Below are 70310 nucleotides of genomic sequence, written 5' to 3'. Positions count from 1 at the left end.
CCAAGGTTGATGGAGCTGCCAGGAGGTACAGCATGTTCGCTCCTATTGATCTATCAATGTCTGCTTTACAGAGAAGGGATACTCACTTCTGATAACATAGCAAGGTTGCCACTGATGAAAATCAATGGATCTGAGCTACACAGCCTTCATTTAATTAGATCACGCCATAAATACGTCAGGAGCAGGAGAGACATTCTCCACGATCACCTCTGCTCTGTGTTCTTCTCCCCAGTGTTAGACAAGTATCTTCCTGGGATTATCAAGATAAATGGACTTGATCAACAGACTTTTACTGTCTGTTCTGTAACCAAAGAAAGAAAAAGCATACTTCTCCATCACTTTGGTTCACAGTTTATAAAGCCAACCAGGAAGAGAATGGCACTAGAGATGTGCAAGCAAATTACTGGCAATTAGCTTTGTGAGGAGGTGGATTGGATTAAGACTGAGTGCAAAATCAGGCCGCTTTTTACAAGCTAAATAAGCAACAAGCAGTTTGAGAGAGATTTCTCCCCGTTTACAAGGCCAACCAAGGCCAGGTTAATTAATCTCTCTTTCCAGTTGCCCTTCTCACTAGGGCTTGTTCTCCACTTTGAGCAAAGCACCCGAGACAGCTGCTCAGATCTCTCACATTGCAGGGTGATGAAAACAAAGGCACAGATGAAAATTGATTCAGAGTTTAGCCTCTCAGAGAAAACAAATGTGCCCATGCTGTAATTAGGACTAGGCACGTAAAAAAAGAACCAGATCTTTGACTGGTGCTTAACCAGGGATAGTAAATAATAACAACAGCAATCCTTCCCACATATACACACAAACAACAACAAAAAAAAATAAAACAGGCAAAGAAAAGGCAGGCCTATTTTTCTGAAGCTCACATAAGAGGTTGGTTCATCTCTCTTGATCCTCATACAAAGGCAGATCCCAGGCACAGACTGTGGTTCTGTGCATGCTAAAAACCAGCAGCAATGCCCTATCAAAACAAGACATTCAAACACACACTTCTCCCCCTGAGGAGAGCTTATACACTGCACAAACACGCAGTTATGGTGCTCCGTGAATTGCTCAGAGCTATTCAGATCCAACAACCAGGGCTGCAGTACAGAACATCATCTTAGAGTGGTGGCACAGCCCCCTGCAAAGCTCCCAGCCAGCAGCGAGCAGCTGGGTTAGTGACATGCCAGCACTTCCATTTGGAAGCTGCCCTTCCCGCTCCTCCTCCAGACACATTTTAAGGCATTTAGTAGTAGTGATAGATTCTCGCGCGTTTGTTTTAATAAAAAGGTTCCTAACAGTGTTTGCTTTAACTTGCCATTAACAGCACAATTAGAGCTGCAAGGCTGAGCTGAACAGTGCCTGTCAGTCCTCTCTGCACAAACACTGCCTCCATCCTCTTCTCTTGAAAAGGCAGCACGTCCCAGCTTCTTTCCTAGCACCTATGCTTTTCTGCACAGAAGGCACAAGCGCAGCAGGCACCAGCACCAGACATTTCCATAGCCCTGCAGTAGGCCATGAGTTAAACGGATGGGCTACGGTGCTCTTTACACAGCTGGTAAGCATATATATAAGTCTCTTGTCTATGGAGGACTATAGAAAGTTAAAAGATTCCGAGTTTACTAGTGGTTTGGTAACAGAGTTGATGGGCAGCATGATCTATCTGGCTGTCCAGAAACATCAGTCAGCATCAGATCCCTGTCCCAAAAGACCATCTCTGCTCTCACAAAAACCTGAAGGACATAATCTGCAAAAGGTCACACAAAACAAGCAAAGGGCCAGAGGGTTGCAAGAGCTCTCCTGGCACATCTACCTTGGTGGTAGGAGAGTCTGCAGACACGGCAGGGATGGCAAGCCTTTCCTCATAAGAGATGGGCTACCAACCCTGCTGCTCTCCATCTCTTTCAAGGTCTCCCTTCCAAGCGTGTCATATCATCAGTCAGCCCCGGCCGAGCTCTGCAGCACTGTGCAGTCAGTCTTCGCCTGGGTAAAAGGCAGGTGCCAAAGTCTTGAGTCACCAGGCTCCCATCCCTGCCACAGCCTGGCAGGTCCCTGCGAGCTGAGGATGCAGGGAAGGAACACAGTCTCCATGCATGCCTGCTGCCCCTCAGGATCCAGGCACAATCCCCAGCCCACTTACTGAAAGACTGATACATTCCAGAGAGGAGTAAGACACCCTTAACAACAGCTTTTCCTCCTCAGCAGGGGTGACCTAGAAGAATTGCTAAAATACGCTTTTCTCTGGGTTTTTGCAAGGGTCCTGCTGACAAAAGGACAGGTCCAGGGGTAGAGGCTGTGGAGTGAGGCATTCATCCTACAAACAAGGGGGCAGAAGGCAAGGGCAGCTTGATCAGGAGTTGTCAGCAGTTTTTAGTTGGAAAGATTATAGCAGTGATTCTCAATGTAAGGGCCCTCTAAGGAAAAAAAGAACAAGGGAGAGGAAAAATACCCTTATTTCTAGATTATCTTATTTCTTAGACACCTTGTTATCAATTGTTTTGGGATATGGCCATGGATGTCAGCAGGCAACTAATACTCCTTCATACTGGCTGCAGAACAACTCTAAAACGGAAAACTATCTCTGTCCCAGTAACCTCAGTGATTGATTCCTCTTTTTCTGTTGCTCTTTATTAGGGATAGAGAAAGAGTAAATGGAGCATGAACTGAAAAAAGAACAAAAGTCAACAGAAAGGGTGAGTTAAGTTACAGAATAGCACATCTCCAAGACCTTGAATCTTTTCTCAAATGTGGTTCAAATCGGCAAATGTATTAAAAGATTACTGGGGTAGAAAGAGTAGGATAGATGGACAGAATGCAATCACAAGTTCCTCATTTCTCTCGGAAGCTCTATTAATGGCCAAGAAGCCCTTTTGCACATAGATAAGCCCAAAGCAAAGGGTAGAAATAAGGAATACAGAAGAAAAATGCTTTCCAGGGTCAATGCCTTCCAGTTTCACTGGCAGCTTGTCCCAGGCCTTTTCTAGGCTTCCCTGCATCAGCATGCACACAGCCCTCTGCAACAAAGACAACTTCCCTGTCACAATCCATATCAACAGCTGATCTGTAATTAATCATAAAGCCAAGTCAGGACTGAACTTTTTCCACTCCTTCCATGTTAATTTCTTTAATTTATTTCTGTAATACTGCTAGTTTCGTGACTTAACTTTTCTCCATGCAATTGTAAAGGGGAAAGATCTGGAAATAATTGCACAGCCATGTAAGACAGAAAATCATTTCATATGTCAAGTCTCAAACCCTACTTTGATCTGGGGCTGCTCATGTAAAGGAACACAAATCAATTGGCTGTGGTATTGACACCATCGGTGGGCCATAGGTATTCCCTCCTGCTTCAGGGAACATCAGGACCCACAGCCACAGTTCCTGGAGCCCCTGTATTGGGAAACATGTTCCTCATCCTCACTGACTTTGATGGAGATATGCCAGCTGGCATCTGGGGAAGATTTATTCCTTGTCACACAAGCCCATCCTGTGCAGAGCTTGACAGCAGTGCTGGGAACACTGACACCCAGGAGCAGTTTCCTTAAGTGGATTCAGCAGACCTGGGCTCAGTTCTCAGCTTTAATAGCCTCTGGCCTGGGGTGGCCTGGCCCAAAACATGACACAACCCAGTCTGACTAGATTTAGTTCAGGTCTCCACACTAGCACCCTCTCCAATGCTGCTTTCTCCCTCTCAGCTCTTCCAGCCAATGTTTGTTAAGCCTTATCACAAACTGTAAACCTCAACCCAGAGTTCCCATCACCGCCTCAAGCACACCACCCAAGCATTGTTACATATTCTGCACGACTCAAGGAAATCATTTAATCTCAGTACCTCGTTTCCTCTAAGGGATCGTTTCTCCTCTGTTTCTTCATCTCTGGGATAAAGCCTATCCCCAGATTTACATACAGTGTCTAGCACTGAGGGTCCCTGGCCACACAGATGGGGTCTAGCTGTGGTGGCAATTAAAACAGTCTCCCTGCTCCCAAGCCCGGACAAGCCAAGATGCAACAGCCATCTCTCCACAGGAGCTGCACCAGCAAACAATTCATTCCCAAGTGACTTTTATACAAGATACAGCTTCCAAAGACTAATGACAGCACACGTGCTCCTGCAGCACGTGGAGCTGACCGAATAGCTTATCATCTTCCCCTCAGCTTATTACACCTCGGCAGCTTTGTATCTGTGAAAAAGGAGCACCAAGAAACCATTTCACTCTGAGCTCTCTAGCAGGGCCCAGCATGGCTTTGAAAGCAAAAAGCTCAGATAGACACAGGCACGGTTTCCTCCAGGTCAGGTGGCAGCTTTATCTCCCCGAGACGTCTGCGCAGGCAACAGCAGTGCAGGAGCCCCACACGCATCTTGCCAGCACAGTCACCAGTCCATTCAGTTCAGCTTTTCACAGGGAGAACACAGTGCTTTTGAAAGATTTCCGATTACCAGCAAAAAGGTCAGGCAGCCCATCAATAGTCTGAGCAGGTGTGATCCAGGGAGCCACACAGATGCTCCTCTGAGCACCCAGGAAAGGAGCCAGCATCCCCACTTGCACAGAGTGGACGTGGACAGCTAGTCTAACTTTACTCCTCAACTCCTTCTGATTTCCCTGAAGTACCATCACCCGGTTTTGGGGAGGTGCAGGCACAAGGGGAGACTCTTTGCCCTGGGTGGGGATAATAGGGTGGCAAAGCTGGGGCACAGCAGTTTGGCTCAGGACACTGATCAGGGGAGCCAGAAGCAGGATCAGGTCCCTCCATCGCCCACAGGGCACCACGCAGGGAGCAAAGCCCAGCCTGTCGCATTCAGAGCGGCTCCTCCGTGCAGCAGAGCTGTGCTTTCTCAGGCGGAAGACAATACAGCTCCCCTCCGCACACCGAAACCAGCTCTGTTGCCAGTTCCTTCCAGTATGTAAAACAAAGAGATGTCAGCTCCCGGTGACGATGAAATTACAGTTTATGGGAGCCCTGTACCTGTCAGGAAACAAAGCCCTGACCCTCCAGGCTGTCTCCAGAGCTCTGCAGATTGCTCAAGCACCATCGTTACAGGTTTTGTTTTTTCTTGTGAATGTGGGAAGAGAGAATCATTGTCAGCCACCAGCAGCAGCAAATGCAGACATGGTGGAAACAGCCTGTGAAATTAATGGAAATGGCTTCTTTCCTCTGCAAGGAGCAGAGGAGCCTTTGGAAAAAGGGCTGGAAACTCAGAGAGTCTCCTGCCTTCTTCAGTGAGAATTCCATGACCTCCAGCATGTCAAGAGAAGAAAGAGGCTGAGCTGACGCAGCATCAGCCCCACATCCTGACCTCCAGCTCTGCAGGTCCCCACAGGATGCGGTGCACACCCTAAAGGAAAGAAAGGTGAGAAATGCAGTGTGAGAAATGCAGTGCTGTGGTGAGCAGAGACAAGAGCCTTCCCTTGGCCAGGGCAGCCCTGAGAAACCATCTGGGTCTGGTGCAGCGGCAGGGATGGCCAAGAAAGTGAGTTGGGGAGAGAAAGGACTCAGATTTAACTCAGGTGGGCAGCAAAAGTTCAACCCTGTTCGGTCCTCAGTGGGTGTGAACTCCAGTTGCCACCTCAAGTTAAGCCTAGGGTGCCTGGCTTTCCTCTTCTTTTAGCTCAAACTCAGTACAGACTGTTTTTTTTTCTTCCTCTAGTGCAGATCAATCTATGGAAATGAGCTCCAAGACAGGATTGTGTTGTTTGCGTATGCTTTAGAGATGCAATATAAAGCAACTAACGGCATTCTTGAGCCTCAGGCAAACTCCCTGCAGAGGAAACACCAATGTGTTGTAAAGCAGCTTATTCATTTAGTGATGCAGACCCCCCTTGGGCTGAAGGAAAGCAGTGAAGACGGGCTGGGCAGCGGCTGACCGTGGCACCATGCGGGTGGGCTCCCCTGCTCCGCAACAGCAAAATGGCTGCGGCGTCAGCATGCAGGTAGGCTTCCCTGCATTGACAGCAAGAAGCTGAGCTGCCGTGGATCACACAGAGGGAGCGTTTCTAATTAAAATCCCCTAGAAAACTGCTTGGGAAAGAAAAAAAGTCACAATTGCAAAATTCCTGACTGAACCATTTCATTTTCGTTTTATACTACAATAGGAGGAATGCAAACAATAGCTGAAAGGAAACACTCTGATTGTCATGAAGCAAAGTGCCACATTCATTTTTGATCAAATGCGGATGAACCCTATTTAAAAAAAAAAAAAAATTCCATTTCCTCACTTCATTATCTCCCCCCCACAGAAGAACTGTCCCCTCAGGAAAGCTCATTGCCAGCTCCATTCTCAGCCCTGCCACCCTAATCTGTGGCCCCAGAGCTGCTCTGGCAGATTTCTTCCTGCCTTCCTCCCCAGACCAAAGCAATTTGGGAAGGAAAGGTGCAGGAATGGGCAGGTCCCCACCCCGAGGAGTGCACCAGGCCACCATTCCCTCAGTGTCAGCACCACCACAAAATGGCCGCCTCCCCTCATAAGGGCCCGGCCACGGCGCCACAGCTTCTCTCCGTCAGGCCGGCCACGTCCAGATACCAACAAAGCGCTTGTCCCCCTCCACAGTGGCAAAGAAGAGGAAAACAAAGAAAACTTTGTCTGGCATCACTGCCGTGAGGACCAGGAGGGCCTCTCTTTCCCACCATGGCACCCACCTGGGGTAGCCTCTTGCAGAGCAACAGGGCTGGGTGACACCCGTTTGTGGCGGGATTCACCCGGCCGTGTTCGCTTACCCTGTTACCGTGGTAACGCCCGCTCGGTACAGCGCGTGAAACACTCCATTCGCTTATTGATTGAGCCGCCGTCAAATTCAATCACAAGTGAAAATGGATTTTTTAATGCGACTATTAGCTGCTTTTGAAAGGCAAATTGAGTTCAGTTATACCGAGTCAGCCATCAAAAAACAATTTGCCGTCAGCCAGACGGTCCGGTGAGGCACGCAGCCCGGGGAGAGCCGCAGAGCGGAGGAGAGGCCGCTCGCCCGCGTTTCAGGAGGCCCGAGCCAGGAATGGAAGGGAAGTAAGGCTTTTTTTTTCCCCTCAATAATGCACTGGATGAGGACGATGAGGTGCAAGACTGGGCTTTGAGGAGTTGGCATGGACACTGTCCCCTGTCTCTGTGACACAACAGGACTGGGAAGCTGTCACCTGCCCTGCGGGATTCAAAGGCGGTAATATCAGTGATGGGGTTCATCCTAAAAACCCAAGCTGGGCTTCAGGATAAGCAAGATGGAGGCTCTCCTCAGACAGGGTGTACGAGAAAAGCCAACATGAGGACACACAACCCAAGAGATTACAATAGGCTGCTGTCCACAGCAAGAAGACCAAAGTGAAGCCAAGCTAGCATCACCCACCGCCATACCACCCCACATCCAACACAATTCAACCAAGCTCATTTCCTTCTAGCAGCTGGAAAATAAGATCCTTCCCTTGTTGATTAGGGAAGCAGATCCTCATTACCGTGTTAAGTGAGGATCAATATTGCAGCGGAGTCTGAAATCAGCCCTGTCTGGCGAGGTGCTGAACAAACCAGTTTCCCCAATTTGGGTTGAGCACCATCCCTGGCGGGGCACAAACAGCGTTGGTCAAGGATGGCTTCACAGGAACCAAGAAGTGGCGATGGAGGAAGGTGGTGGGACAGGACAAGCAGCTTTTTTGCTAAACCTTGAAGTTCAGACAAAGCTACGCTAGATGTGGCCAGATTTGCCTGTATACACATATCTATATGTAAAAAACTGTCTGTAAGAAACACTTTAAAATATATCCTTTTTTTTTACCTCTATAGAGCTCAAGAACTATAATATAGTTCATTAATTATAAACACAATTTTTCAGAAGCCCTGAGAACCTATAAAAACAGAACTGAAATAAATAAATTTTAAAATCCAGCTTCACTTCAGGGTGCCGGCCTTTCCACTTGTCTTCTCAATCCCATGAGCAAACTTACGGGCATTATTAAAAACTTGCAAAAGCAGTCCAAGAATTTCTGTAGTGGCATAATCCAAAGAGATCTGCTTTCAAAGAGTCTGTGCTTCCTGCAAAGCTTGTAGTCTCAGCTAATGAGAACTTAACCACATGTTTGTGGCAGATGAAATAGTATCATTTAGCAATTATTATCATTCAAACATTATTTATTTAACCTGCAGCCACATTATATTGACTGCAGAATTGCTGTCATTTTTACTTCTGATGGCTCTCTTATCGAGCTGAGCTTGAGAAATTGTGCTTGGTGTTCCCAGCACAGGAGACATTTTTTCTCTGCGTGCTCACCCTCCCCCCAGCCAAAGCCAAGTCTCTGCTCCAAGGCTGGTGGTATTTAGTATTGGCATTACAGGCCTTTTGACACCTTTTCCTCTGCCCCACCTTCCTCTGCTAGCCATATTTGGGGGATTAATCCATTCTTACCATCAATACAAAACACCATGCCCCAAAGAGTTCCAGATGCCAAAGGTCAGAAAGTGGACTTCATGCCACCTTTGCAACCTCCCCAGCTGCTCTGAAAGCTCTTATATAAGAGTTGTAAAGGCACAGAAGCATCTGAGGGGCTCTGTGCAACCCAGAAAGTCAAAATGTGGTGCTAACAGCCTGCCCTCTGCTGAAAACCCTTCTCCAAGGGAGGCTTCAGGGAAGCAGCAAGGTGGGCACAGCTACCATCCCTGTTTTTTGCAGTAAAATATGTACTGAGTGGTGCATTTCTCAAGATCTGAATGCCAGCAGGGTAAAAAAATCTACCCTCTATCGCTCTCCTGGTCCTGGTTCTTCTCTTACGCATCGCTCCCATGAAGCCTAGCGAGATGTATTCACACAACAGGAAACCCAACATTCTCCTTCACCTTTTTGTTTTTTCTTCTCTTTTAATTTTCCTCAGATGTAAAGGATGAAGTCATCTCTCCTCCGGTGATGAAACATCTGCCTGGAGAGACTTGCAGCGCAGTGCAACATATTTTGATCACCACTACATCTAATTACAGAGAAGAAGAAAAAAAAAAAAAAAAAAAAAAAAAAATCACAAAGCATGGTTTGGAATTTTTTTCTCCCCCAAAACACAAGGCATCTGAAAAATAATAGAAAAGCAGCAGCAGCACTGACAATCAGACCAGAGGCAGCTTCTTCCCCATCAGCCTTAAAAAACAGCACCAGACTACAGAGCCCTCTTGGAAAGAGAGGGATTTCAAAGTCTGAGATCAGGGAAAGCTTAATTGCTCATGCCAAGGTCACATGGGAATCAAATTAGAATCTTGGTATCCTCAAAGCCAAAGATCACTCAAATGAGGACACAGCAATAGGCCTACACATCCATCCTTTTAGGTTCACCACATTTATTCAAGGTCAAATTCTTGGCAGATCCCTCACACCTACTCCAGTGCATGAGGAAAGAAGGGATGGTGGTGGGTGAAAGAGACATCTGTGAGAACAATGCTAAGCCTTAAAGACTGACTCATGTTCACAAGTTTCAAGATCAACCAAATACTTGATCTTCAGGAGCCAACATGCAGAAGGAGCAAAGGCTTGCTCTCAGAACTGAGAAGCACTGGCTTACCCTAGACAGAGGCAGTGATACTGCTCCAGAGGAAGTCGAGGTTGTTGTAGGGAAGGTCTGAAAGCATTCAGATATAGCTTAAAGCAGGCAACAGCAGCGACAGAGCCCTCACGTTGGCCTCAATTCCTGAAGAAAGCATGCTGACAACAGGATAGGTCTCAAAGGCACGGCAGGCATCACCACCCACATCCCCTTGATATTCAGGAGGGGCTGATTACTTCCCTTGTTTATCTCTTTGAAAAATTCACTGTGAAACATTAGTGGGGTGCAGCCTCCAGCCACTCTAGGATGTTGTTCACCACGGGAAATAAAGATTTTAGAAGTTCAAAATAAAGCCCTAATCACAATTGTTGCTATTTCCCTGTCTTGCTCTTCAAGCTCAAAGGGAGTCCATGGCTAACCAGAAACAAATACCACCTCTAACAAGACCTTGCATGGCAAGGAACCAAGCACAGACACCTGGGGAGCCTACTCAACTGCTTCACTGGAGATATGATGACAGGCTGTTTATAGCAGCTTACAGAAAGGCAGTGCAAAATAAACAGAAAGCTACCTTCCTTCCACCCCTCTCCCCACTGAATTTCAAGGGAAAACTTGATTTCTTTCTAAACGTTTCAAGTTTCCAGAAGAGGAGAACAAAACACTGTCTGTGATGAATGGAGTTTGGCAGCTGTTTGGGACAGGTATGGCACTTAAAGCCATGGGAAACTGGCCCAAAACCTTTGGATGCTGCAAGGAAACAAACAGTTGATGGGAAAGATGCCCACAGACAGGCAGGGGGGTCTCAAGTCCCCACTTTCCTTCACAGATATTTGTCGCCAGCATTCTGCTGGCAAACCAGTCCCTATCCATTTTGCCAGCAAGCTCTCTTCTAAAACAATTGCTCAAAGGATCGTATTCACCGCTTCTTATCCTGCCTGAGCGTGAAGACACACAAGTGAGCAGCAGGTGCCTGTCTCAAGCAGACAACGTACACTGATTTAATCCAAGTCCATTTACACAAAAAGAACAGGCTGAAATAGCTGGAGCATACAGACCTCATCACCACTGTGAGAAAAAAAAATATGATTACACTTAGAAATAATTCCTGCCATAGATGTTCTGGACTGTTTCTGAAAGGTCACATCCCTCTACATTGTAAGTTTCTACCAAGTTGTGTCTGTCAAGAAGAGAGAGAAAATATGACCCTGGGCCCCTCCAAGATTAAATTAGTCCTCCAAATTCTCTCCTTTGGGCACGTGTGTGGAGGGAGTGTGTAGTCATCTCTACAGAGCACCATGTGCTCCCATTCCTGAAGCAGCCCAGATATAGCATTGACAAGGTCAAATGCAAGAAGAAAACTCACCCAGGGCTAATGGGAGGCAGGGAGTTGGAAGATTAGTCACCATCCAGATGTCTGTGTTTGCAGGGAAAGAGAGAAGTGCTGGGAAAAAAAGACAGGCTGATGAGGGGTGGAGGACATGAGAGATGCAAGATGGTGTGGGACTCAGACTCTGGTGTTCAGACCCTGGCGCTGCCTTCAATCCACACAGCATCTGCTTTCCTCTCTGCATGCCCCCAATTCACCTCTTGGTCTCTGTCTCCTCTCAGGACACTGGAAGGTTTCTGTGGTTTGCAAGGGCAAGTTCTTTCAAGCACAACCAAAACCCCCAAGTCCCAGGTAAGCAGGGTCAAAGGGAGATCTGGCCCTAACCCTTAGCAGGACAGCCCTGAGAGAACTAGAGGTTTCTTCTCAGCTATTTGCTGTCTTGGAGGACGCAGGAGAGCGTTCCCAAGCTGAGCTGCCAGTCTATTTGGAGCATCAATGTTTGCCTAAGCAAACAGCTCGGAAAGCTCCACAAATAGCAAGAGAGTTGACTAATTGGGAAGAAGTTGGAGAATCACAGAGAAAAATACATGCAGGCAGCACCAAAAGCAGCAAAGAGTATGGCTGAAAGGGTCTGGACACCCCAAGGGCACATTTGCCCTCCGTAAAATGTTATGCCTGGTCCCAGTGCCTCTGTCAACAACACTTTCTGCATATGCAAATAGGACCATACTCCTGCAATTACATGGCAATCAGAGGCAAATTACATTCTTACTGTTTACTTTCAGTGTCCTTAATTAATCCGGTTATTAGACAATTAATGAAGCTTGTTTGGTGAAAAACTCATAGCATTTACAGCAAGCTCACACATGCACCCAACTGGCATCTGGCTCTGCAAAACCAGCACGCTGGGCTGGAGGCAACAAGTCCAACCCCAATCCCCGCTGCCAGCAGAGCCGGGATGACCTGCCCCACGGCTCAGAGGGGCTCAGGGCTTGGGTTTTCCAGCCAGCCCTCCACTCCACCACTGCCCCACAGAGCGACAAGGAGCTCGGTCCTTCTGTTCAAGCTAACCACACAACCTCAGCCTGCTGCAGACGCGACCACGCCGCTGAGAGCCCAGCATCTGGACAGCCCTCTCCAGGAAGGCCGGGGCAATCTGGAGACACAGACCCACCCTCGCTTGCTGCTACTCTCCAAAGGCAACAGAAGCCACACCAGCAGCTCCTACCAGCGCGAAAGCTGCTAGAGAAGATTCCCAGCTCCGTGCAGCTGCTGGCCTCCCTTTTCCCTCTGCCGCCAGCCAGCTCCCAAGACACTCTGCCCTCCCCAAAGGTCACCCCAGCTTGTGTTTGGTTAAGCTGCCGATAATTAAGTGGCATGTTCATCTAATGATCAAATTGCTGCACTAGGAGCATGAAAGACTGAGGAGAACTAATTAAGAAGCTCATTTGCATACTCCAGCGTTTCCGGTGCATGTATGGGGTTCCCATAGCAACCAGTACAAAAGCTGATGATGGTGTGTGGGTTTTATTGGGTTTTAAGTGCTGTTCCTTCCATTTGTTATCCCCAGCAGATAACAAAGGCTCTGCAAGGAAGGTGGTATGACACCTGGCTTGGAGGGGAATTTCTGCACAGAGAGGAGGAATGCAAACATGCTGCAAGCATAGCGGGGGACTTATCCTACTCACGTGCCATTCAATTCAGACACCTGGAGAACAGGTATTTCAGGGGTGGATACACAGCCTGAGGACACAACTGAACATAAATTCCTGACCTGATACTGCTCTATCATGAGTTACCTTGGGCCCAGCTCCGTAAGAAGCAGACAGCTCCAGAGGGAAGTTTTGCAGGGGATTGCGCGGAATTTCACAGCATTCCAGCATACAAGTACCCTGTGTTAGGGACTGGATGCAGGGACCCCAGGTTGCTGCTTGCAGCATCCAGGACATGTCAAGCACTGTGTGACTGGGGGAGAGCCCCTAAAGACTGCATCCCAGTACAGGCAAGAAGGAAAAAGAAAACTGGGCACGTACCAGTAAGCATGTCAGCTCAAGGTGCAGCAGGTTCCCAGCACTGGAACACAGTTCAGCACCATGCTCATTTCATCATGTTACTTTTCCTAAGCACCAAGATTTATTCTTTTTTCCTGCTTTGTATTTCTGGCAAGAAACCTTTGCATTTAGATAAGGAATAAAGCCTGGGATCAGATCTGAACTCTGCAGCAGAGAGGATCAACGTTTTAATGAATTAAATATATTCTAAACTAAATGTAACCTCTCAGCGCTCAAAAATTTGAGCGAGACTAACTTAAAGAAAAAGCCAACAATCCAACTCATTTCAGCTCTATCTGGCTGTGAACTGGCCACAGGCCAATCAATTATCTTGAATTTATTCGTTATTCAACTTCCCTCCAACAGCCAATTTCCAGGCTGTGAATTGTAGGTGAGCAGTTCCTCCTGCAATGGCCACACTCATTTCAGACCAGTTTGCAGGGAAACAGCTTTGCTGGGCTGCCCAGAGCAACGCTTGGCCAAGGGCCACGCACAGCGTTACATGGGCTGGAGCAAGGCAGGACTCTCTAGCTGGCACGTTCAGCATTACACAGCGCCGGGGGGATTTGGAGGGACACAGGTTTTTTGACATCCAGCAGCAGCATTTACAGATGCAAATACAGCCCAAGCTGCACGGAGCATCCCCCAAAGGCTGTGCAGTCCTGCCAGGCCTGGGAAGACACATTTAATTCCTCCCCATTAATTTGTTATTGTGAAGGGAGGACACGTAGTGTGAGCGGCGTAGCCCTGCATCAGCAAAGCATGTTTTGTCGCAGAGACCAGATGCCTGCAACTGAAACACGAAGACCCAGCGTGCGCACAGATGTTTGCTAGGCTTGGCAGGGCTGTCTTGGGAGTGGGAGGCTGCAGGAACGTTCTGTACAGCTGTTCTGCTCCAGGCTAAGCCCATCCTGGGCTGCCCCCAAGCTTGCAGGTTGGGGTGCAGACAGAGCAGGGCTGCCCCCCTCTCCCAGGGTGCTGGAAGGAGAACGATGATGAAGACCACAAACAAGGCAGCAGAGGAAGCAGCGTCAGTACTTCACGCAGCTCACACACACACCCCCCAGTTTCGCTGCAGCTAAAACACTTCAGGCACCATCAGGGCTTGTGGACACCCAAAGCTCTCACACCTCCACTTGAAACACTGCGCCTTGCTATTACCCACACTAATACAGAAGGAACCCTTCCTCTATCTCCAGTCTACCCAGCACCCTGGAAAGATCTCCTAAGCCTTCAAGCTGGAAGAAATCACCCTTGCCCATCCAAAGCAGTCTCCTCCTCTAACATTGTTTTCATTTCCCCCTCCCCCCCCCTTTTTTATTCTCAATAAAAACATAATTACAGGCTTTTAAAAAAAGCAAATTATAGTGACATACTTTAATTATCTTCAAGCAATGGAGGACTAAATTACACAGTCAGGGAATCGGAGGTTACCTAAAAATAAAAGCAAGAAGCTTCATTAAATGCTAATTGCAGCTTTCACCACTGAAGTGAGATTTCAACAGAGTCTGCCATTGACTCGCTCGGCCACGCAAGAGAACATTGGCACTGGGGAGAGACCCTCTCACACACACTTCCATCCACGGCTGCAGGCTCCAGCCTCAGGGACCGCTTTGCCAAAGGGAAACCAGGCAGTCGGCATACCCAATTCCACACTGCCGCTGGTCCTTCCCCAGCAGCAGGGCTGGGGTGCTGCCACCTCCCTCTGGAGCACCCACTGTCCCCCTGAAACCACTCAGAGGCACCCCCCCCATCTTCTCAGCAGCATATATGAGCTCATCACAGCTCTCCATCCTCCTTGCTGCATTCCCACTGCCCAGGAAAACTAAATTCAAAGTCTCCGTTTGCATCTTCAAAGCTCCCAGTGGCCCAACAAGGGCCTGATGCTCCAGGCCAAAGGTTTCAGCTGGCAGCAGGTCTTGTTGGGAGAAGCTCTTCCTAGCGCAGAAATTAGCTCAACTTGCTTGCTGCAGAGCTGGTCCCCCACTGCGTAATGAACTGCAACATCTGTCACAGGCTTTGCAGCCTTCTGCTCTAAATGCAAGTCGCACCTTGCTCTGAGCAGCACTCAGCTCTCCTGGGGCCAAAATGGGATTCTGTAGTTCTCCCTTTAGGAGAAGAGCTAGATGGAGACCTGTCTCGGAGCAAGGAACAAGACACTTTCTGCTCCAGCCCTGTTCTTCCTATCCCCTTCCTCCAGATTTGCTTACTAAGGACCTTTGCCATGGCTTTAACAGGAGGTCTCCAGACCTGGGGGGCAGGGGAGCAATTTTTCCCAGGTCAGTGCTACAGAGGAGCAAGGGACAAGGTGTTGGGCAGACCAAGAAATTCACAGAGAAATTATTTTGGTTTTCTATTTCCTATCAAGTTGGCCTAATTGTGCTGCTAAAGTCTGTAATTTGCCTCTCACAGAAGAGAGTTAATGACAGGTTCCATGGTGCTGCTGCTCTGCATGGGGCTGGGGAGACGAGCCCACATACAGCTCCCTGCTCCAGCCCCTCACCACGCCACGGAAAGGGCAATAGAACCCCAAAAGTTCCTTCTTGCCCATGGAAAGGGGAGCTCAGGAGAAGATCTGGGGATGTGGAAGAGCAGCCAAGGCCAGCAGAAAGTTTAAGGAGAGGGGAGATGGTATCATTGCAAGCAGGTGATGGAGGGAGATGGCACCAGCTCTGCTTTCTCCCTCCACTTCTCAGATTCCCAGAAAAAGTAAAAAATGAGCGGGTCAACCACTCAGGGAACTCAGGCAATTATTTCTATTTAAATTCAACAACTCTTCACAGAAATAAGAGGAAAAATCAGACAAGTGCTTTTAAGCTGTAAGGGAGGCAAGGAAGAGAAACAACAGCACAGATTTTAGTACATGCACCTTATTTAAAAAAAAAAAAAAAAAAAAAAAAAAAGAGTACACACAAAGTACCAAAAACTAGGAATATAGTCTCTAGGAATCAGTATCAACTCTGCTTTTCTTCTGCTCAGCCACAGGCAGCAGAACTGCCCTCAAAAATATTAAGCAAAGCAGAAACCCAATCCTAACAGACACCAGCTATCTCCCCAAACCGTCCCAGCAGCGGGTATCACCTCTCTGCAGATATCAGCACCAGAGCCTGCCTAGATCCACATCATTCTACATCTATCTCAACTGCTTATAGACTGTTCCCTTTTAATTAGCTTTCATAATCAAATAAGAGTCTAGAATTAAACAGCACTGTATCATGAAATGCCGTATAAAATTAGCCAGCCATGTTGGGAGGTCACTGCATCTGCTGCTGAAACGCACCCAGCCCTGGGAAGGATACAGGTCTATTTAGCAGCACACAGGAACGGTGCCAGTAAGTGCAGGTTTTAGCTGGTAAAAAATGGGGCCAATATAAAATTCTGTTTCGAGACCAGTGAGGTTGGATTTGTGCAAATATTTTGCATATCTGTTTAAGAACATCTTTATATCATTTAAGCTAAAGTCTATAAGGAATATGACTGAATCACTGTAAAGCACACTTACACCAAAATAAGTACCCACATGAGGACTCTTTTGATTTAACACTCCACCAGATCCATCAAGAAATCGGGGTAGCTATTGTGTTTAAATAGGATCTGGTGCAGAGGGGAATATGACTCTACTTGAAACCATGTTCAAAGTTTAGGCAAGTGACTTCTTCCCCAAACACCAAGCAAGCACCAGAAGCAGCCCATGGGGATGTGCCATCCCAGCTGCTGAAGCCCAGACCCCACCATCCAAAGCAAGAGTCTTTGGAGCTGCTGTGCCTTGCTGGCTGCCGACGGCGGTAGCACAGCTCTCATTTCTGCACACCTTTCTGCTCCAACACCCCGCAGCAGCACAGCCCGAGCGGCTGGCAGGACACACTCCAGGGCTGGCTGCCTTTCTAGCCAAGCAGTTTGAAGGTGGAAATGTTTGAGGACAAGAGAGGCACCGAGCAACACCTTGAAGAAGTATTTGCATGGGGAAAAAAGTAGTTCAGTCGGGTACTGAAACAGAGCAGTTATGTCAGCACAGCTCTCTGCACCCTGCCTGGGTAGAAAGCATCAGCCGGGGCAGACCACCTCGCTAGCACAGGTCCCCTCTCTTCCACACCCTGCCCAGCTCCAGTGTCTGCACCGTGCCCTGCAGAGCTCCCCAGAGCATCAGAAGACAGATGAGCCTGGAAGATCTGCTTGGTGGCAGCACAGTCAGTCCCCAGTCACAGCCTCTCTGGAGGACTTGGATCATCCCTCCTCACAGACACTGCAAAGGAAGGGAGGTGGATGCTGCAACTAAGGTAGAATCAGCCTTTCCAGTCATTATCAGGCAGAATGTAGGGTGGAAAGCTGCTTGTAAAAACAGCAGAGCAGTATCTCAGAGCTCAAAACGCCACCTCAGACAGCAACTCAGGTTCTGTGGGAGCCCTCTGAACCAGGCGGCATTTCACATCCGATCCGACAGTGATGGATGCGGTGGGAACGGAGCAGTCGTTTTCTCCTGAGAAGCTCTTTTGACAAGTATGATCTTATCAAAGTTTCAAGCTTTTCATTACATTTCTTTTTTCTTTTTTTAACTTCTGCCTTCAAGCCACGCTCTGTCCTCTCCATGCCAGCAGGGAACAGTCACGTTTCCCTTCTGGCACTGATCAATGGCTGAAGCTCCCCAGGGTGCTCAGAGAGACACCGAGGCCTCCCCTCCCCAGGGCACACAGCCTGGGCGACCCACCGGAGCGAGAGCGGAGCTGCAATTAATAGACAAATAGGTCTAGAAACATGCAGAACACAGGGGTAACTTCACTCAGGCTCAGAGAAGGGAACATACAGGCACCTTTGGGCCAGGAGGACTGCAAGCAAAGGGATGGGGAGACATCCCAGCACCCTGATCGCCTCTGCAAGGTCAGGACACCGCTGCCAGCTCCAGCACTTTTGCTGGGCACCTAAAGCAACAACCTCCCCAAAAGCTGGAGATAACCTACCTCTCCGGGGCAGGCAGCAGCACCCTCCTCTGCCTCCTTTCCCCACCTCCCATCTGCTCTTCAGAAGACAGACAAGCTTGGACCATCCTCTCCTTATCCAGCAATAAACAAGCACAGCCACCCCTTTTGCCAAGGGCCTTCCCCAGAGCACAAAGACAGAGACACCAGCAGCAAACACACCAAACCTCCCCCAAAACAGGCAAAACAAAGACTTTTTGAACAGCCACATACCTTACACCCCAGGCTGTGCTATGCCCCACGCAAGTTGGAGCTAGGAAGAGCAGAGCTGCTTTTGTCAGCTGGCAACTCCCTAATTAACCCAAGTTGGTCCAGATGGGGAGGGTGGAGCTGTCCCTGCCTCTGAAGGGAGGGGGGAAGCCCCGAAAAATCCCTCTGCTCCATCCCTCCAACCTCAGCCCACACCTGGGGGAAGAGCAAACGAGGAGGAATCAGCCTTTTCTGCCCCAGATCCTGCCCCAAGCCCTGAGCGCTGGTGCAGCACCGGCTACAGCGTGTGCTCCAGTGCGCTGGGCCAGGGTGATGCTGAGTCTCCTCTCCCTGTCCCACCCCCTCTCGCAAGGACCCTCTTTGCAGCAGGGTGGCCTGGGGAGGAAGGACACCAAGCCCAGTGCTGTCCTGGAGCGCTTGGCCACCCAAAACCTTCTCTGTCAGCCAAAACCAAGGCACCTCCCGGAGCCCGGAACGAAGAGTCACCAAGAGACAGCAAACGCCGAGTGCAAAACCATGTTTTTTTTATTAGAAATCTCCTCGTATAAAAATGATCATGCTCTACACAGTCATCGAATAATTCATAAACATCCAGGCACTGAACTTTGTTTTTTTTTTTTGTGGGTTTTTGTTTTTTGACTGGTCAGTACATAAAGCAGACATATTTCAATCCATATGGTCATCACATACATTAATTAACCACCTATAAAAATCAGCACTTTGAACACAGTCTAGGTTTTATTTTATTTTATTTTGATGTCTGTTTTTTATTTAAATTTTATGCATTTTTATTTACTTTTCCTTTTGCAACATATAGAATTTGGTAGGATATGGGAAAGAGAGTGAAGAGGGACAGAGGAAGACAGGAACAAAAGAAAATGGAGGATTAAAAAAAAAAAGAAAGAGAAAACAAAGTTCTGCACAACCACAAACAATCTCACAAATTCCAGGAAAGGGAAAACGTAGGGTGTCTTTTTTTTTTTTTCTTTTTTGCCAAGATACAGAAAAAAATAACCCCAAAGATTTGCCAAAGTCCGTCACCTCTTCCCCGTGCTACATCCCCCCTGATCAGCTGTTCCTCTTCCTCTGTGGGGAGGCATGCATTGTCACGGTGGTCGGTGGTTTATTTTTATTGTTTCTTTATTTTTTTTTGCTGCTGTTGATTGCCATCTTCCCCGGGAGCTCTGCCCAGCGGCCCCCCCCAGGAGCGTGTCCCCCCCTCCCGCTGCCACCTCCCCATCCCGTCAGGGTCCCCCTCCAGCGTCCTGCGATGAGCGATGCGACTCGGCTCCCTCCCGCCTCGTGGCATCCGCAGCCTCCCTCTACGCCAGGCAGTTGCGATCGCTGGAGCTAAATCGCGTGGTTGCTATAGCTGACGTAGGTCTGTTTGGTAGCCAGTGCTGGAAAGAGAGACAAACCCCACATGTATCGTTAATGAAGCCCACCCTCCCTTTCTGGCTCCTGTCCCATCACCCTGACCTGACCGTCGTGACAGGAGATGCTGGCGGGGATGTGACATGGCGTTTGCTCATGGATGCGGCCAGCGCCAGCGCTCGGGATCGTTCCCTGCGAGGGCACTGAGCCGTGGCAGAGGGGTTGAGCCCCACAGCAGCCCTTGGGGGCTCTCTAAAGAGAGTTCATCCCGAAGAGAGCCCCCGGGATGTGACATGAGCCAGGGGGGAGGTGTCCTCAGGCTCCCATTCACTTCCCTCAGCAACCTCTTACGGACAAATCCACGGGTGCTCCTCATTCCCAAAAGCTCAGCTTGCCCCAGCCCTACAAGAGCATAATTTGGGGTCCAAGCTGGGTGCCCTGCACCCCTGCACGCCGATCCATGGCAGCTGGGAGCTGAGCTGCCAGCGCCGGCAGCGGGTGGCACGAAGCCAACCAGCCTGGCTGCATCCCCCAGCCAAGGATCCTTGTGCCCGTGCTCGGATGCCGGAGGAGCAGAGCACATCCACAAACTTGCTGCCACCTTCCAGCTTCCCCAGCCCTCAGGACGGGGTTGAACACACAAGGAGAGGCGGTGGCAATGGCTACAAAGCCACCACACGTCCCAGACTGTCACCGGGGCAGCCGCAGCAAGGCCCAACGCCAGGAAAACACCAGATAGCAATAAATCCTCCTGCTCCCCTGCGGGGCTGCACCGCTGCCTTCGGGCTCGGAGGCTGCAGCACATCATTTGCTTTTAGCAGCAGCCACAGCTCCGGGAGAGGTGGAAGCTGTGATTTGCAATGCCCTGGCTTGCCTCAGCACTTCAGCCAGGCATGATGCTCTGCGGAGATCCCACCATGAAGTCTCCAGGTCCCAGTGGGCTCAGCAGACACACGGACACCTTCCAGCCAAGGACAGGGATGAGCGCTGGGACACTGAGCAGAGCCCAAGACACCACAAGCAGCACGAACGTGTCCTCTGCAGAGACCAGCACCGCGCAGAGGAGACGCCCAGCAGCTCTCCCTCCGTCTCGGTGTCTCGCTGACAAATGAACCTTGCTGCAGATTTCAGACTGGTATTCCCAGATAACAATTAGATAGGCCATAAGAAATTAGAGCTGACAGAGCTATTTGTTAGCCGCAATGTTTTCATAGCCAATCTGCCCATATCAAAGCCCTGAGAATTATTTTTTCTGTTGTTTATTTAAGGATACGTGACCCACCAGTGACAGAGTGAAAAACGACCCCTTGGTCCTGCGCTGACAACCCCATTGTGCCTCCTGCCCCAGCACAGATGCCTTGCCCAGCTCCCTGCCTTGGCACACCTCGGGAGCGCACTGCCAGCCCCGTTCACACCGAGCTCCTGTATTCCCCATGCGAGACACAGCAGAGCCGGAGATGCGGCAGACGGGAGGCTTCAGCTCTCCCTCCTCCCGGCACGTACGATCCTCAGAGGCTCCTGCTGCGAGTCCCGCGGGGGAGAAGGATGCTCAGCACAACGGAGAACATATGGGAATGTTTGGGTTCAGGTTCCGGACGAGATGCTCGCTGCATCTGGGCCCCTGAGCCCTGCTGCAAAGGGGGTATTGGCCCTTTGTGCCAGCAGAGCCCTGGCCAGGTGACACCAATACCACGGGGAGTCTGGCACCAGGACAGGGCTGGCGTGTTCCCGGCAAGCCCTTACCGTGGGGAGCCCACAGATACCCCCAGTCTTGTGTGGAGCACCCCTGGCACAGCCAAAATGGGGGCAGACCCCACTACCACGTTGGGGTGGGACCGCAGACCACACAGATCTGTGATAGCGGCTGACAAAAGCCACCTCCAGCACAGGGTCTGACTGTAGCTGCCCTTCACAATGCAGATAGGGAGATGAAAGAGTGCATTATGCAGAGAGACTGCCTACGGAGAGACATCGTGCACAGAGCCACTGCCAGTGAGAGCCCTTACACAGAGCGCTGTGGATACGGAGGTTAGACAGAGATGCCAAGGGATATTAAATCGCTCAGGCTGGAAAGAGAGCAAGCATGGAATTACACGCCAATCACGGCTTTCCATGGAAATGCTGTTTGGTCTCCATCCCACCGACACTGGAACCCAGAAACTCTGCTGGTACATGAGGAATACTTGTATTTCCGTGGGGGTTTCTTCAAATTTAGCCCAAATAGGATTTCAATTCTCAAAGGACCCCAGCAGCATTGGCTCCAACCTTTTCTTCCTCCTGCAAGGCTCTGTTTTTGGAAACCTAAATACAGAACAGGCACACACCCACTTTCCCAAGGTTTCCTGAGCCCCCAGCCTCTCTTCCCAGGGGACACCGGTGGCTCTGTCCCTGTGTCAGCCTTAGCTGCAGCCTGGCCCCTGGGAACAGCCCGCAGGCAGACACCAAACACCTTTCCCCGTCAGCCACACCAGAACCTTCCCGGGAGCAGCTCCAGGTACCCAGCGTGGGCTGACATCAGGATCCTCCTCTGGGTGTTTGAACAGATTTCCGTGTGCCCCAGCCAGCATTTCACCCAGCAGCAGCATGTCTCCAGCGTTATTCCCCCTGCCACCCACCCAGCAGCATTTCCCACGGGATAATGTGAACAGGCCTGTGGAGGGATGAGAGTGCCAGGAGTGATCCCAATCAGAGGGAGGCAGGACACATCTGTCTCAGCAATGTGGCTGTGGCAATGGAAAACGGTGTTTCTTGGGTGGGAATAAATTAACGAAGGGGGAATCTCTCCTGCCCACAGACAGGAGACGATGCTGTCCCCTCGCTAAGAGCCTGGAATCCCTGCACATGCCCCAGCTGGAACGCAGATAACTGGAGCATACCTCCCTCCTCGGGGTGGCTTTGGGCACGGCGGGGAGCAGAGTGACCCCCAGCCCGCGGGATGCATCTCCTCCCAGGCTGCCTGGCTCCTGGGGGATGACGGGCCAAGCCACGGGGCAGGAGGGAGCTGAGATGTCCCTTTGCCAAGGAGCAGCGCTGGCAGCATTGCTCGTGCCCATGGAGGACAGCACGGCTACGGCCTGCCAGCGAGTCAAGGCTTTGGGCTTCCCAGCATCACATCAGCTCCCAGCAACACCAGCTCCCCAACCCTGCAGGGAGCCACGTTACCTTGTGTTTCCAGATTTTCGCAGAGCTCTGATTTGGCCTCTCCGTTGGGGCGGAAACCTCCCTTCTGAGAGAACTTGTTGGACATGGTGGCTGCCGTCACTACTGCCTTTAGGCTCCGCTTGCGCTTGGGGACGTTCTGCTCCGGGTGGAAGAGGATGATGTACACCTTGGGCATGTAGAGCATGCCCAGGGACACCGAGGCACTCAGACTCACCGAGATGGTGAGCGTCGTGGTCTGGATGTACATCTGCAAGACACAAGGGCACGTGCTGAGACTCACCACGACTCTGCCGGATCCAGAAAGAGTCAGCTGGGAAAGGCGAGGAAACAGAGGAAGGTAGAATCATTATGGTTAAATAAATGAAGGGGTGAAGAGCCAGGGTTGGAAATGTTGGCAGTTTTGGATCTTTAACATCAGACTTGACTTGCTGTGTGGGTCAAGCTGCACCCGGAGAGGCCTCCGGCTCACTTCTGCTGTTTCCCCAACCTGTAAACACAGGGAGGCTGTGCCGGTGCCCTGACCTGTGTTTCGGGGCCCTGGCACAGCCTCCCTGAACCAAGACCTCTCAGCACCCATGCATGCTCCTGCAGCAACCTGCCAGCACCCCAACCCAAAAAACATCAACGGAGACAGAGCCCCTGCTCTTCACCCTCCCTCTCTCCTCCCCAGCGCTCACAGCACATTCCACCAGCCTCAGGGCAGGAGCTCCAACGCTGCGGTGATGGGCACAGCAAGGACACCCACTCCCAGGGCCCGGGCCAGGGCACCCCTCGCCCCCCCATCTCCCTTCAACAGGTAATTCCCATTCCCCAGCTGGATTCCTGGGCCGTTGTCATGTAAGTCACATATTACACACCGACGTTGCCTTTCTGCAGTCAAAACTAATTTCACGCTCACTGTCCAGGACTAACAGTGACAGATGTTTTGCAAAATGAAAGCCCATTAATCTGACTGTAGAATAATCCATTTTTCTATGGAAAGCGTTTGGCAGGCTTCTCACAAGCCAGGGGCATCTGAAGCAGGCGGCAATGGGAGGCAAAGAGACCCCTTCCCTCCGCCCATCCCTCGCCCCCCAAGCAACACAGGAGGCCGGGCAGGCAAGCCCCTCCATGAGCATCCCTGCTCCGTCAGCATCCCTACTCCTGGCACAGGGCTCCGTCCTCTCCAGCATCCTCTCCTCTACCGCATAGCTCACGTGCTGCATCTCTCCGGGCTGAGCAGGGAGAGGGCTCTGGGTCTTCAGGTGCCTTTACACACACCTTTTTTTCTTTTCCAGCTGTGGTCAGACGCCAGGGCTCTTTTTCAGATTGCTAACAAGGTTTTAGAAGGAGGCTTAAGGCAGTTTCTGAACTTTATCCCATAGCTCAGTCGCAGCGTGGCATCTGGGATTTCTTCTGCAGTTGTTTCACACGTGGGAGTTAGTACTGTGCAAGGTGGCAGGAACTGGAAGAGCTGGGGGAAGCCTGAGGGCTGCAGCAGCAGTGAGGACAGGAGGTCCCCACCTTCTCAGCTGCACACACTTAACTTTTCTGGAGTCAGTAGAACAAAAAGGTGACTGAGGACAGAAGCTGAGCACAGAGATTTTGCCCAGCTCCCGGGGGAGAAGGTGCATGGAGGTAGCTCCATCCCACGAGGCAACAGCTCCCGGCTGGGGCTCTCATCCCACCCCAGGACCTGCGGGTCCCAGCTGTGACCATGCAAAGAAAACAAACACATGGGCCCGAAGCGTTCCAACTCAACCCAAAAGAAAACAAGCAATGAAGCTCCTCCTGAGTCAACTGCAAAGTTTTGTTTGTCCCCAGAATAAAACCTCTTGCTGTCACATGGGCTGGTTTGTTTATTCCACCTTCTCTCTATATGCATGCAGAATCAATCTAGGCAGTTTTTGGAAATAAAAATGTCATTTCATCAAGGAAAGTCAAAACATATCGCCAGAATATCTGGGCTTTTTTTTTTTTTTCTCCTTGCCTTTTTTTTTTTTTTCCCTGAAACTCTCCAGACATTGCCACAAGTTCCCTGGACAGCAAGGACCAGACTTGCTGGGAACGAGGGCAGCACTAGCACACCAACTCCAAGCACCCCAACCCCTGTCCCGAGGACAGGCACAACTCTGCTCAGCACCATCATGATACCCCATGGGACACGACTGAGACTCCCCAGCCCTTCCCCTCCCCAGCTCCCCTGCCTGCCCGCCCTCCTGCTCCTCAGCAGATGCCTTTCGGAGGAGCTTCACTTTTCAATACAGCAATTTCCATATTTCCTGCCTCTGCAGCGACTCCCACCCGTGCCTCGGGACTCGGAGGCGTTTCAGCGAAGAGGGAGAGAGCAGCTGAGCTTGAGCTCAGACAAGACGTCTCCGTGCACGCTTCCCCCTACACGCCTGGGTCGGGGCTCCATCTCCCAGTGCCACCGGGGACTCCCCTCCACCAAGAACCCAGATGGCACCAGCTCCAGGCTCCCCATGCTCCCCCCTCCATCTCTTAGCCCTCCTCAAACCTCTGGAGCACTTTTGGGGTCTCACAGGGCCACCGTGGCTACCTTCACCCTAGTGATACATTTGCGAGAAGCAGCCCCGTTTTCTGTGTTAACCTCAACAGCTTTGTGTCACACCACAGCAAGTCTCTTTTCAGCTTAGAGAGAAATATTTTTAGCCTGGAGTCTAAACACAGCCTTGAAGCACTGCACAGTTAACCTTTTGCCACATCAAAAAGTGACCATTTCTCACGATTTTGGCTCCCTCTCTCTTAATTGGTTTCCAACTCAGAACCCCACTTTGCCCCTCTGTTAACGACACTTGAGCTGCCTCCAAAGCCCTTTGAGGTGTGCGCTGCAGTTATCAAAGAAGTTACAGCTCCTGGTTCAGCAGCATCCGCTGCTCCGTGGATAAGATCAAAGAACACAGCCAGTCTCTGACTCAGGACGATGACGCTGTGTCGAGGGACGGCAGCAACCCTAAATGACCCAGCCCAAGTTCCCAAGCCCAGCGCTGTGCTCAGGCTTTGCCCTGGGGCTGGATGAGCCTGTCCTGCCCCGAGGGGCGGGTAGCCCACGCTCAAGTCACAGCCCTGCACAGCTTGTGTTTGTCCCAAAGCCAATCTCTGCCATTAATTGGCAACCCCCACCTCTAAATCCAGGCCTGACCCAGCTACGCGAGATTCTGCATGACCACAGGTGCTGGGGAAGGGAAAACCCACTCAATCCTCATCCAGCGCTGCTAACCAAACCACTGGATAGGCTTTCTCATTCCTTCTTCTCTCCTTCTTTTCCCTCGCTGAAAGCAAATGTGATAAACAGAGAACCAGACAATGACACCACTGTTCAGCTGCCGCCTTATCAGCGCAGGAAATTGTCTCTTTCTTTAGATCCTCTGTTATTGCTATTTCTGTAATCCGCTGGGATCGGCAGGGATAAGAGGTTCTTTTGAGAAAAGGCTTGGGGGACTTGTTATAATAATATGCCACCTCCATGCAAAGTTGTAGGCACAAAGTAAAGCAAAATAAAATAAAAATGGAGATTTTTATCCAGCTCTTCCAGGCCATGAGGCAGACTTGGCTGCAAGCTCAGACGGGGTCGGGGCAGAAGTGCTGGGTGGCGTTTGGAGGTGTGACTCTGCTCCATGGCATGCTCAGGACTCGAGCGAAACTCCAGCTGTGCTCTACAGGGAGAACAACAGCCCAGCCGATGCTCCTGGCTCTTCTTTTCCCAGGTGTGCTGACCCTCCACGGAGCCCAGCGCGGCCCCGGTCCCGGCAGCCACGGGGTGAAGGTGAGGGGATGAGGGGACCCCTCCCCACTGTGCCCTGCCGAGCATCCTGGGCAGCACCAGCACCACCACAGGGTGATGCCAATGCCAACACCCCCAGTTTTCACCCCAAGGGTGGAGCCAGATCCTCTGGGCAGGCAGCGTAATGACACCTTTTTGACCTTTTTCTCCCCCAAGACTGCAAACCAGCAGCTAAAGCTCCGAGGCAGCACCGAGCACCCGATTCCTCCGACTGCCCCTTTGAGCGCATGCATCGCCCTTCAGCCGCGGCCTGGAGATGCTCAGAGCTCGCATCCCACGGCAGCACGGCCGAGCGCCAAGCTGAAACACCACAGACCCCTCCGGGGATTGCTCAGCGGATGCCGTGGCAGCAGCAGGCTTTGAGAAAGAGAGCTGCGTCCGAGGGGAGTTGGGAACATCACTTTTTCCGCCTCTAATCAGCTTGTTAGCAGCCTAATAACAGAGAAGCCCTGCACATTACAAGCCCCCGAAGTGAGGCACAGCCTGTTGTCGAATTGCTGCCTGACAGCCAGCTTTCGGCAGCCCTAAATTATCCCATGACAAGCTGCAGTGAAGAGGTGAGCAACCTTGCGCATAATCTACAATCATTATCATTTCCATCTTTATTACCCACAGTATGCCGAGCACATTAAGGAGGCTTTAAGGGAGCTTTTGTTTTGCAATAATTTCTTAAAAAACCTGCTTTCTTGTTAGTATCTCCCCTGCCATCTCATCAAAATGGAAATGCTGCAAAAGGCTCCATTTATTTCCTTTAATTCTCCTTCACACCCAGTCAGTGTGGGCTGGCTTGGTAGAGACTTTTTGGTTGAGCCAAGGTTAAAGGTGCCTGTGCAGACCCGGCCTCCTCGAGGGGTTTGATGCTCTGAGCAGACACAGCTCTCCAGGACACATCTGAAACTCTTGTGTTCACAGCAAAAGATCTCTCAGCAAACCACCCCTGGCCCTTTTGCAGTAGGTGTTTCCAAAAGCTGTGGTGTCAGCAGCTCAGCATCATGGGGGACACACTCAGAGGAAATTATCCCAGTCGTGATGGGACCAGAGAGGGAATCCAGGCAGTGGGTCACTCCGGGGATTTCCAGGGAATAGCAGCATGAGGTTTATTTGTCACAGGCAGCTCTGGGCTGGCAGGCGCGAGCTGTTTGCATTTAACATAAATACGATTCTTGTTTTGGCTGGCAGGCAAAGGGGATTTGGGTCTCATTCATGAGATTTTTCTTCTTTGTTCTCACTCCCTCTCACTTGAGCACAGAACTTCATCCCGGCTGGCTTCAGTCCCGTGGGTACCGGCACGGGGACCACCCTCCACGAGCCAAGGACAGGGAGGAGAACAGACAGACAGTTGTTTCGCAGCACAAACCCACCTCTGGGATTATCTGGCCTGGCCTTGTCTACACAGTGTGCGAAGTCACATTTGGAGTCACAGGGGATGCTCGCTCCCCAAGCCCCTCCGCGAGACAGAGCTGCTCTGCTCCCCCCGCAGCTCTGTGCCACCCAGCCGAGCAATTTGTTGTCAGTGCCATGTTGCCAAACACAGAGGTGAGGTGTTAATTAAAATCACAGCAAAATGGTAATCGAGTGAGAAGTCACAAGCTGCCGCGTGCCCTGGCACAGGAGGGGATGCACTGGGGGGGAGGTTGCTGTGCTCCCTCTCCTTTGCCCATGCCCTCCACTGCTTCCAGCTCTCAGGGATTTCAGAGAGCAGCTCTATCTCTCCAGCCTCCATCACTGACTCAGCACCAGGAAAAGGTGGTCACTGGGCAGTACTCAGTCCCTTTCCCATGCAGAAATGGTGCTCGTCACAGTGGGGACCTGGATCTGCCCTGGGGACTCATCCTCCCTCAGCCCACGCAGCAGCAGCACTGCTACCCTGTCCAAATCCAGGCAGTGGGGTCAACAGGGCACAAGAAAACAGAGGGAGAGGGACAAAATGAAACAGGAAAGTCTCTACTCCCCAGTAGAAACAAGAGATTTGCAAATCAAGTCTTTCCACCACTATTCCCAAGCTGGCAGGACCGCAGAGAAGCACCCGTCCTTGCTTAGGACATGCCAGCCTCTCTCAGCCCCCTTCCTTGCAGCCCACAGGGCCACCAGCCAGACCTCTCCCCTCCTCCCTTACCTTTTCCGCCGACTGCGATGTCCCAAAAAATATAGGGATGAAGGCTAACCACACAATGCAAGTAGTGTACATGGTGAACCCGATGGGTTTGGCTTCGTTAAAGGTCTCTGGGACCCCGCGGGTCTTAATAGCATACACAGTGCAGGTGACCATGAGAAGCATGCTGTACCCAAGCAAACAGATGAGGGAGAGGTCCGAAATGTCACATTTGAGGATGCCCCGGGCAAAGTGGGGGTTTGTAGTCCGCTGGTCCTCGTAGTCAATGACAGAGTGGGACGGGTCCACGATGAACCAGATGCAGACGCCCACGAGCTGCAGCGAGATGAGGCTGAAGGTGATGACCAGCTGGGAAGCGGGGCTGATGAACCGGGGGGCACTCACCGACTTCTTGCCCTGCTCGAAGATGCGGTAGATGCGGTTGGTCTTAGTGAGCAGGGCGGCGTAGCTGATGCTCATGCCGAGCCCGAGGAAGATGCGTCGCAAGGAGCACGTGCTCAAGTCAGGCTCAGCGATCATGAGGAAGGTGGTGGCGTAGCAGAGGAAGATGCCCGTCAGCAGGACGTAGCTCAGCTCCCGCCCTGACGCCTTGACGATGGGCGTATCGTTGTAGCGCACGAAGGTGACCACCACGAAGAGCGTGGCGATGATGCCCACGATGGCGATGAAGACGGGCACCACGGCCCAGGGCGAGCTCCACTCCAGCTTGATGATGGGGATGGGGGTGCAACTGGTGTGGTTCTCGTTGGGCCGCTCGTTGAAGTGGCACCGCTTGCAGTGGAACTCGTCCAGCTGGTACTGGTAGCCATCGCAGCGCTCGCAGTGCCAGCAGCAGGGAATGCCCTTCACCAACTTCTTCCTCTCGCCTGGCTTGCAGGGCAGGCTGCAGATGGAGCTGGGGAGCTGGCTCCCGCCCCCCGGCCACAGCATGCTCTCCACCTGCGGGGCGAGATGGCACTGGCCCCACTGATGCTCGAGCTGGGCATCTGTCAAGCACCCCTGGGGGTATGGGGGGATGCCCTCTGCTCGTGGCAGGGTGGCCCAGATCCAGCCCCTCGCCCCATCAGTACATCCCATGAAGGACCCCAGCCCTACCCAGCGTGGGGACGCGGAGGCGGTGAAGCTCTCCATCGGCCTTTTGGGCAGATTCATTACTAGAAACCCAAAACAAAGTTCCTCCTTCCCTGGGAAAACACCCTCTGCTCTGTTCTGGCTGCTTATCAGAGCTGGAAAGCTGGATGCTCATGAGATATGGTCACATGCACTGATGATGGGTCACCGTGGCTGAACCACAAGTGTATACCCAGGGACACCCTCCCCTCCGACCCTCCCCCAAGTTTGGCTGCCTAACTTTGCACCCGTGGGCTCCCTGGCACCCAGCTGGGTTTGTTACACCCTACGTGGCTTCGATGGGTGCGGGAGAAATCTGCAGGACCTTCCCCTTGGCACGGACCGTGCACGGCCACGCCACAGGCTCCAGCCAGCCCCCAGCCTTACTTTTAGGTGGAGGTGGTCAGTCCACTGCCCGATGACTTTGTATTCCGGAGTGGAGTTCCTGATCTGGTACTGGTAGATGTCGTAACGCCCTGGCGCGTCTCCGTTCTCGTTGAACGTCACAGGAGTCCCAGCAATGCCTGCAAGAGAGGGAGGGCTCAGCACCCACAGCACCCGCAGCACTGGGTGTCCTGGGTGATGGTGTCGAAGGGGTCTCTGGTTTGCTGCTTCCCCCTCGACGTGGGGTTTCTCACTGCTGGGAGTGCCGCAAGCTGCCAGCGTGGGCACAGGGTGGCGGAAGCAACAGGGGAAAAGAAAAGCAACCCCAAACCCAAGTTGGGTGCAGGGACCTTCTGGTATCGACCCACTGACCCCCCCCAGGAGCTGGAGCTCACCGAGCGATGCCAGGCACCGAGAGCTGTTACTCCAGCCAGTCTACTACTGCTTCTTTTAAGAAAGGGGGGAAAAGCAGCTTTAAACTTAAATCAAGTGAACTGTGCAGATAAACACTAATGAAAGGAAGGAAGAGAAAAATCAAGCAAGAGGGGAAAATAAATAAAAGAGACACTGCAGAGGAGATCACAGAGTGGAGATAAATAGAAGTAATAAGGAGGACAAGACAGAAAATGTTTATTAAGGAGATAGAGTGGAGGAAAAGATGCATTTCCACGGGAGATTTGAAGATAGACAAGGACATGGCAGTGTGATTCAGCAGGACCTCTGCCAGCTGTGATGCGAGGAGGCAGCAGTGGGGAGCGAGGGGGGGAGAGGCCAGGCAGGCAGGATGGCAGGGTAAGGGCAGGATTGCCTCTGGGTTACTCTCCAAAGGCAGATCCAAAGGAGATGTGGAAGCTCAGACCTCCTCATCTGCCGATCTGCTGCAAAACCATCCCGTCCCTGCACCCCGCTTTTGCAGTGCGGCGGGTGCCAAATGGTAACAGGAACAAATTGTGGGTGCTGCTGTGTGACCCATAACAGGGGACAGCCCGAGACACCCAGCCCCACGGGGCCGTTCCTCCCCACCGCCCCGGGGACGGACAGACCTGAGAAGTTGACATTGCGGATGTACTTGAGCAGCTCCACGCCGTCCACCGGGTCCATCCTGGGGCACAGCCCCACCTTGCCGGGGCACAGGTTCTTGTGCATGTTGTGGAGAGCGTGTCCCATGGCGTAGACGGCGTCGATGACAAACTGAACCTTGCCCTCCTGCTCGTACGAGGAGTCCTGGCCGATCCGCTCTCGGTCTGCGGACACACGGAAAGCAGGGCTGCCATCTCCCTGCCGTCCCAGCCATTCCCCGCAGGGACATTACCTCTGCAGCCAAACCCTCGTGAAAAAAAGCCCACTCTGGACTAAAGCAGCTGGAATCTCCAACCCCATTCCCAAAACTACAAACCCACCAGCCAGCCAGGGCATACCTCTTTCCCAGCGAGAAGCTTATGCTACCAAGGCATGCCCCAGGAAGGAGCAGCCGGGTAGAAACGCACCTCAAACACCACCAAACTCCTCCCCAAACAAACGCCACATTGCAGACGTGTTTCGCAGTGCCAGCTCAAGGCATCGGCTGTGTCTGCCCTGCCGGGGCTCAGGTCTTGAGCTGCAAGTCCTCCCATCACCTCTGTGTCCCTTGTCCAGATGAATGCTGCGGCTTTCACACCAGCCCCCCTGAGCAGCACTCCGGGAAGGTTTGGGGTACCTAACCTGGCCTCTGCAAGCAGGAGGAGGGTGATGTGCAGCCAAGAAACACATTCACTGGGGAAATACCCAACCAACTTCCCTGTAACATAGTTCTGAAAATGTGGGTGCTGGCATCTGGCTGTGCTTCCAAGAGCCCTCAGGATGTCACGTCTCAGTGCCACGGGACACCCCCGTACTCCCAGGTCCCCCAGCGGGACGTGGGCTGGGCTGTGATCGACATCCCATCCTCACCCCCGTGGGCTGACCTCCTTCCTCTTGCCGGGAGCTCCCATCGGGTCAGACTCTTACCAGTGGCATCAAGGGATTGCCAGGCAGTATCCATCACTGGCTGCCCGTCCTTCAGCTCAGTCCCAAAGCCTCCTGTCACCCTGCTCCCCTTGTCACCTCCTGCCACCCTCCCACGCCGCTGACCCTGCAGCCCTTTGCAGCCTCCCCAGCCATCCCAGCTTGCAGGATCCTGCAAGGATCTGGTAATTACCAGTGACAGCTGCCTGCCTCTCCTGTCATAACCGCCCTTAATGGGACTAGAAACATGTTAATCATTTAGCAAAAGACACCGATTAATGTAGCACGCTGTTAATTACAGCTAAGAAAGCGTCTCCCATGGGGTGACACCGCAACGGAGAGCCATGGCCTCTGCGCCTCCATCACTGCCTCTGCGGCACGGCCGGGCACCCCGCCAGGCCACAGCTCCTTCAGCAACAGCTAAAGGGAAGGAGGATTCCTCAGGGAGCCAAAAGCACAGCCTTCATCCTCCAGAGAGGCAGAGGCATCCTAGAAAGCCATCCAAGGGTGTCCAAAATTAATTCCGGCTCCACCGCGCACGGATGCTTCCTGATGCAAGGTGGGGATTTACGGTGACTGCAGGGACCAGGGCACAGGGCCTGTGCAGCCAGAGGCACAGCCAGGCAGCGGCTGATCTCCTCCCTCCCTGCTGTGGAAGGTGGGATGAAGCCGGAGCTGGATGAGGAGCAAATCTCCGCCGAGTGGGGACGGCCCCGAGAGCTGCACGCCCGGAGGTCCCTGCGCTGGGACAGGGAGCAAAACGTGCTGCTGACAAGACACTAAAGCAAATTGATAGCGAACTGACCAACGAGAAAAGATGACATCAAGGAGGTGAATTTATAGCCCATCCTTCAAAGTTATAAAAATGTTTTTGGACTACGTGGAGATTACTCATGTGAAACCCGTCAAGTTATCCTTTCTTCCACATTATTGACAAGAACTATTAATCTTCTCCCTCAACTTTGGGCCTTTCCCCGCATTCATCTCTCAAGGCACAGGCAAGCCACTCTATCTTGTCAAGATAATTACCCATTAAAAAAAGGGTATAATAGACTGTCCAGGGGCCCTGAGCCTGTGGGTATGTCCCAGCCCCGCTGCCACCCACGGCACCATCCCACCGCCCTGCAGAGACTGCTGAGCCTGGGGGATTCGCAGGACCCAGGACTCGTCCCTTCCCGGCTCCTCGGCTTCCTAGCAGACATCTCAAATCCCACCCAGGTCCCAGCAAGTGAAATACAACCCGCTGTGATAACACAGCCTGCAGAGGCTGGATTTGCTTCCCAAACATCCCTCTGGCTTGAAGCGAGCAGCGTCAGCCCGGCGTGGTGGGAGAAGCCGGCTCCAGTGCCAAAACCGAGCCGTTGCAGATAAGCAGACGTCTCCTGGGCTGTCTGTCGGGCACCTTGCCCCGGGCCCCAGCTGCTTTTTGCAGACAGGAATTAGGCTGCTGCACAGAGCGGACAACATGGAGCAGAAAAGCTGAGGCTCGTTCCCGACATGGAGACAATAAATCTCTGCCAAACTCGCAGTAGATCAGGGCCACAAAAGGGATGTGACCCCACTGATTGTAATAGCAGGGCCGTGCATCGTTCTACAGGGCTGATAATTAATTTTCAAGTGTGTGACGAGCCTCCCCAGGCACCCCTCAGAGGATGGACGCAGCTATCTTCTCAAGCGGTGGATGAGACGGGATTAGCATCAATTCCTATCACATCGCCAGCGCCAGCTTTTGGCAGGAGTTAATCAAAATTGCTCACACTGCTGCTCCAGATTGCTGGGGGACGGTGTCACCTCTGAGTCTCCGAATCTCACGGGTGCTGGCAGCAGGCCCCAGCACCCATCGCCGCGTTTTCGAGCTGGGTGAGCCCATCCGGGGAGCGGGGACTGTGTGTGTGTGTGTGTGTGTGTGTCCCGATGTGGGATGCTCACTGCAAACGTCTGTCTGCAACGAGGGCTGGAGCAGCCCTCGCAGCGAGGCTGGCAGTGCCTCTTTGGGCAGCTGGTGGGTCTGTAGGAAAGCTGAGCAGAGGCACTGCCGGGACGCCTCTGCCCGCTCAGACCCGGCCTCGGTCAATAGGAGACTTTCCTCGGTCAATAGGAGACTTTTATCGTCTTAACTACCAGGTGAGCAGCACAAATGCTCCTCCGTTGGCCTGGCTGGGGCACACTGTGCTGGGAAACAGCCACTGCCACAAAAAAAAAAAACCATATTAAGAAAAGATTGGAGAGGAGCAAAACAGAAAGGGAGAAGAGTATGAGGAATCACAAATAAAGAAGGAAAATCAAATAAAACCTCCTCTCCCCGCCGGCCACGTTGCTGCTCTACATCTATCCACAGTCTAGTCAGGCGGAGGTGAGCGCACAGAGAAATCCCCAGCCCTGCTTCAAAGCAGAGTTACCATCCAGCCTTGCTAAACGAAGGCCATTAATGAGCTCACCTGGAAAGAGATCAGCCTGGGAGCATCCCGCAGTCCCCATGCGGGTGGCAGGTGGGGGGGACACAGCCCAAAGCTGTGCCCCGTCCTCCTGCCCTTGGCACCCCCTCGGCCCGGCAAACCCGGCGCTGCCATCGGCTCCTCCGTCTCCACTCGCAGCACCCCAGCACCTCCCCGTCTGCATCTGCACGTGTGTGAATTATTAACGAAGCGGCGGCTGGCAGGATCCTTGCCAGCCTGGCCAGCCGGGCACGAGCGGGGCTGGCTGCCCCGCGGGAGCCTGCCCAACCCAGGAGGGTCAGGGATGCAGCCCGGCGAAGGGAGCTTGGAGGTTGGGGAAGGATGCTGAGGAGATCCTACTGCAAAAGCAGCTGGGAGATGGGTGCTGGCCTGATCCTGGTCCCAGCAGGACAGCCTGAGGATGGGTGCGCCGGTCCTGATGGATGCTAGGGCTGGTCTCGGGGATAACATGAGCAGCTGCCAGCAGGAATTGCCCCAAAACCAAGTGCCCACCCCAGCCCTCGCCCCTCACCTTCCTCCCAGCTCTCCCACACATGAACGAGAGCCATGAGCTGTCCTGTTGGGTGGTGGGACCCTTCAGTTTGGTTTTGGGGATGCAAAAGCAAGCAACGCTGGAATTTCTCTGTGCATGTTGGGCTCCACTCAAACTTGAAGCTCGTGGGGAGAGTCAGTACAATTCCCTCCAGAAAACAGTCCCAAACAGGACATTTGCATCAGCCGTGCAAAGCAGGAATGTGTGGAACTGCACAGGCTGGTTATTGCTTCATCATGCATTATTTCCCCTCTCCATTTATCTGCCAAGCAAATGTTCAGGCGATAATTTATTTGCTGACAAATTCAGATAATTTAAAGACAGTTCCTAGGACATTTGCCATATCGTGGTTTCAGCTGCCTCCACTAATACCTTGGCCCTGAAATATTGCTTGTTTAAATGCTACATTACTATGAAGATGAAGAGATCAGCGGTTTGCAGGACCTGCTCATGCATTTCCTGGTGCCAGGGATTTCTTGATGCAATCAGAAAAGATGAGGAGCTCTCAACTACCCAAGGCCACGGCCACAGGCAAGTTTTCTTGCATATCCTTGCTGCTTACCAAGCTCACACCTATGCATTAGCCACAAGTCTACTTGGGGAAGCTGCAGCACTGAAAAGCCCTTGTGGGGACAGAAGTGGCCCCAAATCATCAGCTGAACATTTGGGGAATGCCTGAAAGGGAGAGGATGTAGAAGCACCATCCCTCATCCGCAGAGGTAAAAGTGGGGGAAAAAAAAAAAAAAAAAAAAAAAACCTTAGGGATCACACTTTCCAGGCACAACCAGGTCCCTTCACCCGCTGGCATGCCACAGCTTCCACAGACATCCCTCCCAAGGAAATGTGGGGGGCACACGCAAATGTCCCCAAGTCCTGCCACATCACAGCCTGCGAGCCGCCGCATCATTATCTGTCTTCAGCCGGTGCCAGGCAGGCAGTAAATCTCTCCCGTCTCTCAGTAAACATGTCACCTCTCTGAGCCTCCAACCATCACCTCGGCAGCAGCGCTGTCAGCAAGACAGATCCCCTGGTTGCCTTGTTTACTGCATTAATCCCTACAAGCCTCTTTTAGCTGGAAACGGCTAAAAATGCACAGTGGGGGTTGAGAAGGGGCTCGGGGGGGGGCCTGGGATCGGGCTCTGCCAGGACAAGGTTCCCTACCTGGAGGGGCACATCAGCAAAGCAGTTTGCAAGGAGACGGCGGGCAAATGCCACCCCTGCACGTGCCCCCGGGTGATCACCCCCTCTCCAGGCACCCCGGCACCCTCCCGTGGGGTGCCCGGTAGCACCCTCCCTGTCGGCATGGGCGCATTGCGGCCGCAGCCTCAACACTGGCTGAGCGAGAGCTGAATCCTGACCCTGTGCAAATTAATTGGGCTCATTTCTCTGCAGCCACCCCAGCTTTTACCCTGCTCAGGTGAGACAGGAGCTGCTTGCGAGGCAGCAAGGGCGCACCGGTGGCTTCATGCCTTACATGGGACAACGGTGCTTCTGCCAAGCACACGATGGGAAACAGACAGTTGTCCAAATGCTGCGAAACAATGCAGAATTCAGCCCCAAATCCCCCAAATCTGGGTGGGTTTGTACCCGCAGAAGGCACAGCCAAGGGAAGGGAGACGTGCAAGAAGTGTGCATGAGAGGGAGCGGCCCTGGGAGCTTTGCAGAGGGACCGTGCCTTCGCTCACACACAAACCAAGCAGGCTCCACACGCTTCCTAGATCACACACAGCACACAGGGATGCACAAAAGTTCTTTTGTGCAACACTCCTGTCCACTTCTAAGCGAGCCACTGCCGTCACAAGCCCAACAGACACCCGAGTGCCCACGCTGCAGAAGCGCCAGCGTTTCTTCAACCTTCCCCAAATTCCCAACCTGGCTTTTTGCTTAGACCAAAAAAAACACACTCCCAACTGAGACCGCCACGCAGGGAGCATTAATTGCCACGTAGCTGCCTTGAGTTGGGCAGGCAGCTCCGGAGCAATAAGGATGTGACTGAACCGAAAGGCCAGAAGGGGAAAGCAAGCAAAACTTTTCTAACACCTGCCCTGAGGTCTCTGCCATCATCTTCATGTCCCCACGCACTCCATGCAATACAGCCCCACATGCCCACGAGCATCCACTCGCCCACGCCATCCCCATGACACTCACTGGTGCATTTCTTGATGCTGCTGCCCTTCTTCAGTGCGTGCCGGCTCAGCTTGCAGTGGAAATTTTCCTCCCAAAACTCTGCAAACCAGATGTTTCGGCGGTTGTTGTCCAGTGTCCTGCTGGAGAAGTAGCGGTCGAAACCTGCCCAGGGAAGAGGGGACGGAGGGGATAAACCTCTGGGATGGAAGAGAGATGCTTAAAATGGCCCAAAAATTCCCAGACAGAGGGGAAGGAAGGTCTTGTGGGCAACAGGGATTAGGGACTTGTAAGAGTGTGGTGGGTTTGTGTCCAAGCTGTCACCCAGGCAAAGTGGCAGGCTGTAAAACCCACTCAGGGAAGACCCACTGCAAAACAAAGAGTCTTTCACCGCCAAAACTTTGTGGTTAAGGGGTTGCTATCAGGGGAACAGCCAACCCAGGGGGAAGCTGAGGGAACCCACCGAGCGGAGCCCCTTACCTCTGACAGAGACCCGCTTGGGCAGGATGGTGACGGAGCCCTCGGCCACCTCCTCCAGGTGCAGGACTGGGGAGATTTTGGAGCCCCAGCTGTCCGAGCCCATCCAGATGAAGTGTCCCGTCTGGTTCGCCCTCTTGGCCGCCTCCAGCACCCTTCTGCAGAGAGAAGCAACAGGAGCTGGCACTCGCCGGCACCAAAGGGCCAGGTCTCCAGCTCCATGTCTGGCCCCAGGGAAGCGGGGATGCTGGCACGGGGCAGGGCACAGCGCTGGTGGCATCTCCTGGGCTTGGTCAGCACCAAGTGCACGTGGATACACGAGAGCAAACCATTCTGCTCAGCACCTGCACCCTCTGTCCTCCCCAGCCCGGGCAAACAGGCTGTTTCTCCCACTTCGTTTGCATATTTGCTGACTGGTAATTGAATTTCCCCCTTAATTACCCAACATTAGGAGGAAAAAAAAAAAAAAAAAAAATCAGGTTATGCCGCAGCAGGCAGGAAAAACAGCAGCACCGGAGAGCGTGCATGTGCTCTCAGCTCCTGTCAGCATTGCAAGCCATGCAGAGAACCAGCCAGTGCTGCCAGTGCCCCAGCTAGAGCTAAACTGGGCTCTGCTGGGCTCAACTGGGCAGCTGAGCAGCAGTGGGGAGCTGGAGATGCCACCCGTCCTGCTGAGCATCCCTCAGCACGGCCAGACACTCAGCCGCACACGCTGGCATGTTCCACCGGTGCCAGCCAGTTCAGAAAGTCTTAGTAGGTGGATGGGAGCTTTCCTGGATCCGGATCCGACCCTCTGGGCTCTTTTTTCCCAGGGCTCGCCATCCCCTTGGTGGCTTGCATGGGTCCCCAGCCCCACGGGAGCGGGGTCTGGGGCAGCTTCAATTCCCTGTGCAGCGAGGAGGCAGGTTTGCAACTCACCCCCCGCCGTTGGGAGCTGATCATTTCAAGTCCAGATGGCATTTGAAACACATAAGGGGGAAAAAAAAAAAACAAAACCAAACAACAAACAAACCAAAAAAAAAAAAAAACCACCCAAAACAAAACAAAAAACATCAACAAAAAAAAAACACATCACGCCCCAGGTCAGCAAAGCCGTGTCCTGCTCCGAGCACAAGCAGCATCTCCAGCTGCCCGCAGTCCTCGTGCGGGGCAGGATCTCTCCAGGGCACGTTCTTGTGAGATTGGTGATTTACACCTGATCTGAGCCAGGCAGAAATTCGAGCAACAACCACCTCCGGACCGTCTTGCTCAGCAGTTTGGCCCCGCACATTTCAGGAGAGGCAGGACACCGTCTTCCAGGCTCCGCAGCCCGAGCAGGCACCGCGGGTTGGGATCACAGCAGTCCCCATGCCCAGGCTAAACCCACACTTACCCGGTGTGAGGTGGGTGTGTGTAAACCACTGCTCATGGGATGTAATCCTATTTGGATGGGTAAATGTTTACAAACCCGTTAATGGGGCTTGCCATTTACACAGCGAGGTAAATCCCCCGTTTCTCACCACACACCCGCGTAAATGTCAGGTTTGCAGACATTTCTATTAAGGAAGGAAAAAAGAAACTCGGAGCGTTTGCACATCTGATGTAAACTGATTTAAAATCGCAGTTTACCCACATTTACATAATGTTTGCTGATTAATAAATTAGATACTTAGGAAATCAGGGGTAGTTCCATGTGAATCATTCTGCTCCATAAACAGGAGCTGCAAGACATGACTTCGCCTGCGGAGCAGCTCATCACCTCGAAGTGTGGCTGTGTCCCCAGCCCCGATGGGCAGGCAAGGCGGCAAGGGGGGATCCCCAAAAGGCCCCCCTGGATCTGTTCCTCTTCCGTGCTGGGGGCTGAGGCTGCACAGCAAAGAGCAAAGCAGAACCGGTGCCTGGATCCTGCCCCAGTCGGGGCTCAGCGAGGTCCCACGCCAGCGCTGAGCCAGCTCGTGAGCGGCGTGAAGCAGCCGGGTGGTGACAGCAGGGCTTCCCAAAAGCCAACAGAAAGCGGATTTCTCCTCCTTTGAGCTCTGCGTTGCTGTGGTTTGACGGCAGCAACGTGCCAGGCGGCCAGCCCTGAGGTCAGCGCTGGTGGGTCCCTGCTGCAGGTGCGTCTGTGCCACGCTGCAAGGTGCATCCTCTCCCCTCTGCAGCCACGTCCTGCAAAGGCAGCTACGCAGGGCACATCTGCTCCACCTTGCAGGCACATCTGCACACAGCAGGCGCGCTCCGCTCCTGTTGCGGTGCCCAGCTCCTTCCGTTTAGCATCCTGCATCCCACCCCCGGCCAGCAGCACGCGTAAAGCGCACGTCGGGCTCAGTGCAGGCACCCTGAAGCGCATCCCTCCCCGCCCCAGCCTCCCCTCCCAGCCAGGCCGGCCCCTCCGCACCTGATATCATCTTCGTTAGCGAAGATGATGACGGCCCGTGCGTGGGAGGTCTCCAGGAGGCGGCGGATGATCTTGTCGAACTCTCCCGGCTTAGGCTCCCGCGGGATCTTGACGGACTGGGCCACGCACACCCCCCCTGCGGCAGAGAGCCCTGGCACTGAGACACCCCACTGTCCCCATTCCCCGGGGACAGCCCCTCTCCCACGGCTCCTCAGCCCCACAGCAGGCCAACGGGGGTCTCCCCAGCTCCCCTGCACCCCAGCCACAGTGAGGGGCTCAGCACCCCACCATGTCCACAGCCCACTGCCCCCAGAGCCTCCCTTCCCACCACCCAGCCACCCGGGGCATGTACCTGAGCCCTCCCTTCACCCCTCTTCTCCCTCACAGCTCAGCCCTCCTGTGGCACCTTCCGTCCCATCCCACATCTCATCTCTGCCTTCCACCCACTCCTCTTGGTACCTGTCACCTCGAGCCACAACCACACCACACCCTGTCCCCCCGACAGACACACAGTCCCATCCCGGAGGCTCAGAGAGGATTTTCCAGCCAGCTCCAAGCGCCAGCCCCTCACCAGCCCAGGACTGGGTTTTGCAAAGGGCTCTTCATGTGCAGTGGTCAAACACTGGCAAAAACAGCTCATGGGAAGAAGAGATGATGGGCTGCAGCCCTGGAACAAGCTCTTCACTCCCAAGACAGCAGCCTGGCCCTGCAAAGGGTTTCATTCCCATCCCTGCAGCACCAGCTGAGCTCCCAGCTCAGCTTTCCATGGGGCGATTGCAAAAGCAGCTAATTAAAATTAAAAGCGACAAGGGGAAGCTGGCAACTGGAAGAGTCCCCACACACTGCTGCTGGGCTCCCAGCCTCCAGCTTTGAAAAGCCAGAGCCCTCCTGCTCCTGCATTTTTGCAGATGCCAATGAAAAGAGAGATGGGAGAGAAAATTAAACATCGCGGGACCTTCTGGATGTAATTGATGGTCTCAATTTGCATAGTAAATGACACGGCTGATACCTTGCCTGCCACTAAAAGATCCCCACTTAAGCAAAGGTCAGAGTAATTAGCACATGGTCGCAGGGAGAGCTTTCCCAGCTTAGTGCCCTGGAGAGGAGCAGGGGGAGGACGGGATGGGGAGAGGCATCGAGGCAGAGGCCTCTGGGATGGGACAATTTGCTCCTTCTCTCAGGGCTGGAGGAAAATTAGAGTAATTTGGCCCCTTGCAGCCAAATGACAGAGAGGGGGATGGATCTGATGGGTCCTGAGCAAACAGAAAGGGAGGTTTGCAGGGATGAGGATAACAGCATCCCCCAGCAAGTGTACGCTGGCTGGGGGAGCATCGCCTGACCCTGCCCTGTGCAAACCAGGCACGGAGAGGGGGGGTGGGTTTAGTTTTGGTTTTGTTTTTTTTTTTTTTCCTATGGTAAAAAATTGGGCCAATTTGCTGTTTCTTTCCCATATGGGGAGCCAGATGGATGGAGAGGAGGGAGTTGGATAAACAGACTCCCGGACAGACAGATCAGCCAGGCAAGTCGGGCAGCAGCAGGCAGTGCCGGTAGGACAGGCACGTCCCTGCCTGGGGGGGCCCCCGTCACCACCAACCCCCGGCCAGGCCAGGGTGGCACCGGCTGTGCCGCCAGAGACTGCGGCTCCAGCTAAGGAGCTGGTGCAGCTTAATTACAGTTTCCATGGCAATAAAAGGAGGAAAAATCCAACAAAAGCAGCAGTTTGCAAACACGAGAACCTTCCAAAAGCCCCGGCGCGGAGTCAGGCAGGGGCGTGGACACGCGAGGGTGGGCTCAGGGCTGGCACAGCCGCACACCCGTGTGCCACCAGGCACCAGCACCGTCAGGCCCCCCGGGCTGCGTGGGCTCTGCTCCCGGCTCGTGTGAGTGCGGGGAGGCACACGCCCTGACATGCGTCCCACCGTAACGTGTGCCCCTGAACACACGTGCACTCGTGAGCACGCAAGGCAGGGACACGGGGCTTCCAGGCGTGCACATGGGAGCTGCAGCGCCGGCTCCTTCCCAGCACGGCCGGAGCAAACCCAGCTTCGAGGCTTTCCTGGGACAGCAGTAAGGCTTTGCACTGGGGTCCTCCATGAGTGTTTTACTGCCCTCACCCCAAACGGTGGCTTTGAGCATCCCAAGGATCCCGCGGCACTTGCAGGGGCAGTGAGTGGCCTTGGGTGAACTTGCGGCAGGGACCGTCTTCTACGCGTGGGGAGAGGAGGGGCGGAGGAGATGGGCCCATACATAAATAAGAAAAGAGACTAAATCGATGGCAATTCAGAAATGACCAAGTTACTCGGCAGCTCCGTTAAATCAAACTAATGAGGAAAGTAACAAAAAAGGGATATGGGTAATTAGGACATAATGAGAATCTTATTAACACAGTGGCCGGAGAGCGCAGAGCACGTGAAGGGGAATGTGGCCAGGCCAGCGGGATGGGAAAGCAGGCATGGGGGACCCAAAAATGTGGCTGGATGCTGGGAGAGAACTGCCCTGAGGATGGACATGGATGTTTGCAACCCCTGGGTCCCACAGTTTACTACAGCTCATCAGGGCTCTCCAAGCTTAAAAATAACACAAATCCAGCCCAGGTAAAAGCCCCCGGAGAGTCTGGGAGTCCCACATTCCTGCAGCACCCTCCTCCAGCCCGTGCACTGACGCAGACAGCACTGCTTAACTTTTTTATCTTCTTTACTAATGAAATCCTCTTAATAATGAAAAGAAGAGGTCAAGGGGGCCAGGGGGAGGTGGCTGGAGGGGGCAGAGCTGCGCTTTTCAGGGCAGCCCTGCTCACCTCCAGCAGCCCCAGCTCTCAGAGCCTGCATTATTCATGGCCCCTGGGCGCCGCAGCGGGAAGGGGGATTTGCCAAGCGATGCTCCTACTGTCTTCGCACAAAAATCCATTTAGTCAAAACACTCCTTTAAAGCAAGAAATCAAAGCAAAGCGGCGGCGGCGGCAATGGGGAGGAGGCGGCTGCTCTCCCTCCTCTGGTGGGATGGCGCAGCATCGATCCCAGACTCGAGCCAAGGTCTGACTCTGGGAGAAGGCAGAAGGTGAGGAATAGGGACCCCTTTCCTCCTCCAGCTTTGGGAAAGGACCAAAGAGGAGCAAGAATAGTGGAGGAAGCCTCCAGGACCAGGGCAGAATCCCATAGCCAGCTCCAGGAGACAGATGATTTAAGGATGCTCAGACACAAGATCCCACACATACCATCCCTGACGGACAGCAGCATGGGATGCAGGGCGCTTATAGCAAGAAACAGCCTGGAAAAACCCAGTTTGGACCCATTCCCAAACCTCCCACAGGCTCAAGCAGCAACCAGGCACCCAGAGTTGCAGCCCCAGGGTCTGGGAGCACCCGGAGTTGCTTTCAGCTCCTGGCCTGAGCCCCCGCAGCAGTGGCAGCCTGGTCCCATGGTGGCAGAGCCAGCAGCTTTGCAGGGAGGCTGCTGGGAAGAGCCAAGGATGAAATATTCAGCAGCCCGCATCCAGGGAAGCGGAGACTGACAGGGAGAGTGAAATGCTGGGGACGTAATTACAGGAGGTGGCCAAGCATGCCCGGCACTGCCGCTTGCACCCCTGTGCCGCCTGCCAGAGCTCGCCCTAACAAGCCCACCCCAGTTAATAAGCAGTGGCTGCCCCGTCCCACCCAGGCGGGTCTTGGCCGCAAATACTCGTCAGGGCAAGAGGGAAAATCTCCCGTGGAAAACCGGGATGTGCAGCGAGAGCGGCTCTGCGAAGGGAAGGGTTTGCCGTGGGGCTCGTCCCCCAGCAAACAGCCCACCCTCCTGCCAGAAGAGTGAGGACCGCAGGGACGTGTCTGCGCCCCAGGGGCAAACCCACGAGGATCTGCACCCAGTGCCACCCAACAGCCCCGCGCACCCGTCTCAGCCGTGCAAAGCTCATCATCCCCCACCCTGGGCAGGGCAAAACCCTCCAGGAGCAAACTACTGCCTGCACCATCCCTCCCACCGGCATCACCCCCAGCCCGGTGGGATCTCAGCCTCCCCTGGCTCTGCCACCTGCTCGCCGGGGGCCTCGGGGACTCTCCTCATTAAAGCGGGGTTAATGCCTGTTGTCAAACACAGGTCAGGGTTTAATCTCCACCATTACGGACTCGGTGGGAGCGCAGCTGCTCCGGGAAGCACGATGCTGAAGTGCCCTCTTGATTGCAGGTAGATAATAAGCTTTTGCTGTCGCTAACGTACACCATCAATCAGGGAACGCGCTGCAGGGGCTCCCCGCAGAGCCAGCGCCTGCCAAGCGCTGGGCGAGCATGGGGCTGGCGCCTTGGGGAAGGGGGGCCCAGCTCAATCGTCCTGCAAACAGCAACGTGTGTGTCCCCTCCCGCCACGACGTGCTCCCCGGGGAGGGGATGGGGCTCTGCACAGCCCAGCAGTGGTGGCTTCCTGAAAGCAGCATCAGCAGGGCTCCCCTGCGTGCTCCTGGCCTCCCCCTTCCTAACCCCAGCCATTCAAATGAGATTCCCAAGCCCAGGGTTAATTGACAAGTGGCAGGCTGCTCCTCTGCCCTGGGATTCATTATTCCTGTCACTTCAGAGCCTCCAGGAACAAATTCATTAGAGGAGAAGTCATTAGGGACACGGCTCTGTGCCCCCGCAGAGGCAAAGCTCCTGCACCATCGTGGGACTGGTAGGTGTTGGTCTAACCACGGAGCACGGGATGCTCTGCACTGGGTGAGGGTTTGCGTCATCCGCCCACCCTCCACGCTGCCGCAACAAGTGGCTTTGCAATTTGGGGAAGGTTCCCTGCACCCCATGGGGACCCTCACACAAGCCAGGCTGGGGAGGACGGTGTGATGGGGAAATGGTCCCGTGCCAGGGCACAAGCCAAGGGATAACGGCAGTGCCAGCGAGAACCCCCTGAGTCCCATCACTCACGGCTGTAATCTCTCCTTCGCTGTGACAGAGCTCTAATCACAGCAATACCCAGATTATCTGACACAGAGGCTGCTCTGCTACCAGCTCGGGTGTGCCTGGGGACACCAACCTGCCTTCTGCACCCAAAGCCAGCCCCAGTGTGTCCCCTGGTGCAGACAGATCTTGGCTCGTAGACTCCTGCGCCTCCCTGTAAGGTGGGCATCTCGCCCCTTCCCTCCTGGGATTGCAAAGCAGGGAGTGATGGCAGCTCCCTGATCCCCGCGGTTTTGCAGCCCAGTTCCACTTCAGGGATGGCGGGTCCCTCCTTGTGTGTCCTGGGCTCTGGATGCGTCCCCATTGCTGGAGGTTCCTGGCACTTGCTGCCTGCCTCGTCCCTGGAACCAGCTCAAATGCTGCTCTTCAGTGTTTTAAAATCTCATCAGACATTATGAATCTGAGCCATTTGAGCCTGCTTGTCAACTGCTTGCACTGCTGGGATAAATCAATAATTAATGAATTTGCAATGGGGAAAAAAGGAAAAAAAGCAAGTCTTCAGCTCAAATCTAGAGCTCTGTGCAGGACACTGGGGAGCAGAAAATTCAGGTTTCTTGTGTAGGTAAAAACACCACAGTCTGTGTCCATGGGAAGGATCTTCTGCTACAGACCTAATCAGGGACTCTGGTGAGTCAAACCCCCCACTCCCTGCAGCCCCCCTCCCCCCCCATGAAACCCTTGGGCAGTGTCTCCTTCCACCTCACACTGCTCCAGCCCTGAATTGGGAAGAGCCAGAAAACACTGGGATTTTGGGGGAGGTTTATAGCAAGATTTTGCAGTCTTTCCCCGAACTACTGCTCTGCAAAGGGAGCATCTCTCTGCAACCAGACGGGTTTATTCCCTGCAGCAGAGATCCCCACTCATCACACGACTCCAGGAGCTGGGGCTTGAAGTGCCAGATGAGTCCTGAAAGCAAAGACAGCCTTTCCTTTCATTTCTCATAATAATTTATCTCATCCCACCTAGCCCAAGCCCACAGCACAGAAAACACCCACGCTCTGCGCTTTCACTGGTCCCCCAGGGTTGTGTCTCCCATCTCACCCCGTCTCAGACCGGACCTCACTGGGAGCTCCACGGAGCTGCTGGCATTTGCCTGGCAGGACCCAGCCCGGGTCACCAGCCCACGGGCACCCCCCAACACACACCAAAAATATTAAAGAGCAAGATATTGACTCCAGCTGCCTCCAAAGCCCCGGTTTGGGCTGTGAGCCAGAGCCCATGTGCCAGCCTCGACCACAACTAATAGCTCCTCTTTGTCCGGCCCCACTCACTTCTCTCCCCACTTCCACCACACGAAGGGGGGTGCTGTGAGACAAAAAGACAAGGAGTGGCGTCAAGAGGTGTGGGCAGTGGTGCCCAGTAGCCCCAGTCCAGCTCTGGATCGCCCCAGTCCCAGCCTGCCAGACACTTTGTGTCCACCAGCAAACAGCTCAAGGGCAGGGAAGGATTTTAGCTTGGGAAACTGAGGCACATCTCACTTCGGGCTGTATTGGGTTACATAGTGTTGACAGTAGCAAAAAGAAAAGAAGCAGTGGGGGGAAAGAAATAGGAAAACAACCCAGGAAAAGTGGTTTCTTCCTCCGAGGAAGCTGCAAGAGTTTCAGGACCCAAAGTGGTGATGGCAGCAGAGCCTCGGTGACCAGACCTGTCCCTCCAGCTGCCCCGTCCAGCATGAAGAGGTGCCGCATCCAACAAGAGCTGAGGGTAATATTGGGACAATAGAGACCAGCACAGGAAACTCAGGGGATGGGTATAACCATGATTTTGGCCCGTGGGTGCCAGGGACCCTTCCTGAGCCACGTTGTGAAAGGACCTCTCAGAGGTGCACCGCTTGAGCCCTGGAGGGGACAGAGATGCCACCACCCTTGGTGTTATCAGCCAGAAAACACCTGCAGGAAAAGATTCACCCAAACCCCAGCCTTCCCTCAGAGGAGGGACCCTTCAGACTCTCGGCATTGTGCCACAAAAAAATATCCAGCTTTTTGCTGGCTGCTGAATGGGAGGATTTGGCTGGGGAGCCGAGACGTCGGCAGCAAATAACAGCCCTCCGGTGAGCCGCAGTACTTGAGTGCTGACTGCACAAGAACAGCTGTCCTCGGGGATGAAAGGGAGGTGGATCGCCAGCCCTGCTCTGCCCTACTGCTCATCACACCTCGCAGCCACGAGGATGAAGGTCACTTGTGAGCTGGGGGGGGTGGGGAACTCCAGGGGCAGGTACCCACCAGCATCATCCTCCCAGCCATCCCATGGAAATGGCATCCATGGGACCCAGAACAATGGCACTCCTCAAGGGTGGCAAATAATCAGGATTAGCAACCTCCAGAACTGCCATAAAGCCATATTTGATGCTTGCTTATGCCTTAAGAGTCGGGAGCAGCTTTTTGGGGGTGACATCCTGATGCACCAACCAAAAGTAATGAACCCGGCTAAAACCAGAAAGAGACAGCTATGAATGTCACATGGGGATGAACAAATGCATCACAAATATATATCAGCCTCTTAACTAAAAATATAGAAAACTCAGCGAAGGATAAAACAATAGAGGGGGGAAATGACAGTGTAAAATTGATCCAGACACATGACTAAGGAGTCTTGCGTTTGGCTGGAAATATTACCCTCTTCACAAAACCGAGCGCTGCACATTACGACGCATGGCATAACATGCCGTGCTCACCAGCTAAATTACATAAACATAAATCTAATACTTCATCTCCAAGAGCTCGGTGACAGCAGAGTTGTCAACGCATGCAGAGCCAAAGGACTACGGATGGGTCTGTCCATCCACCAAAACGATGACACAGATCAGGGTGAGGGGGAGATGCTTTACAAGAGGAGATGGGGACACTGGGCACACCCTGCTGCTGGCCCTGCCTTGCACCTTGGTGCCAAGGTGTAAATACAGCTGACTCCTGCGTTTGCAGGATGCTTTGGGGGAGTACTTAAAACATTTAAAAACAGCCAGAGAAAATTCATTCTTTGCAGACATAACGTCTCTGCAATGGTAGCACTCCAGTGAATAAGGACTATCCAGCCATTGGTGCAACCACCAGGGGCCAACAGCATAATTGCCAGAGTAATTGCAATATATAAGATAAAATGGCCCACCCAGGTCAGTCTGTCTTGGTAGCCCAGGGCAAGCCCTGGCTGCAAAAATAATCTGTCCCCAGGGTGAGTTTCTCCTCCCGCCCTGGCAGAGGGGGACGGTTTGTGCCTTGAGCAGAAATGCTTTCCATTGCGATGGCAAAGGCTTTAACGTGAGGCTTTGCTAAAAATTGAAACTGAAGGTCAAGTTGATAATGCATCAGAAAGCAAACAGCTTGAATGCTAACTGCTAACTACAGCAATGAGCATTATTGCCTGATGGAAATAAAAAACGACTCTGAAGACTCAGGCTTGGCATGAAAAATGAAGCGGAGCACTGTTCAGGAGGAGAGAGGGGAGATGCTCACCCTGATGCCGGGGTCGGGTGAGAAGCTCCCCGAGCAGAGCCAGTGCTGCCCCTGCCACTCTCCGACCCCCAGGGACCCCGGCATAAATACCCCGACACGGGTAAACTCCGTCACTCGACAAACTGCCGGCAAGCCCTTGGCAGAGGCCAGATCCTCAGTCAACCATGAGCCCTTTTACATCACTTTGACAAGCTGGAGGCACCTTGAAGCAGCAATAAATCGCAGGACCCTTTACGCTGCTGAAGTGCAAATGAGAGCCAGGCATATACAAACAGGCTATAAAAGAGCAGATGGATCCTTCGCCCATTCCCAGTGGCTTAGAACTGGTGTAAAGATATTTGGTGTCAGCAGAGCTGCTTTTGTGGGCGAAGACAGAGAGGTGAAGCAGGCAAAGCTCAGCTCTTCCTCCTGCCTTGCAGTCGCCGCCACAGAGGGCAAGGCTGGGGGATTTTCAAAATAAAAAAAATATAAAGAAAAAATAATAATAATAAAAAATTTTTAAAAAAAAGAAAAAAAAAAAAAAGAAAAAGCATGTTCTTGGTCCAACCTCACCATTATTCCCAACTGTGGAGCTCTCTTCCATGGGCAAAGCAGTGAGGCTAACCCCTGGCACTCCTCCCCAGGGGAGATGCTTTGGGGAGCAGCTCAGAGCCCCCCCAAGCACCCAAAGGAGAGCTGCTCCCCCAGGGCCCCGCGCTCAGGCTGATATACGATGGTTCTTGTAAATAAACGTATTCCTGCAGCGCGAGCAGGGAAGCAGCGTTACTGCTGATAATGCACGGGCTGCACTTACGCCGCTGTTATACTGCAATTACAGTGGAATTATGCTTTTTGATAACTAAATTATCACTAATGCACATAATCGTTGGGTTATGTGGATACACAAATTACAGGACTGCCTCAGCCCTGGATTAATACGCGTGCATTTCAACTCCATGTACACTCGTTTACTCTGCAATTACACTGTCATATCATTAACCATCTGGTTATAGGAATTCGCGGTAACCACAGGTATCTCCAGGAAGAAGTGCCTGTGCTGCAGTGGGACCACCAGTCATGACAACTGCTCCTTACTGGTTCTTCGTGGAGGAGGAGCGTGGGCTCAAATCGTGCCTGTGCATCAACCTGCTCCTCCCGGCCACGTGCAGCCTGCACCCCGACCCCCCCGGGGAGCAGCGGCCACGGATGGGGCAGCAGAGCATCCTCCAGCCCTGCTTGCTGCGGGATAAGGGCACAACAGGGCCAGGCATGGGCTAACGAAGCTCCTTAACCTGATATTACTGTCACCTCCCAGTGTCACCCAGCGGTCCCATCAGCCCTGCCCTGGGCACCCACGGGGCAGGATCTCACCGCCCAGGGAGGGCGAGGAAACTCCCTTCTCGGGGTGGAAAAATGCCTCCTCCTCCGCCACAAGAAGCTGCTTTCCCTTATTCCTCCTGTCGTCAGACGAGAATCTCGTCATCATCACTAGCCAGGGGGGGCTGCTGTTAGCATTTACAAACCCCAGCAGGGCTTGCAGCCAAGCTGGTAGCAGAGCCACAGCTGCAGCCTTTTGCTTGCAGCCCCGCAGCCTTTCCAACCCTCGGGGCACCCCCCTCCAGCTCCCCCAGACCTGCCGGCCACCACACACACCCAACGGCACCTTTGCATCTGCAAATCCAGGGATCCCCCCCCTCAGCAACTCGCCGTCACAGCCGGCTGGGTGCAGCCACAACCCCAGCTCAGCTCAGGCACCCCAGTTCCCCTGGCACCCACACCCCCATCACGGGGCACACAGGCAGCCCCCCCCCCACACCCGGCCGTACAACGAGCACCGCACCCGCCTACTCTGAAGCATCCCTACACCCTCCTCCTTGCAGAACCGCAGCCCCGTGAAAATATTTTGCTTTTCAAGTTAAAATCCTGAAGAGCAGTTTCCAGGTTGAATCCCCAGATGGGTTTCTCTGCATATTAAAAGCACAGCCGGTTCCCAGTGCCAGGGCGCGCGCGCGAGACAGAATTAACGCTGTTCCTATTTATAGGGCTTTGATTAGGAGCTCGTCACCTAGAAGTTTTTATTCCCTTTATCCATTTATAAGGCCATAACACAGTTTGACTAGCTCCAGATAGGCTGGTGTCCCACCGATTTTGCCAGAACTTAATGTGCCATTCAGATACAGTTAAGCCAGTAATAGGCAGCAGCCTGTGCGCTGCAGGGTTTTAACTGCCTCGGAAAACACTCTTTAGCTCCCGTCTCGCCCCGTGCAGGCGATGCTGCAGAGACGAAGTGATGCCAGAGCCAGGAGGGACCCTGGTGCTGTGCCAGTCCCTCCACGGGTGACTCCGGGCCTATGGTAATAGCACCCACGACAGCAACAGTGCTGGGACACCCACGACGGTGCTGGGGCTGATGCTCGGCCACCAGCGGGTACCTACGAGCTCCTCCGCCGCTCCCGAGGCTGCTAATCCTCTCTAAGCACCCCAGCGCTCCCGTCAGCAAAACGCTTTCTGGCTCCAGACAAATCCTCCCAAAGAGTTTTGCTGAGCACAGACTTTCCACCTGTCCAAAGCCTATAGACAAGTTAAAGCACCTGCCCTCGGGGATAATTCCACTAAAATTGGGCAAAGCATGCGTTGGTGCCAACTTTATTTTCTGTTAAAACCTGAGAGTATTTGTAAAAGCCTTTTCTTCTGGAATGCGCCCAGCGCCATGGCTCGGCCACAGAGGGAGGGGGCTAGACCAGCTCAGCAGATCTGAGGTCTCCTGGTGAGCAGGGAAGGGGATATCGAGATGCTTTCCAAAAGGAGCTGGCAGCAATAAAGCTGCCTGCCCTGCAGAGCAGAGGCAGGTTGGGATTTCTGGTCCTGATCCTTTCTGGCCACCACGTTGTCCTTGCAATCAGCAGGGCACCCCCAAAACCCACACTGCATCCCCCCAAACCGTGCCACCCACCCCTGCTCAGGCACCATAACCACATCCCAGCTCAGGTCAGGAAGCCCAACCAGACACATCCCTTCATCCCCATCTGTTGCCTTTTCTCCTCCAGCCCCAGCTGCTCCAAAGCCCACACCGAGCTCCCATCCCGGGAGAAACCCACTCACCATCCTCCCTGGACTTCTGGATGAAGGCCTCCACACCGCTTTCACCATAGCTGCCCTCAGAGGCCAAGGTGGAGACGTAGTTCCACTTGAGGGCTTTGACAATGTCCACCATGGCTTGGGCCTGGTAGGTGTCGGATGGGACAACGCGGGAGAAGAAGTCGTAGCGGCTGTTGTCGCTCAGGTCTGGTGCAGTGGAGGCATAGCTGATCTGGGGAATCTGGGATGGAGAAAGACAAAGCGTCAGGAGAAAAAGCTGTTCTCCACCCCACTGGGATGCCCTTGCCTTGCCCATGCTCCCAAAGCCCCGCTCTGGAGGGGAGAGAGGTGGAAATCAAGGAAGACCATGGGTCAGGCGGGAGCACATGCCACCAGACACGGAATGCTTCACAGCACCAGGGACCAGCACCTTATGGAGGGAGACCAAGAAGTGGAGGGTGATCAGCTCTACTGGGTCTTGGTGGAAACCTAAAGGCTTTGATCTGAAGACTTCTATCCATAACTGAGCACAGGAAACACAAAACACCCCAATCCATACCAAGACACATATCTCCTCTGTGCTCTCCAGTCTGGTCTGAACCCACACAGCCCAGTGTCTGGGGAGGGGGAAATAAAAGCCAGCAGAAAACACAAAGCTGCTGCTGCCCACAGAAGCACCTGGCTGGGCAGAGCCCAGCAGGTCAGGACAATTCCAGGATCTTCTGAGGAAGAACAGAACCCAGCCCCAGGGCAGAGCAGCCACCAGTAAGTCCCTCTGAGCTCCACCAAGGAGTCAGGCAGCCCTGGGCTTTGCAGGGAGAGGTTCAGAGCATCCCAAGTTTCCATTTCTGCATGGAACATGACTGCCTACCTGCCTTGCTTTGATCTCCCCTCTGTGCTCCCCGGGTGCCAGCCAGCACGAGAGCTGTGGGTGCCTCTGGGTGCTGCCTGGGCCAAGGGGGCCGAGCACCCCCCAGGGGAAGCAGGTACCAAGCCTTGGCCGGGCAGGCTGGCTCAACCCCTGGGGACATCAGGGCTTGGGGACCACATGAGGCTCAGGGACACCCAGCAGGACCCCAGAAGGGTTTCCCAAGCATCAGATGTGCCCGGCATTGGAAAGGCCAAAGAGAAAACCTTAATTCTGCCCTGGACAGCACTGCTAAGGTCTCCCTTTGGCTTCCTGCCCCAGGAAGGACAGATCCCACCCCACCAGGTCCTGTCCATCCAAGCCATAAATTAGCCCTTTAAATTAACCAGAGCTGCCGCACCTCGCACAGTACATTAGAATGATTTAGCACCGGAGGATCATGCAATGCTTAACACTTACACAGCACTTTACATCTCCAAAACACACCACAGATGTTAATTTATCTTAAAGATGGAAAAGGCTTATTAAATTATCAAGCCCAGGCTCTCCCCACTAGCATGTAACTCCCTACCAAAGATGTACAGAACACCCAGACGACCCCATCCATCATCTCCTCATCCCACACCCAGGCAGGTACCACACACCTCGCCCAGTAGCAGCCCGACACCTCCCTGGCACATCGCAAGGGCTGGCAGAGCCCTGCCCAAAGCCTGGGCAAGGTTTTAAATCTAGCAGCGATATAATCGGAGGGGCTGGAGCTCAGCCAGCTGCCACAGCACAGCCCCACCGTGGCTACAGGGCTGGTGACAGCCCAACCTGGAGCTGGCACAGCCCAGGGAAGGGTCTGGCCACCGGCCACCCTCTCGCTTCCCACAGATGCTGCTTTACTGCCAGGACAGAGCACAAGGAGGAGGAAAAGCCCAGGGCAGCGCCGACCCCAAACCACCCCATACCCCGGGGGCAAGCAGAGCAGCAACCCCCAGCTCTTAAGAGTACTTTCTGCCTCCCCTGCTCCCTCTAATCCAGTTCAGGAATAATTCAATGATCATAGTTTGCAGCAGCACAAACGCTGCCAGAGCCACAAAGGACTGCAACGGATCCCAGTAATCCTCCGGGATCAGCAGGCACCCGGGTCCTGCTGGATGCCCAAATAAGCTCAGGCCTCTCCCCATTAAGCAATTAGCCCGTTCCCAGCAGCAGAGGCACCTGGGTGGGCTTGGAGAGGACAGGGAGAGGTTTGGGGTCTGTGGGGATCCTAGTTCATGTTGTAAGATCAAACCACCTTGCCGGGAGCCCGGCTGGGTAGCAGCATCCCAAGGACAGGGCGACTTGCACCGGAGCCACCCCACAGACCCTCTGAGGTCTCCCAACCCTCCCAGGCCCCACGACCCACTCCACCCTCTGCCGCTCCTGCTCCCAGGCTGCATCTCACAGTTTCTCCTTTGTTTCTCTGTTATTTTCCCCTCTTCCACTCCCCTTTCTCTCTCTCTTTCTCTATTAAATGCGATACTGGTGTTATAACCCACGACTCCACCTGAATGCTAAAAGGCCCCTGGAAAGGAACAGCCACCCTTCTACCTACCTGCAAAATACAAGATGAAAAAAGGGAGAGATGGAGAAGGAGTGAGAGAGGGAAAGGAAGGAATCTTTATCAAGGCATAAATAGGATTACTCCCTGTGACAATCTTTGTGCTTCTTTCTGAGGGACTGTGATCTGCTCCTTGGGTATCTGTGACCGGGAGCCGGTGCATGAGACTCGATTAAAATTCTGCTCAGCGGGCGAGGTGCTCGTCTGGCAATCATTCATCCCGGGGAAGGAACAGGGCGGGGGGCTGCTCTCCCTGCCTCCTCCCCGCCTCGCCTGCAGCGGTGCCGGCCGAAGGACGGACACGGGGGCTCGGGACGGAGGCGACTCACGCAGCGTGCCCCTGCGACGAGGGCAAGTGGGCACGGAAAGCAGCGGTGCCCACGTCAAAGGAGATTTGAGGGCAGGGATGCAACCCTGCCTTCCCCGAGGATGCTTTCCCACTGATTTTTTTTTTTTTTTTTTTTTCTGTGCACAGTGGTTTACTCTGAACAGATCCCTGCCTTTTCAGCAGGGAACTGGTGACAAAGACTTCCCAGCTATTCCCTGTGCTACCGCATATCCCATCTGAGCTCAGGCTGCCGGGGCACATCTGGGTTTAACACCCGGGCTGCCCATGTTGCTCCAACCCCTGCTGGGAAATGAAGCCTAGAAAATACCTGTTGATCTACCGGTTACAAGCTGGAAGCTGTATTTTAATAAACAAATGGAAAGAGCTTTTCTCTCTCACTCCTCTGCCTTGGATGGAAGTGAAAATAAAATACCAGTTCCCAAATGACCGTTTCATAGACTTCTGCCTTTTTACCCCTCTGCCTTTTTGATCTCCTGGTCTACAATAGCCCAACTCCTGGCACCAGCTATTTTCTCAGATGAAAGACAAAAGTCCTTTTAGGTCCATAAAAGCAAAATGCAGTCAGGGAATTCAAGGTTCTTAGAAAAAAAAAAGAAGGATATGGTGGGGAGCGGGAGCTGGAAACATATCTCAGCTGCATATTTGGGCACTGGTGACACCTTGCCCAGCTCATCTCCAGCCTGGGATAAATAGTGGTGGGGGAGGGAAAATCAGTGCAACCAGCTCTCCTGCATCCCAAGGCTCCCTTGTCCCACCAAGAGCAGGGAGTAACCCCAGGGCAGGGGGCAAAACCCCCTTCCTCCCTTTTTTTGAACTAAAAAACAGAGTCAGCATCATCCCAAAGCACCCCCAACATGAAGAAATGTCTCTCAGGGACAGGGCAGGCAGGAGCCAGGATTGTGAGTGTCATCCTGGTCCCCCCCAGCCCCCTGGGTCAATGGACTGATGTGATCAACTTCAAATACACTGCAAAAGCACTTGGATTTTGTACCCATTTCATTAACGTCAGCTTACGAGCTGGTGCAGCATTTTCTCTACCAGCAGCGGACAGAATCCCTCTAGATTGGGGAGAATTAGGCAAAGGCGGTGATTTAAGCACAGCCCCAACTGAGGCTTAAACCATCAATCTGAACATCAGTCTGAGCTGCCAGGAGGGAAAGAGCTGAAAAAAAAAAAAAAAAAAAACCAGGACATTGCACAGCCAGAGCCACGTACACTGGTCGGGAGCATCCCCACGAGAAGGGGCTCCTGCACCAGCCCCGCTGATCTGGCACCAGCCCCCCCGCATGCTGGAAACAGGGTCAGGAGCAGCTAATTCCCCAACCATAATTATCAATTTCATGCATATCTTATGCAAACCTCTGGTTCACTGACAAGATGGAATTGATTTAATTAGAATTTCCATCATCGAGCCATTTGGACGGCAGCTTTTAATTAGGGAGAGCGTTAAGGCACCGCAGGGGCTGGAGGAGTGAGGGGGCTGAGCGGGAATGGTCAGACCTTGTCACAGGAACAGCGCAAGCTGCAGCCCCCATCCCTCTGTCCCTTCCCTGGGGCTGCAGGATCAGACCCAGTGCCGAGACAGGATTGAGCCCGTGGCATCTCCTCAGGCAGTGATAAAGACCCCACACCCACAGACCCTGGGCTGCTTACCAGGTCTCCGTGCCTCAGTTTCCCCAGGCTGAAAATGGGGGGAACTGCTCCTACCGCCCAGGGCAGGCAAATCTCTCGGGCATCGCCACGCACCGACACGACGCGGAGCTGATAATAAATCCCTCCCTTTCCCAGCCCCACTGCCACTGAAAGGCTGCCGCTCCGGGGTGACACACGACAGCCCTGCTCGAGGGGACACATCCATGGACTCCCCAACCTGCCCGCTACTTTGCTGTGACCTGTTAAACCAAGCACGTAAATCAGGCAGCTCCGACGCTGGGGCTAACACTGGCAGGGCACGGGCCGCTCGGTCCCCTTCAATAAATCTGGCTCTTGTCAAGAAATAAAGCACCGGGGAGCACGGCAGCTGCGGGAGGATCTCCCAGCCAGCCCTGGCACAGGCTTACACCAAACCGGCTCATCCAGGGCTGCCAGCGGCAGATGTAAAATGAGGGATGAGAAAGAAAACTTCTTAATTGCCCATGGACCCAGCTTCCCATGCCAGGAAGGCAGCTCCAGCGGAAAATCCCAGTGCTGCCAGAGGGTGGTTGCATCCCTTTTTCCAAAAAGCCGGCTCCCATCCCAGCCGAGAGCAAAGCCCAGGGTGCAGAGAGCCGTGGATGCTGCCCTTCGGCGTGCTCCTCACCATCCCCCTCCTGCCTTCAGCCTCCCACTCCTCCTCGCTGAGCAGTGCCGTGCCCAGGGACTGAGGCTGTGGGGCCGGAGCAGCCCAGGGGAGCCAGGCAGCTGCGATTTGTTTTAATAAATCCGGTGAAGAACAAGGAAACGAAGTGGCAGGAGCGGGTGATTAATCAGAGCATCCCCTGGCCAATTTCCACCTTCCTGGCTTCATGAAGGTTATTTACCCACTAAGTGGGGAAGCGTGGCGCTGAATGCACCATCCCGCCTGTCCTGCTGCCCCCAAAGCCTCACGGCATCCCCCGTGGCAGGGAGCAGACACAAGCCTGAGGGGCTCAGCACCGGGGGCCTGATCCAGCTCTGTACCCCTGTCCTGGCTGCAGCAACCTGACCCCAGGCAGAAAAACCTCACGTGCCTGCAGGTGCTGAGCACCCCCAGCTCCCACCGAACACCTGACGGGCACCATCCTCTGTTATGTGAATTATTCAAGACATACAACACCCCTGTGCTAAAAAGAGCTGCTGCACTTGCTGCCGCGGAGAAAACAAGCGCCTCAAAGCGTCCAGCCCACATCGAGTCCATCCCCTGGCCAGGGTTGCTCCTCACCCCGGCTGAGCACTTGGGCTTCATCATGTCCGAGCTCTTTCTGGATGGGGTTGAAAAAATGCACCCCAGATGCCGATGCAGCTTTTTGGGGGATCACACTTGCAGGTGACGGACCCGGTTCCTTTTACACCAGCATCGCTGTGGTGGTTCAGGAGAAAGTGGGTAGAGCTGGGGCTGGAAAGCTAGCAGAAAGGGGTGGGAAGGAGCTGGAGCGTGCCAGAAAGCTCTCGCAGTGACGCCAGAGAGATGCTATCACAAGGAGACGAGACCGAGGATTTGGGGGAAGGTTTTTCTGCAGGCAGAGCTACAAGGAGTGATGAAACCAGCTTGGACAGAGGATGCCGCATCTGCAAGTTGTTCCACTGATGTACAGCTTTAATTAGGCAGTGGCATCTAACGAAGGACACGTTATTTATTTATGTAGCGCAGGAGCGACAAAACCCCTGGCAGGGAGGGACAAGGCTCGCAGGCTGTGCGGGAGGGGAGCCGGGATGGAGCAGGGTGGGATGCACAGGGAGGGAACGTGGGACCATGGAGGGGGACAGCACCATGCCGGGGCAGGAATGGCCACCTCCACCATCCATATGGTCAGAGGTAGAGAAGGGGGCTGCTCCAAGCTCCTGGGGATAAACTAGAGGGGGGGGGGGATGCTGGGACCCCCTCCCAGCGAGGGCTCTGGTGGGATGCAAACCTGCTGCACCCCACAGGCCGCTGCTGGAGCGGGGCGAGGGGAGCCGTTGTTGAAATGGGGGTTGGCACAGGGAGGGGACAGGCACAGGGGTGCAAGCACACCCCTAGGGAAGCTGTTTGCTCCTCACTTTGCTGGACTTTCTAATCGATTTTGTGCCTGTGACACTCACTGGATGTGCTACGGCCCTCCCGGAGTTTGATTAAAAAAAAAAAAAAAAAATCAAAGTACTTAGAGGGCACTTGAAATGCCCCCGCGCTTCCCTCCCTCCAGCTGCCCACGGGGAGGGGGCTCCAAGCCCCATCCAGGGCAGACAGCCCCGGTGCTTCCCCCAGCATCGGGAGAGGGTCCCCTTGTTTTGGGTCCCAGCACCCCCTCGCTGGGGGAATGCCGAGGGGGAACGTGAGCAGTAGTCGCCTTGTGCCGTGATGCTGCGGCAGGAGCCAGAGCTCCGGCAAGTGTCGTTCCCGAGGGAAGGGGCAAAGGCAACCGCGGCGCAGCGGGAAGGCAAACGCTTTGCTGAACCTCAGAGCGGAGTCACCCACGCTTAAAGGTCAGCGGCAGCGTGAAATGGAAGTTGCCTTATTTTCATTTTAAGCATGTCCCTGCCATAAACCCACTATTTGAATAACAAAGAGCAGCAGCAGCTCTCAGGTCATGGCTGGGGAGGAGAGAAGAGCCCCCGGAGCCCCCCGAGCCCCTGCTGCTGCAGGAACACGGCTCTGCCCAGTGAGGCGGGGTGAGACGTCCCATGGGAATGATGTCCATGTGCTGGGGACCACTGGGAGCACACCCACTCGCACGCACACCCCATCACCCACACACAGGGATCCGCTGCTGTCTAGGAAGGGTTGAGCTCGTCCCACATCCTCCCCTCCTGGGGGTTTTGAGGTCTCCACCCTCTACCCGCCTCCTCCCTGTCACGTTGGGCTGAGATCAATTCTGTATTTTAAAGCTGCTGGGGACACCCAGGGCCTCAGACATGCCCTCGCTGGGCCACCAGCAGCACCAGTGCCTGGGAGCAAGGCTGGGGCATGGGTGTGCCTGAGCACCCATGCACAGGTCACAGCTGCCTTGCCCAAGAATCAAAATTGGATGAGAAGGAGGGGAAAAAAATAACCTAGAAAGGATGTAGGTACCCCCCACTCCTCCGACTGTCACTCCCCTGCCTCCTCTCCTGCTGCCTGCCCCCCTCCTCCTCTCCAAGGCAAGCATTCAATCTTTTTTGTCTCGGCAAATAGCTTTTAAGTTCCTCCTGCTCCCTCTAATTTATATTATTTTAATTATTGAATAGCCCTCTCACTCATTGCCCGGAACATTAACACGTTTTAAAAAGAGGGACCCAGAAAAATCAAACTCCATCAGCGATCTGTTTTTTCTGTCTTCACTAACAGCTTCCAGCCCTCCCAGGAGGGTACCTGGCGCTCTCAGCATGCCGGGCTGGCAGAAGAAGAGGAGCAGGGAAAGAAAAAAAGGAAAATAACATCAGCCCTACAGAACCGAGAGGCTTCGGGGGGCTGGGAGGGAAGGCAAAGCTGGGACCCCGCTCTGGGGGCAGCACAGGGCTCCCACCGCTGCTGGGTGTGCAAAGTATTTCCATTAATTCCTGCTTTTTGCTGCGGAGGGGGCTCTTGTTCAAACACCCTCTCTAGCCCTGGGATGTTACTGAGGATAAATAAGTGCACAGCAAGGGGGAAAGTAATTATGAACTCCTCGGCTTTCCCGCAGCTGGCACAGAGAGTGGGAGGGAGAGTCAGCCCTCGTCCCACCGCAGCCCTGAGCACCCTGTTCCCTCCTGCACACCCAGGGCCGGTGGCACAGGACAAGTGTCCCCAGCTTGGCTGATGTCCCCTGGGCTGGGGGAGAGAGCGGTCAGAGCCGTCCTTGCGCCCCGTCGGCAATAGCTGCCTCCACCCCAGCAGTGAGCACAGCAACCCCGCAGCTCCCCAGCCATCTGGCTGCAGTGGTGACCTGGTATTTTGGGGGTATAACCCACACCCCCTTACCGAGCCATCCCCCATAACCAGTGCCAGGGTGGTCTATATTGAAATGCTCCCAACAACCAGCTGCTTGCAGGCAAGTTGAGAAAGTCAGTCTATGGGTGACAGCCACAAGCAGGGAGGTGCCCAGCGTATCTTTTATGTTGGCAAAGGGTATCTTACACCCTGGGTGCTGAGCAGGGCAGGCAGGGTCCTACTGGGATGACCCCCCCAGGGTGACACTGCTCCTGCAGACCAGCCAAGCCTCCTCAAGTAACAGCAAGGAAGGGGGGCAAGGGCTGCACCCCAGAAAACCTCGGGGAGCTCCCAGGGAGGCTGGACCCTCTCCAGCCTTGGAGGTTTTCAAGATCCACCACAACCAAGCCCTGAGCAACCCAGTCTGACACCAGAGATGGCCCCAGTGGGCACAGGTGGTGGGCTGAGCCTTCCACAGTCCCTTCCAGCCTGAGTTATCCCACCCCACACTCATCCTCAGCCCATCTCCCCACCCATCCCCTGCAAGGTGACCTCCCTCCCACAGCCCCGCTGACACCACGGGCTTCAGCATTCCCCCCTCACCACGAAGCTGGGGAAGAAGAGACAAAAATCCTCCTGCTAAAAGTATCATAACTGGAGCGGGATGGAGGAAGGGATCCCCGGGGACCTAGGGGAGGCAGGAGAGGAGTTTTAAAGGACACTGTCTCCTTCCTACCCCTCGGCCATGGAGGAAGAGGCACGCATGGAGAAACACTGCAAAAACACCCACGCTGGTTTCACCGAGTGGTTATTTTCACCCTCGCCAAGCCCTACCTTGAAGAGCCGCAGGATGTTGGCCACCATGATGGAGACGGAGCTGCCCGAGGCGCCGATGACGCCGACCACCCGCTCTGGTTTGGTGATGATGGGGGGGCCGCCGTTGACGCAGCGCACCTCCGTGCTGTCCTTTTCGATGAGGGCTTGCACGAAGGTCAGCGACTGCTCCAAGGCGTGCGTGTCCCGCGAGCACGTGTCCAGGATGCGGGCGCCCAGGGTGATGTTGGGGAGCAGGTCGGGGTCGTTGTTGATGCGGTCCAGGGCGAAGAGCATGGCCTCCAGGCGATGGATGCCCTTCTCCTTCTTCAGCTCCCCGCAGGCTTTGCCCTCCGCGCCCCGGCCGTGCACGGGGAAGAGCCCCCCGAGCGTGATGTCCCCGTCGATGCGGATGGAGTTCATGTGCGGGTAGCCTTGGCCCTTGGGCTTGGCGGCACCCCCGGGCGCCCACCCCCAGCTCCAGGCACTCAGGAGGAGGCAGAAGGAGAGACGCTCCATGCAAAAATAACCCCCGCTCATCGCCAAAGCCGTGCTGGGGCAGAGCTTGCGGCCCGAAACCCGGCAGCAGTCAGGGAGCGAGGCTGGCGCGGGCGGGCGGCATCGCTCCCGGCGGGATCCCGCTCGTGGCACCGTCAGCGGCTCCCGCCGGTGACGCCGGTCCCCGGGGAGCAACGGGCGGCCGGGCTGCAGGAGGGTGCCGGGGTCTGCATGGCTACGTCGGGGAGAAGAGGCAGCAGTGAAGATGTGAGCCCAAGCAAAGCTTCGGGTCCTTCCTCTGGAGCCCTTGGGGTGGGGAGGGCGGACAGGAGGGAGGGAGAGAAAGAGAAAATTAAGCAGGAGCATAAAGAGGACATCAGCTATTCCAAGCTTTCACCCAGGGGTCCAGCAGAAGATAGCACTGGGGGTTATTGCAAAAATATAGATTTGGGATTCACCTGATTTTTGATTCATGCTGACAGCTTTGGCTCAGCCCAAACTGCATCTGGGCAGAAGGGCTGGTACAGGGGCCCCGGGCTTGCTCTGCCCCAAGGAGCAGGACCAGGTCGGTGGCCAGCTCGGGGCTGGAGGGAAGCCCTGGGACAGCATCCCATCCCCACTTCAGGTTGCTGCCAGGGTGGGACAGGCCCCAAGACAGTGCTCAGAGTGGGGAAAACCCCACATGCACCCACAGCCGTGCTCCCTGCCTGCCCTAGAGCATCCCTCCTGTTCCAGAGCACAGCTGGGCATGGGAGCCAAGCAGCTGCCGTAAAACCGAGCTTGATTTACACCCTGAGCTGATTTGAGGAGAAACCTGCTCTTTAAACTGCCCCTCTATCAAGTGGCAAGTCCCCTCCTCTCCTGCTGCACCCACCCCCCTTTCCTTGTCCCCTTCGATGGCCCAGCCAGACACAAGCTCCTGCCTCCAGAAAAACAAGCTGAGGCTGAAGATCTTCCCAAGCCTCATCCCACATCTGCCAGGCACATGCCCTCAGCGGGGGTCAAAGCCACCAGCCGTCCCCCATTCCCTGCACCGCCGAGCTGAAGCAAAGGAGGTGCCCAAGGAGCTGGGGGGGCTGTTTCTCAACTGGCTTTTCAGTCGCCTGCTACGAGTCCCCACGTCTCGAGCACCGCGCTGCAAACCGAGCAGGCTGGGAGCTGATCTGTGCCTTAAGCGAGAGCCGACGCGGCCAGGCGCTGCCAAAACCCAGTGCTATGGATCCGAATCGCTACCCTAAGCATTGCTGCTCCTGCCGCTCTTCCTTCAGGCCACTGATTTTGGAACCAGAGCTGCTTTCTTGCAAGCATCCGTTATTGATGGCTTCCAGCAACAAAAATCAACAGCACCTGAGCTGTGCTGGGAGATTGGCTTTCTGGCTGCCCCAGGCAAGCAACCCAAGGGTTCACTCAAATTAACAGTGGCCAGAATGGATGGTCAGCTGTGTGCTGAGAGCATCGGGCTGGAAAAGCCATCAGACTCCAAGCTGGGTGCCCAGGGGGGAGGAAGGAAGGAGCAAATGGTCCCTTGGGAAACTGGGGGCAAAACTGGTGGTGAAGGCAGTGGGTGCAGTGCCCGGGCGATGCCCTCAGGCTGTGCCCACGGACACACGCTGCATCCCAACCCGCATCCCAACACCTCCCCGAGGGTCCCCGGGCATCGGCAGCCCTGGCGCCAAGCACAGCTTGTGGGGAGTGTTTTTCAGCATCATCGGCTGCTCTGCCCTGGGAAGCAGCAATCGAAGATCAGCCTTGCCCTGCAGCGTGGCATCCTGATTAACCATCGAACAGCATGGGCTGAGATTTGGTCCTTTCACCAGGTGGAAGAAAAACCCTCTTGCTAACTGCCATCCCACCCCGCTGCCCCAGCGCACCGCTGCCCACACCATATCTCAGAGGTGCCAGCTCCTCCAGAGCCAGGGCTGGAGCTGGCAGAGACGGCTCAGCCCATCCCAGCCCCTCCATCCCAGCCCCACACCCTCTCAGGAGCCTCCTGCCCACAGCTGGGGGGGATCCCAGGGAGGGGTCCTACCTCTCACCATCCTCCCACACCCCCCTGTGCCCTCACCTTGTCTCTTTTGCTTTCACCACAGAGCCCTCCGAGTGGGCACAGGGTGCTGCCACAGTCTTGGCTCTGAGATGGTGGCAGGACAGCCCTTCATCCCCCTCCCCACACCCCAGAGCTGCCTCTGCCCAAGGAGCACAGCCCCCTGCCTCAGTTTCCCCTCTGGGGAAAGGCTCTCCCCTGCAGCCCATCCCTGCTGTCTCCAAGCAGCCGCTGATGGATGCTGCAAGGGCAGCGCATGATTAATGCAAGGCACCAAAAACAGACGAGAGCCGAGCAGGCAAATGCATTCCCCAAGCAGGACGGGCTGCAACAGCGAGACCAAAGAAACAGCTTAAATTAATCTCAGCTCAAGCACAGAGCTCAGCATCCGAGCCTGCGCCTGACGGGCCAGATCCTCAGCCGGCCCCAAGGGGTGCTGCTCGCTGGAGCCACCTGTGCCGAACCCCTTTACACCACGAAGGAAATTCCCAGCTCCGCAGCTGCCCCAGCCAGGATGACCCCTGCCTCAACTCACCTCCATAAATTATGTGCATCCCTGCCCGTCGGAGCAACTTGAAGGCCCATCTCCAAAACGTTTCTGACAGCCGGGGCTTTTAAGCAACCAGAATTTCCCAGTGCTGAGCTATTTGCTTCAAAAGGCAGGAGCTTGGGAATGCTGCGGCACAACACCCGCCCGCCCGCTGCCGGGAAAGCCCCCGCGAGCGCGGCCCCACTCGGATGGGGATCAAAGACAGGGATCAACCCTCTGCATGGTCCCGTCTCCTTTGAAGGAATCATCCCATGCGTCGGCAGCGGGAGTGGAGCAGGGAAAAGCAGCTCCTGCTACAGCCTGGAAGCGGGTCAGGCTCTGCCTGTGGCGAGGAGGCAGATGATGGGGAGACCCAGAGATGCTCAAACACCGCAGCCTCCTGCACGCAGCCCCGCACCAGCTGAAATCGGGTCATTTCTCGCACCCTCACCCCTGGAGCTGCGACATTTCTGCCCGTCAGAGAAGGTGCAATGGTCACCATGTGGACTCTCTCCCAGGAAAATCCTCCGAACCCACGGCAGCTCCCACAGAGCTGTCAGTGCCCCCAGAGCCCACAGCCTCTCCCTTTCTTCTTTTAAGCTTTTTCCTCTCTGTTGTCTCCCCTTTGTGCCTCCTTTGATCATATAATCTGAACGAACTGAAGGTAAAAATATCACGGCAGGCAAGAAGAAAGCGCAAATAATGGGGAGGGGAGGGGGGAGCTGGTTTGAATCCCTCACTGAATCATTAGGGGAGACGCAGCCTGAATTACCCGATGAGCCTGTGCTGTAAATGACCTGAACGCTCGTTGGGAAGGGGTGGGAGTCGAGCATCCCCTTTCCCCTGTCCCCCCTCCACCTGCCCCAAGCACCCCATGCAAGCTGCTGCTCCCCGCACAGCCCAAACCTTGATCCCACCCGTGCCAGGGGTGCACCCAGCCCTGGGGTGCTGCTCGGAGAGGGGTGAGCAGGCAGGAGCCCAGGCCTTAAAGCTCAAAAGCAAGAAGGAGGAAACCCATCCTTCCTCCAAGGTGTGGGACCAGGCTCTGCATCCCCAAGCAGCCCAGCTCCTGCACATCCCCAAAGCAGCCGTTCCACCATAAGGCTGGTCCCACACATCTGGAGGGAGAGGCACATCTGGACGGAGATACCTGCCTACAGCGGGTGCTGATGGTGCAGGGAACAGCCCTACCCACGTGCTACGGGGAGTGAGAGGATGGAGCTGCCCTCCTGCCCCATCTGCACAGCTCCACGGGAGCACCACCACCCCGGGAGAAGAAATATTTGTAGATTTGCAACAAATCAGGTGCAGGTCTGCACCCCTGAGGGTGGTAATAAATGGGGTGGGATAAGCACCCAGCGTGGCGTTTATCACAGCGGCAAAGGAAGGAGCAATGCTGCTTCCTCCCACTTCCCACAAGCACGTCGTCAGTGAGGAACGGGCCTTTCCCTCGCCCTCATCCCGGCCGTGAAACAGACGGATCCACCATCTGGAAAGCAACGCAAGGACTAATCAAACTGAGCGGATCTCCAGACCGTTGCCCGGCCTGAGCCAGACTGATCTCACGGAGGTCAGGAGCTGCAGAAGTGGAGAGCCAAGGGGGTCACCGGCAGTGCTCGGCTGAGCCCCTGCCCTGCGGATCCCCAGCACCCCTGGGCACGGGGCTGGTCCCTCACGGTGGCATCCTGCTCCCCTCTAGTGGTGGCCATGCCACCGAGCCACCGGCCAGCACCAGCCTCGCCATCCATGAAGGTCCCTGGATGGGGCCGGGCGAGGGCTCAGCTGGGCAGGAGAAATCAAACACTGATTAAAAATTCCCTTGCGGCACGCAGAGCTCCTGCTGCAAAACCGTTTCCAGTGCCCGGAGGTGAGACCGTGTCCTGGAGGCAAGGACTGGCCATCCCGGGCTTCACCTCTGCAGTTCCTTCCTGCAGAACCTTCCGTGCATCCCTGCAAGCGCCACACCGGCCGGGGCTGCACCGGTGCCCACTGGGCCGCAGTGAGACACAACCCGGGCTCGCCGTGTTCCGCAGAGCCCAGAGATGTTCACGGGTGCTGGGACACATCCCCAGCTGCATCCCTGCCAGCTGCCTCCAGATATATGCTGGGGTCTGCACCCTGGGGCTTCGGAGCCAGGGGAAGGGCTCCCATTTTCTCCCTGGGGCTGGTGCATCTCCAGGAGAGGCAGCTGCATCCCCTCCCCACACGTATCGCATGGGTTTTCTTTGCAAAATTTCCTCTCCCCAGCCTGGTGCTGCTGCAGCCCCGGGAGCAGACAGCCCAGAGGGACTCCCAAATCGCATCGACCGACCCCAAGAGAGCGGTCTCTCAGCCTGACCCCCAACCCCAGGACAGAGCAGACCTGGCCCATCATAGCTGCACAGCACAGGGGGGCTCTTTGCCCCCCAGACCTGCCCCTCAACACAGAGGCTTTGCAGCAATGAAAAAGCTCCTTCGGGGGGGAAATAAAAAAATAAGGAAAGAAACGGCCCATTTCTCTCCCTCGCTCTGCTCCCTACAAGATTCCCAGTCAAAACCAAGTCATTTTACTGCCATTAGCTCCATGGAGCCCACACCACTGCAGGCAGACGAGTTCACATCTCATATGCCATCAACCCAAGCGCCGGCTAAGCGCTAATCACCGCAGCTTTATCGCCGCTGGCAGCGGGCAAAGCCGAGAGGTGAGTTATTCGCATCCCAGCCAGGGCTTATCGCAGGGCAAAGCCGAGCATCCCACCCCTCTCCGAGCCGACCCCGCTCCCACGGACCGCAGAGCTCTGCCTGCAGCAGGACCAGAATCCTTTGGCTGTGCAGGACTTGTTGGCTCCCAATTCAGTGCCAGGGCACTCACTGGTTTTGTGCTGAGCCCACCCCGTTGCATCGGGGCTTGTTAAAGCAGGAAAAGGTTGAGCTGGTGACGTGGACCAGGGGATGCAGGAATAAGCGGCCAAGAGCCTGCCCCCAACACTCACCTGCACGACCCCATCCCTGGCTGCCCATCAGCCTGCCGTCAAGGTGATCTCCCCAGCCCAGCCCCGGCACTGGGAGGGCTGTGCCGGCTTCTGCCACACTGGCTGCCGTGAGCTCGCTGGCATCTTTTTGAAAATCAAGGCCGTTTCTTTCCCCACCTGCTATTCCTTCAGCAAGCGGGGCCAGCCGGCACGCAGCACAATATCCCAATTAGCGCACGCTCGCTCTTCCCCGCTTGCAAGAGATTACAGGAAACTTCACTTTAGCTCCTGGGTTTTTTAATTGCAAAAGCTCCGTGAAGTACAGCAGAATTTAGACACAGAGGGAGGGGATGCCAGGTTAAGTTATCTCTCAACATGCAAAACCTTAAGTATTCAGGTCAAGTACCCCAGCGTTCGCTCAGAGGAAAAGCAAGGCCACGGCTCAGCAGGCAGCGGCGAGCAGAAACCCCAGATTTTACCATCAAAACCCACACAACACGCTCCAAGACGCAGCCCCAGCCAAGCAATCCCTCAATCAATGAACAAACCGATATCATAATGCTTGCATAAACCAAAACCAGGGTGTTAACTCAACCTCTCTGCAACCGGGTCCTGCCAGCGCCTGGCTCAGACCCCCACGGAGGGGGAAAGCCGGGTACCACCACCTTCCTCACTGCCCCAGAGCATCCTCCAAAGGATGCTGAAGTCCAAAGAAAAATGCTCCCACTGGGCACGGATGAGACCCAGGGAATATTTATCATGCTGTATATATATATATCCTTAACTGTAGGCAAGCTCTCTCCTTCCCCCTCCCTTCCTACTGCCAAGCAGGCCAGGGCTAATCCCTCACTTTGAAGGATTGGTTGGTGCGGCGAGGGGGAGGCGAGCAGGATCCGGCCGCGGAGCAAGCGGCAATGGCAGCGGCTCAGCTTGTGGGAGGCAGCGCGGGGTCTCCGCCGGCAGCCAACACACACCAAGCTCCAGCCGGGAAAGGCCGGAGGGAGGGATGGAGCCGGCACTCATCCCCGCTCCTGCCATGTGCGGCAAAATCCCGCAATTAATTTTTGATCACCTTCTGCAAATTGGGACGGCGCTGGCTGGGAGTGAGAGCACGGCCTGACTGCCGGTCCCCACCGCCCCTGCGCCCCGAGACAGCGGTCTGGCAGCACAAGCCCCTGCCCGTACCCAGCCCAGGAAAGCCCCGTCGGGGACAGAGACCCCCAGCCTGAGCCGGGCTTTGTGCAGGACCCTCCACAGCACAGGGGCCCGGGGAAGCAGACCACCCTGCAGAGGAAACCCCTCCGTTAGCCACGAAGCCCGAGAGGAAGAGACGGTGCCCGCAGCGGGCGCAAAGCCGGGGAGGGTGGCGGGAGCAGGTTCGTGTCTGTTATAATTAGGACCTGCCACATCTTCAAGCCGTTGCCTTTCTGGGAAGAGCTGGAAGGGGGTGGCTGAGCTGACAAATCCATCCTCCTCCTGCCTGATGCCAAAGTTGAAGCACGTGACGCTCTTTTTTGGGGAGCCGGCAGGCTCCTCCGCAGGGCAATGCTGGCCCCCAGGATGGGGGGCCGGGCCACGGCTGCACCCAAGCTCCAGTTCCCGCTGTAAAATCCATTTGAATCTCCCCTTCGGCTGCCCCGACACCCCGGGGGGTGCAGCCCAGCACCACCAGCACAGCGCCAGCTGCCCTCCCCAAAACAGCCTTGCCTGGGCCCCCCCCCCCCCCCCATCCTGGGCCCAGCCCTGCCCACAGGGACCCACCATCCTCGCCGCAGCCACCCAGCACCGCAGCCCCCCTGCTCGGCCACGCTGGCCAGAAGCAGCCAAAATCTCTGCACATCCCATCGGACCGTGGCTCTCAGCACGGGGGCGGCAGGTCACAGGGAGGAGGGTCTCACCCCGGTTCTCCCCCAAGCCGGAGCTGTGTCCAGCACATTCCCCCACCCCGGTGCAGATAAATCCCTGCTTACAGAGAGCGAAGGGAGGGAAGGAAATGAGCTTTTTTTTTTTTTTTTTTTTTTTTTTCTTTTGACACTTCTCTTGGCATTTTCCTGAGCTCCTCGCTGCATTCAACAGATCAGCTCAGTTCCCTCCCTCCCTGAGCAGCCAGCGCTGCTGAGCTCCTCCGGTCACCCCAGCCCCGCTTCGTGCCATCCCCCCGACAAGCCCCGAGCCACAGGTCACCCAGCAGCAGCGATGGCAATGACTCACTCCGCAGCTTCTCCGTCGCAGCCGCCGCTGAAGGCAGCAGGCATCCCCCCCCTCAAAGCCAGAAGCAGCCCACAGAAAAATAACCCGGCTGGCAGAGCACGGAAAACTCATCACACCAGGAGGAGGAGGAGGAGGAGGAGGGTGACGGGGCTGCGCCCGGGCAGGCGGTGGGAGAGTTCTCTGTTTTTTTCCCACGGCTGCCAACTTCCCCAGCGGCTCCCGAAGCCACGCAGATCCGCTCTCCCAAAAAAGCACCGAGAAGCGGGAGAATGCTCCAGAGAGGAAAACAAACCTGGGAGCGTGTGTCTGCACCCAGAGCGGGGCTCCTTGCCCCAAACCAGAGATGCCTCCGTGGGGTCGTTCCGGCTCTGGGGAAGGGTCTTAACCCCCAAAACCCCTCCAAGCTCGGAGGGGCAGCCCCTTCCCCACTGACCTGGGCAAAACACCGGCTCTCTCCCCCCTGCCCTGCCCTGCGGCGGGCTCCGCGGGCCCTGGCCGCTGCGGCGAGGCAAGGGCAGCCACCCGCCTGCAGCTCAGCCACAGCCGCCAGCCCCTGCCCCAAACCCCCTTTTCCCAGTCCCCTCCAGTCAGATGAGCCCACACCCCACACACACACACACACACACACCCAGCTCCCTTCCCATAGCCCACTCCGGGGTGATGGGCACCTCTGGGGACAAAGGTGACAGGTTTGGGGATTGGGGCGGGGGAGGGGGGTCCCGTGCACCCCACGGCAGGATGCATCGGGATGCGGGTGGTGCTGCAGGGAGGCGACGGGCAGCGCTCCGCAGCCCCACAACTGTGAATAATGCCACGAGTGGGAGAGGCGGGGAGCAGCCGGTGGGGTTGGGGGAGGTGGGAGACAGGCTGGGGCTTGGGGAGCGGGGGGGCTCTCTACTGCAGCCCCCGCTGTCGCAGCCCGCCCCCCCCCCCCCCCCCCTAAAAAAATAAGAAGGAAAGGCAGAAAATTCGCTGGGGCGTTGCAGGGTAGCAGCGAGGCTGCAAGGAGAAGGGGGTACCCCAGCCCCCCGGGGAAGGTCTGGGGGGACCGGGCGTCCCGGGGATGCTCCGCGCCCCTCCCGCGCCGCCCCGCACTTACCCGCGGGCAGCGCAAAGTTGGCGACGCCGCCGACCCCGTCTCCGCCCGCGGCCGCTGCCCGGTGCCGCGATCCGGCTCCGGCCCCGGGGGGGCCCGGGCAGCCCGGGGGGGCCCTGCGGCATGCGGCGGGGGCAGCCCGCGGCGCGGCACCCCCCCCAGCCCCGGCCCCGGCCCGGGGAGCCGAGCGAGCCGCAGCCGGGCGGGACCCGCCGCGCTCCGCAGCCGCGACGAGGAGGAGGAGGAGGAGGAGGAGGAGGTGGAGGAGAAGGAGGAGGAAGAGGAGGAGGAGGAGGGCCGGGGCCGGGGAAGTTTTGCATGAAGAGGCGCTGGGAAGCCCGCCGCCGGCTCTGCCAGCCTTTTAAAGCACTAGCGCACGGCGGCGGGGGACCCCCCCCCCATCCCCGGCTCCCCGAGGAGGGGGGAACCGCCGCAGCCCCGCCAGACCCCTCC

At 54.9% G+C, this 70310-nt stretch overlaps 1 protein-coding gene across 2 annotated transcripts; it reads right to left on the bottom strand.

Annotated features, from left to right (window-relative positions):
- Positions 1–19301: 19301 nt before the first annotated feature.
- GRM4 (glutamate metabotropic receptor 4) lies at positions 19302–70049 on the bottom strand. 2 transcript variants are annotated; one of them, XM_042800147.1, is made up of 11 exons: positions 69861–70049; positions 60550–61332; positions 51393–51609; positions 39927–40062; positions 37556–37710; positions 37100–37240; positions 31024–31224; positions 29984–30120; positions 28490–29425; positions 22590–22836; positions 19302–19453 (listed from the first exon to the last, which is right to left on the bottom strand). In XM_042800147.1, exons 2-11 carry the CDS (start codon positions 61066–61068, stop codon positions 19404–19406), a joined length of 2739 nt encoding a protein of 912 aa, XP_042656081.1. In that variant the 5' UTR covers positions 61069–61332; positions 69861–70049; the 3' UTR covers positions 19302–19403. The 2 variants fall into 2 exon arrangements, with proteins under 2 accessions (XP_042656081.1, XP_042656082.1); XM_042800148.1 differs by lacking the exon at positions 69861–70049 and adding an exon at positions 66572–66792.
- Between the last annotated feature and the right edge of the window lie 261 nt (positions 70050–70310).

The sequence above is a fragment of the Tyto alba genome, unplaced genomic scaffold (genome assembly GCF_018691265.1).
Source record: "Tyto alba isolate M040663 unplaced genomic scaffold, T.alba_DEE_v4.0 Super-Scaffold_30, whole genome shotgun sequence".
NCBI classification, from domain to species: Eukaryota; Metazoa; Chordata; class Aves; order Strigiformes; family Tytonidae; genus Tyto; species Tyto alba.
This window is presented reverse-complemented; position numbering and strand designations above follow the sequence as displayed.

What these genes read in the sequence shown, in the direction of transcription:
- GRM4 (XM_042800147.1), bottom strand. Translation starts at nt 61,068, where the DNA reads ATGAGCGGGGGTTATTTTTGCATGGAGCGTCTCTCCTTCTGCCTCCTC. An exon ending in CAGCATCAAGAAATGCACCA is followed by an intron (nt 31,225 to 37,099) that starts GTGAGTGTCATG and finishes GTGTGTCCGCAG; the next exon opens with ACCGAGAGCGGATCGGCCAG. An exon ending in CGAAAATCTGGAAACACAAG is followed by an intron (nt 19,454 to 22,589) that starts GTAACGTGGCTC and finishes CTCTCTTTCCAG; the next exon opens with CACTGGCTACCAAACAGACC.